The sequence below is a fragment of the Notamacropus eugenii genome, chromosome 5, assembly GCF_028372415.1.
Source record: "Notamacropus eugenii isolate mMacEug1 chromosome 5, mMacEug1.pri_v2, whole genome shotgun sequence".
NCBI classification, from domain to species: domain Eukaryota; kingdom Metazoa; phylum Chordata; class Mammalia; order Diprotodontia; family Macropodidae; genus Notamacropus; species Notamacropus eugenii.
Window position 1 is genome coordinate 13,783,243 of NC_092876.1, and position 72,089 is coordinate 13,855,331.

The 72,089-nt window shown below is 39.9% G+C and overlaps 1 protein-coding gene across 1 annotated transcript; it reads left to right on the forward strand.

Annotated features, from left to right (window-relative positions):
- Positions 1-14,288: 14,288 nt before the first annotated feature.
- On the forward strand, positions 14,289-54,030 carry LOC140507337 (uncharacterized). The gene is given in 6 exon segments (XM_072615450.1): positions 14,289-14,429; positions 20,924-21,050; positions 22,224-22,319; positions 29,621-30,387; positions 30,472-31,772; positions 53,430-54,030. Coding segments are annotated over 6 exon segments (2,925 nt in total). The 5' UTR covers positions 14,289-14,396.
- The last annotated feature ends 18,059 nt before the right edge of the window (positions 54,031-72,089 follow it).

Here is a 72,089-nt window from a genome sequence, read left to right on the forward strand (position 1 = left end):
TGGGGGAAATCATAAAACAAAACAGAACATAATACAAAAGAAAATGATCTGCTTCATTCTATGATCAAATTCCATAGTTCTTTCTCTGAATGTGGAAGGCATTTTGCCTTGAGACCATTGGGAATTTTTTAAGTCCTTGCATTGCAGTGAAGTACTAAGTCTACCAGAAAAATTCCTCACACACTGCGGTTGTTGCTGTCTACCAAGTTATCCTGGTTCTGCTCCTTCCACTCAGCATCAGTTCATTTAAGTCTTTCCAGGCTTCTCTGAAGGCTTCCTGTTCATCATTTCTTATGGCACAACAATATTCCATTACATTCATATACCACAATTAATTCAGCCATTCCCCAATCGATGGACATCCTTTTGATTTCCAGTTTTTGGCCACCAGAAAGAGAGCTGCTATAAATATTTTTGTACATGTGGGATTCTTTCCCATTTTTATGATTTCTTGGGGATATAGTCCTAGAAACGATATTGCTGGGTCAAAGGGCATGCACATTTTTGTAGCCCTTTGGGTGTAGTTCCAAATTGCTCTCCATAATGGTTGGATCAGCTCACAGCTCCACCAACAATGCTTGTAATATTTTCTCCTTGACCTGGGAACTCTGAAATTTGGCTACAACATTCCTAGGAGTTTTCCTTTGGGGATCTCTTTCAGGAGGTGATCAATGAATTCTTTCCCTTTCTATTTTACCCTTTGGTAGTTTTCCTTGATAATTTCTTGGAAGAGGATGTCCAGGCTCTTTTTTTGATCATGGTTTTCAGGTAGACCAACAATTTTTAAATTATCTCTCCTGGATCTATTTTCCAGGTCAGCTGTTTTTCCAATGAGATATTTCACATTATCTTCTTTTGGTTTTGTTTCATAATTTCTTGGTTTTTCATAAAGTCATTAACTTCCATCTGCTCCATCCTATTTTTTAAAGAACTGTTTTCTTCAATGAGCTTTTGAACCTCCTTTTCCATTTGACCCATTCTCCTTTTTAAAGCATTCTTCTCCTCATTGGCTTTTTGGACCACCTCTGCCATTTGAGTTAGTCAATTTTTAAAGGTGTTATTGAGCATTTTTGGGGGTCTCCTTCAGCAAGCTGTTGACTCATTTTTCATGATTTTCTTGCATCACTCTCATTTCTCTTCCCATTTTTTCCTCCACCTTTCTTACTTGATTTTCAAAATCCTTTTTGAGGTCTTCCATGGCCTGAGACCATTGAATATTTTTTTGGAGGTTTTTTATATAGAAGTCTTGACTTTTTTGTCTTCCTCTGATGGCATGCTTTGTTCTTCCCGATCCAAAAGGATGGAAGAAAATACCTTTTCACCAAGAAAGTAACCTATAGTCTTATCCCCCTCCTTTTTTGGGCATTTTTCCAGACAGTTGGCTTTTGCGTCCTTTGTCTAGTGAAGGATATATTCTAGGGACCTATAAGTTCTCAGTTCCTCCAAAGTGGCACAATCAAGGAAGAGGAGTTTATTCCTCTCCTGGCCTGCGCTCTGGTCTGGGAGCATCCACAAGCACTCTTCTGACCAGGATCTGTGAGTAGGATTCTCTCTCCCATGCTTCCACAAGCTCCACCATGCCAGTGCTCCTCCTCACCCTAGGACCGCCACTCAGGACTGAGACGCAGATTGGGAGCTCAATTCCCCCAGGGTCTCTAGGCTGATGTCTCCAAAATTGGATGCTGCTGCTGCAGTGCCTGCTGCTACCCTGGGGCCAGGGCTGGGGTTTGAATGAGCTCCTTTCTTACCCAGGTGAAAGAGTTTTCATACTGACCTTTGAAGCTGTCTTTGCTGTTTGTGGGTTGAGAAATCTGGGAACCACAGCTGCTGCCTGTGTTTCCATGCAGTGAAGCCTGCTCCAGTCCTGTCGATGCTGTGCAGTGCTGCTAAGGCTGGGCTGTGCTGTGCTCTGAGCCTGGTGCAATAGACCTCTCCTGTCAGCCTTCCAGGCTGTCTTGGGCTGGCAGTCTTTCACTTTGTTGTTTTGTGGATTCTGCTGCTCAAGAATTTGTTTAGAGTCATTTTTTACAGATACTTTATGGTCTATGGGGGGAGAGCTAGAGTAGGTCTATATTTCCACTCTGCCATCTTGGACTCTGCTATCTAGGCTCCACCCCCAGAGCTTCCAAATTCTTGAAGGAAAAGTTAAATGAGTTACAGGAGGAAATAAATAGCAGAACTAGTGAGGAATATACTTTTACTTCTTTCAGATCTGAATAAATCTTAATATAAAATAAAATAAGAATTAAGTAGATGAAATTTTGGAAAAGTTAGACATGATAGACTTCTAGAGAAATTTGAAAGGGAATTGAATGGAGTTTATTGATTTCTCAGTTATACATAGTATCTTAAAAACGGACCTTGTATTAGGGCATAAAAACTCACAACAAATACATACATGCATAAAAGTAAAATGCATTTTTTGGGGGGATGATAAGGCAATAAAAATATATTCAATAAAGGTCCTTGGAAGACTAAGTTAAAAATTGAGTAGAAGTGAAATAATTCTAATGAAAGAGTTGATTCAAGAACAATACATAAAAGCAATAATTTCATGAAAGATTTTGATAAAGAGACAACATAACAAAATTTGTAGGATGTAGCCAAACAAGTACTTAGGGGAAAATTTACATCTCTGAACACTTCAATGAAAGACAGAAAGAACAGTTTAATTGACTGGGCACACAACTAAAAAAACAAACTTCTAAAAAGAACAAATGGAAAATCTCCAATTAGATACCAAAATGGAAATCCTGAAAATCAAAGGAGAAATTAATGAAACAAAGTTAAATAAAAAGCATTGGAGTAATAAAAAAAATAACAAAACATAAATTGTTTGCTAATTTGACTTAGAATAAAGAAACCAAATTACTGATCAAAAATGAAACATGAATTGAAACTAATGAAGATGAAATTAAAACATTAGGTGTTATGTGCCTGTTTAACTCATTATCTAATTGAAAAATAGAATTGCCAAGATTAATAGGAGAGGAAAGAGAATAATTTAAATAACTTTCTTAGGAAAGGAAAATTAACTCATAAATGAGTTCTCTGAGCAAAGGACCCCAGTACTAGAAGGATTTACAAGGCAATTCTAAGAAATAATTGAAGCACAATTCCAATATGTTATTTAAAAAAAAATAGGTAAACAAGGAGTCTTGTCAAATTTCTACTGACACAACCATGGTTTTGATACCTAAACCATGGGGTTAAAAAACTGAAAGAAAATATAGACCACTTTTCCTAATGATTATTCCTGCAAAAAATTTAAGTAAAATATTAGCAAGATGATTACAGCAAAAGTGCTCTATATTTTCTTTCAGCTTTTGAAAATCACATCATTATATTAATACATGCAAAAAAGTTTTGAACAAAACACAAACGTACCCATTCCTATTAAAATAATATAAAAATAGGAATAAATGGCAATTTCCTTAAAATTATAAATAATATCTATCTAAAATCATGTTAACTATTATCTGCAAAAGGCATAAACTAGAAGCCTTTCTGATAATATCAAGGGTGAAATAAGGAATTCTGTTATCACTGTTATCATTAATTGTTGTACTAGAAATGCTAGATATAACAATAAAATGAAAAAATTGAAGGACTAAGTGTAGGTAATGAGAAAAGAAAAGAATCACTTTTTACGGATGATATGCTTTAGTAAGACACTATAGATGCGACTAAAAATCTGGTCAAAACAACAACTTCAGCAAAGTTGCAAGATACAAATAAAACCACAGAAATTATTAGCATTTTCATATATTGCCAATGAAACAGGAGGAAGGAACCAAGAAATTCCATTTGAAATAAATGCAGGCAATATAAAATACTTGGGAGACTACCTGATAAGGTACACACAGGAACTCTGAACAAAATCAGAAAATAATCTTCACACAAGATGAAGCTAAAGAATTGGAAAAGTATGGATTGTTCATGACAAGTTCAAGTTAATAAATAATAATCATGATACCACTGAAATTAATGTACTTATTCAGTACCATGCCAGTCAAACTACCAGAGAATTTATAGGGCTACAAAAATAACCGAATTCATCTGTAGGAAAAAAAGATCAAGAAAAAGAAGCTGGCTAAATAAGAATGTGATGAAATATTATTGTGGCATAAGAAATAATTAAGGAAATAGTTTCAAAAAAATGGTGGTAGGAACTGATGCAACATAAAGTGAGCAGAACCAGGAAAATGTTCATGATAACAACGATATTGTAATGATGATCAACTGTGAAAAACTTAAATAACTGATAAAAAAATGATCCACTACAACTTCAAAGGATTCATGATGAAAAATTCGTTCCACATGAACTTAGTGAAGTGATAAACTCAGAGGACAGATTTTAACTTTTTCCTCTTTATTTTTCTTACTTTCCCTCACCTAGAACATTGTTAATGCAGAAATAAATTTTATGTGACTATGTATAAATATATATAAATAATATTATATTTCTTACCATTTGAATAGGTAGGTGAGGGGATAAGGGGAGGAATGGAATTTGTAATTGAAAATAAAGAGAAAATAATACATTTTAAAAAGAAAATGAGTGTTGTGACCCTGCATTTTAATAAATCCAATACCTCCAACCATAGACCCAGGACTTACTAATCACTACAAAATGCTATAAAGAAAAACAAGGAAACAAAAAAACCCCCAACAACCCCAAAGCTAGGAAGTAGTTTGGCAGAAACTCAATATAGACCAGCTTCTCATACTGTATACCAGATTAGCTCCAAATGGATACATAACTTAGATCAAAAGGTCATCTCAAGTAAATTATAAGAATCATGAAGAAGATATTTTTTGCAATAATTGGATGGAGATCATTCCTAAGCAAGAGAGAGGGAGGACATAGAAAATTAAAATGTGCTATTTTTTTTCACATAATAAATCTAATGCATCTTAGTTCTAAAAGGAAGGAATTAACTGGAGAAAATATATACGGCAAGTTTCCCTGATAAATATGTCATATCAAAGATAGGTAAGGAGTGGTTACAGATTTATAAAAAGATACCATCCCCCAATAGCCCTGTGATCAAAAGCTAGGAATAAGTAGTTTTCAGAAGAAGAAATACAAATAGTCATATGGGGAAATGCTCCACATATGTCATCACTAACGCAAATCAATAATAATTAGAAAGCTTATAAGTTGGTTAAGTTGATAAAATATGAAAATAACAAATATTGGAGGGAATCTATTTTGCTTGACTGTATATTTGTAATGAAAGTCTTTTACCTATCCTTTTCACCTGTGAGATAACAAGTAAGAGGGGGAGAAATAAATGTATTTTTATTTAAAAATAATATTAAGTTTAAAAAAAGCCTGAGCAAATATGCCCCAAAGCATTAATAATCATATAAATGTAAATTAAGCCACCTGTGAGGTTTCACCTCTCACTCATGCAAATTGGCAATGTTAACAAGGATTGGAGGGGCTGTGGGAAAAGAGGTAAACTAATCAATTCCCCATTGGTGAGGTGAAGCTTCCAGTCACTAAAGCTACCACTAGAGGGCACATTCCCTTAAATCAGAGAAAGGAAGAGGACCCAAATACTTGACAAAAATTTTTTTACAGCTCCTTTAGGAATAACAGGTGGAAACCAAGGTGTCATGCCCTATAATACGGCGGCATTTGAATAAAGCTTGGTATAGAAATGGATTTGAACATAAATATACCATAACACAGGCGATTTTATTGACACCTGGCAAGTGAATGGATGCAGAGTGAGGAGAGTAGTATTAAGGCAATAACTGGTAAAAATAACATTGTAAAGAGCCACAACTTTGGAAGATGTCACAAGTCTGATTATTGTACTGAGCAGCCACTGCTCCAGAGGACTCCGTGCCACCTGCCTCCTGACAAAGAAAGACCATGGATGCAACATGTTAAATGAAAAGTCATTGTGACAGCTCTATTTTACTGTTCTCTGCCAAGTGTATGGAACTACCTAGCACAGATGGGAAGGTCCCTGATCATGAGGAAGAGCTATATGACGCCATTTGTGATCGTGGATGTAGATTTGATTTGAGTTTGTCCTAGGAGGAAATTCTAATTTGGTCTCATTTTAGTGAGATGTGTTCTCCTGTTAGGGTAAGTGTGATGTTTGACCCTCTATAGCTGATTTGGCAAAGGACAGAGCTGGAAAAAGGTGCTTTCTTCCTCAGGCTTTTGTGAAGTTACTTTCTATGGAGCTCAGACAAGGGCATGAGGACAATTTTGAAATTGACATATTGAATTTTTTAGTATTTTAAAATGAAAATCAAGCAATACATAATACAAATTTTATCATGTGCAGCCATCTTTTTCTTATTTATTATATATGTGTGGGTATATATATTATATATATGTAATATATATCTGTATGCATACATACACACATATTTAATATGCTCATTTTATTTCATGGTTGTGAATTTGTAAATATAAAATATAATTTTGATAGTTTTCTTGAAGGTGTTCTCCCTATTTCTTAAATATGATGACCTGTATTGTTCATTTGTGATGTAACATTTGATATAACTAGAGATAACCAATACAAGGAAAGCTCTAGAAATAAGGGGCATGTGGAAAGGCTGAAATTCACCGAACAATAACACAATTGAAAGGTTGAAAACAACTGAAAATGACTGAACAATCACAAACCTTGGGACCAGCTAGGTGGTACCATGGATAGAGAACTGAACTGGAGGCAGGAAGATCTGAGCTCAGATCCAGCCTCAGACACAGTGTGTCTGTGTGAGCTGTGTGGCTCTGGGCAAGTCACTTAACTATGTTTGCCTCAGTTTCCTTATCAGTAAAATGAGCTGGAGAAGGAAGTGGCAAAGCAGTCCTCCAATATCTTGGCCAAGAAAACCCCAAAAGGGCTCACGAAGAGTCAAGTCATACAGGACTGAAAACAATTGAACAACAACAAAAACCTTCCTGGAGAAGGTGGGATCTTAGTTGAGACAGGAAGGAAGCCAGGAGGCCAAGATGAGCAAGTGTCCCAGGCATGGGTGCTGGTCAGAGAAAATGCCAGAATTTGGGAGATGGAGGATGTTGGATGAGGAACAGCCAGGTGGGCGGTGTCACTGGATCAAGTGTGACTGGGAGGGAGATAGGTAGGGGGAGGGACTGGCCCAAGGTGTAAGAGGACTGGAAAGGTAGGGGGTGCTTTAGAGGGCTTTGTATTTGCTCCTGGAGGCAATAGGGGGCCACTGCAGGTTGTTGAGTAGGAGGGTGCCACTGTTAGATCTTCATGTGAGGAAGATCATTTTGATAATTGAATGGAGGATGGACTGGAGTGGGAAGAGACTGGAGGGGGAGGCAGGCAGATCTCCCAGAAGCTATTGCCCTAGTTCAAATGTGAGGTGAGGAGGTTGTGCCCCAGGGTGGGGGCTGAGTCAGAGGAGAGAAGAGGATACTGGAGAGATGCTGTTGAAGTGAAGGCAACAGGCTTGGAGAACAGCTTGGGTGTTGGGGGGCAGGAGCAACGAAAGATAAGTGAGGAGTGAAGCAGGACACCTAGGTTGTGAGCCCTGGTGACTGGGGGGGGGGGGGGGGAGCATGGTAATAGGGAAGTTCATAAGAAGGGAGGGTTGGGGAGCGGGGTGTGTGTGTGTGTGTGTGTGTGTGTGTGTGTGTGTGTGTGTGTGTGTGTGTGTGTGTAGATGATGAGTTCAAGTCTTGGACTTGTTGAGTTTAAGGTGGCTACAAGACATCCAGTTGGAGATGTCCAAGAGGCATCGAAGAGATTGAAACTGGATGGCAGCAGGGAGAGAAGACCTGGATGAGAAGATCTGAGAATCCTCAGCACAATACAGAGATGACCACTGATCCAGGGGAGCGGATGAGATCCCCAAGTGAAGTGGAAGAGAAGGGGACCCAGAGCAGCACCCGGTGGGGCATCTCTGGTCACAGGTTTAATGGGTGTGACCTGGGAGGAGATGCGGCAGAGAACCGAGGAGGGAGATGCACAGCCCCAGGCTGCATGAGGACCTGGCAATGATGGGTCCCTCGTGACCTGGGAGAGCCCCGAGAATGCTCTGCCGCCTCCCTGCCGCCCCTCGGTCCTGCAGGACTCAGCTCAGCCTCCTCTCCCGAAGGTCCCAGCCTCGGAATCCGAGAAGGCAGGTCGGGGTCTTCGCTGCCTTGGGAGCAGCGGTTGGGCTCAGCCTGGAGCGCTGAGGAGTCCTGGAAGTAACCGGGGAACTCCACTGCCTTTTCGCCCCCGCTCCAGCCTGCTCCGAAGTCCGGCCCGACGCCCCCAGATCCTCCTCAGGGGTCAGTGAGGGACGGCTGGGGTCTGGTGGTCGGAGGCAGGGGCACACTGACCCGACGCTGGTGGAGCAGAGGGGGGCCGGGACGATGACACCCACGGGAAAGGGGGGGCCGGGCAGGGCTCCGGGAGGGGAACGTCAAGGCTTCCGCGGAGGTGCTGGAGATGGGAGAGAGAACCAGGGGCGCAGGACCAGCGGCTTTGGGGGGCTGAGTCAGGACCGGGCTGACAGGAGGGGACCACGAGGTGGGGGGCTGTGCGTGTTTGGGGGCGGGGCAGGACTGCCTTTGTCCAGACGCCTCCTGTGGGTGGGGGAAGGGACTGGAGACTGGGGGAGGGGGCTCCTGGATCTGGGTGGGCACGACGGGGGGTGGCAGGGAAGGGCAACGTGGATTTCGGTGGTCAAAGTGGGTGGGGATCGGGAGGGTCGCCTATGGGGGGCTCCGGGTGAGGGGGGTCGGGGCCCTGGTCTCGGTGGGGGTGTGGGGGTGGGAGATGCCAGGCTTTGTGAAGGGACACAGGTCTCCACGGTCCGCTTGGATGTTTGGATGGGGGGGTGTCTCTGAACTTCCGCCCCCCACTCCCCCGCTGACCTAAAGCCAAGTCCGCTGGACAGAGGGAAGTCACAAGGTCATGAGGAGGGGGCGAGGGACAAGGAGGAAAGCGGGGAATGATGCGAGGCCTTCTGGGAAATGTAGTCCTCGGGGCTGCGCATGCCGGGGAGCAGAGGCTGGGGGAAAAGGTAGGGGGAGTGACTCCTCTGGTTCTCAGCTCCGTGTTCTTCCTCCGCGGCGCCGCAGCCCCCAAAGCTGCCTCCTGTCCGTCCTGCGCCCACGATACCCCAGTCCATCTCCTACCCCGAGGGCCCCTAGACCCCAGCTTGGGCCTCCCCTCCCCCCACCAGCCCCCAGGGGGTCGTTGTCACCCGAAGGGGGCGGGGGGAGGGTAGCCCTCAGAGACTTAGGGGCGGGGGGGGGTCTCCTCTCTGCGACATTGTCTGTTTCCTGGATGATCGAGGGGCCGAGGGCACGGGGGGCGTGATTGGGGAGGGCGATGCCAGGGAGCCCCCGGCTCAGCCCATACCTGGTCCGCAGCAGCAGGTGAAGTAGAGGGGCACAGCTAATCCACGACAGTAGCGAGTCCTGCGCGGAGGCAAAGTCTCCCCGCAGTGTGGGTGTGGGGGGAGCTGCCAGGTAAGGAGTTTGCACTTGGGAGAGCATCGAAGCCGCCCTCCGATGAAGGCTTGGCACTGGAATGAATCGGGTTTAGCGCCGGGACACGCGAGGAGCAGCGCAGCAGAGTGACAGCGGGATTCCGCGAGTGACCAGGGATCGCCCGGGCAGTGCAGGGATAGTTTGACAGCGGGATTCCGCGAGTGACCAGGGATCGCCCGGGCAGTGCAGGGATGGTTTGACAGCGGGATTCCGCGGGTGACCAGGGATCGCCCGGGCAGTGCAGGGATGGTTTGACAGCGGGATTCCGCGAGTGACCAGGGATCGCCCGGGCAGTGCAGGGATGGTTTGACAGCGGGATTCCGCGGGTGACCAGGGATCGCCCGGGCAGTGCAGGGATGGTTTGACAGCGGGATTCCGCGGGTGACCAGGGATCGCCCGGGCAGTGCAGGGATGGTTTGACAGCGGGATTCCGCGAGTGACCAGGGATCGCCCGGGCAGTGCAGGGATGGTTTGACAGCGGGATTCCGCGGGTGACCAGGGATCGCCCGGGCAGTGCAGGGATGGTTTGACAGCGGGATTCCGCGGGTGACCAGGGATCGCCCGGGCAGTGCAGGGATGGTTTGACAGAAGGAAAGCCGTGAACTCAAGGGGTTATATCAGCAACAGAAGGAACAGAAGTCAGGACTCCATCAGGACAAGAAGGAAAAGCTTCGGACAAAACACAGCGCTCATTCAGGTTAAAGATACTTGAAAACTTAGGCAGGAACGGAATTTTCCTTAAAATGAAACAAAAAACAAAACCAACCTCTATCTAAAGCCATCAGCAAGCATTATTTGTGATGGAGATAAGCTAGAAGCCGTCCCAATGAGATGGGGAGTGAAACAAGGATGCCCATTATCACCAATGTTATTCAGTATTGTATTAGAAATACCGGCAATAACCATAAGAGAAGAAATAGAAATGGACAGAATCAGAATGGCCAATGAGGTAATAAAACTGTTTCTTTTGGCCGATGATATTGATGACATACTTGGAAAATTCAAGAGATTCAACTAAAGAGTTAGTAGAAAAAATGAATAGCAGGACATGAAATAAACCCCCATACATCACCAACAAAACCCTGCAATAAGAGATAGTAAGAGGTACCCCATTTATCTAACTGTAGACAATATAAAGCATGTAGGAGTATACCTGCTAAAAACAAACTCAAGAACTACATGAACATAATTCCAAAACACTTTTTATACAAATAAAGTTAGATGTAAATAATTGGAGAAGTAGTTATTGTTCATGGATAGACAGCCATTATAATAAAAATGGCAATTTTACCTAAACTAATCTATTTATTCAATGCCATCTCAATTCAGTTACCAAAAAATTATTTTACTGAGTTAGAAAAATAATAACAAAATTCATTAGGAAGAACCAAAGGTCAAAAATAGCAAAAGAACTAGTGAAAAAATGTAAAGGAATGAAATTTAGTAGTTCCAGATCTTAAATTATATTTTAAGGCAGTAATTATCAAAATTCTCCTACTGGCTAAAAATAGAAAGCTAGATCAGTGAAACAAATTAGACCTAAGGATACATAGCGGCAAAGGATTATAGTAACCTTGTGTTTGACAGATGTAAAGATTTAAGCTTTTGGGATAAGTATTCATTACTTGGTAAATATTGTTGGGATAGCTGGAAAGCAGTCTGACAGAAAATTAGGCTTGGACCAGTATCTTATATCCATTACCTATTGTTGGCCAAGCATCATTTGGTCATGATTTGGGCTCTCATGGTTCAGCTTATGCTGAATAAATATCAATTGTTTCTGTTTTAGCCGGAAACCCTGAGGGTCTTCCCGTCCCTATTATTATTAATATTTGTGACTCATTCTGACTGACAAACTGAGACCCAAGAAAGACCTTAGCTTTTAAAGGTCATGGTCTCCCACTGCATCTGGGGCCATCCCTAGTGGTCCTGATCTATATCTTGTCACTGGGAGAGTGAGGCTGGTGACTTGGCATAGCCCTGCTTACTTAAATCCAATTAGCTTGCAAGTCATGACATCATTTTCTCAATGTCATGATCCTCTTCAAGAATGATGGACAAACATCAATAATTGGTGAATATCAGTAGCTGACCTGACCCAACCAGACACTATTCATGAATGGACTTCGTGGGGAAATGACTTCCTCTAGAAGGAGATGATTGGACATTATGATATTCATATCAAAAAAAGTCTTAGAAAAGCAATGACTATGGGAAGGCCTTCACCTAGAGCTCATACTTGACTTCATAGAAGAAACTGTGCTGGGGTTAACACATATGAATCTCTTTAATGAAGGTAGACCTTTTGCTGTAGCACAGCACATTTCCCCATGAAATCCATTCATGAATATGAATCCTCTGATATACTAATGTACACCTCCTTTTTCCAATTCTTTGCTATAACAAACAGAGCCACTAAAAATATTTTTGAACACTTGGACTCTTTTCCTGTTCTTTGAGTCAGCTGGTGCATAGGCTTAATAGAGGTTTTCTTGGGTCAAGGAATATGAACAGTTTAGGAACTTTTTGTGCACAGATCCAAATTGTTTTATAGAAATGACTGGGTCAGTTCACTGCTCCACTAACAGGATCAGTGTGTCTAACATTCCTTAGGCCTTTCCATATTTGTATTTTCATTTTCTGGTCATCTTTACCAATCTGAGAATCTTTCTAATTATTAGTGACTTGGATAAGTGATTGTAGATGGGGAGTACTTTTTTCCATATGGTTGTTGATAGTGTGTATTTTTTCTTGTAGTTTCCAAAGAAAGAAACTCCTTTGAAAAAAATGCTCTAAATCACAAATAATTAGAGAATGAAATGAAAACAACCCTGAGATACCACTTCCCACTCATCGTATTAGCTAACATGGAAAAAAAGAAAAATGAAAAATGCTGGAGGAGATGTGGAAAAATAGGATACCAATGGTATTGTTAGTGGAATTGTGGATTGATTGGTTCATCTATTCTGGAGGACAATTTTAAACTCTGCCCAAAGGTCTATTAAACTGTGTATACTCTTTAACCCAGAAATGCCACTACTAGATTTGTATCCCAAAGAGGTAGAAGGGAGAAAGACCTGTAGGGCCTGGATGCCCTAATTTGGAAGAATGTAGCAGGGGCAGAGCTGGGAGAAGGTCAGAGATTCTGTTCAGAAGGAGGTAGGTCTGAGTAGCAAAGTAGGGATAAGAGGGGAGGGAGGTGGTAGAGCTGGTGGGAAGAGGAACTTTCAAAGACTACCAGCCAGGTGTGTGGTGGAACCATGGAATTCAACCCCTGGATTGGAGTTTGGAGACCTGGGAGGAGTCTAGGATAGAAAACAATTATTGCAGTGGCCAACGCATTCCAGGAGATGGAGGGCAGAGATTGGGGAATAGAGATAGGCAGGGTTTGAGGTCCTGGCTCTAGGAACCATTGGAGGAAAGGGAAGATCCTGGGTTCTCAGCTGGACTGGGCGGGGCGGGACTCTTGGGACTGGGAGGACCTGCTCAGAGTTGGCTGACATGAGCCCTTGTTGCTGATCAAGCTGCCTTCTTTATTTGAAGCTGGGATAATTCTGCTTTTCCCTTGGAGATGAAATCATTCTACCTTCTTTTCCCGGAGCTGAAATCATTCTGCTTTCTCTTACAGCTCAGAGCCCTCTCTGCCTTCCAGAAGCCAGCTCTGTGCATGCAGGTCCCAGGTAGGTCTGAGCTAAAAAGACATGAGAACACGGCTTGTGCTGCCTGACTTTTCCTTTGCATCTCATCCTCCTATCTGATCTCATGCTGAGTGTCCTCCAGGACTACGAGGAATGTTCTTCGCTCTGAAGGCTGGTGCTGTCCCCAGCTTTCCCACTGCGTTGCAGTTACCTGATCATCACACCTCCCCAAAAGAGACCCAGTCCCCATCAGGATCTACATGTCCTGTGTCCCTGCCCCCAGTTCCTGTTCAGAGTTTGTCCTGCCAAAAGCCTCTTTTTAAAGACCCAAGAGAACTGCTTCCTTGCTCCAGAATGCATGTAGGACCCAGGCACCAAAGCTCCTGCCTGGCCTCTCTTACCTGGACCTGTGACTCTCCTGCTGGCTCCCTCTCAGACAGCAGGGACCTAGATAAGTAGCCTCCAAACAATCTCCAAAAGGGCATCCCAGGAGTCCCCCCACCCCCAGCTCCTCTTTAGACCACAGGATGCAGTCATCCGGTTTTCCCAGTCTCAGCTGCCCCCCGGGAACCCTTCTGTGTCTCAGATGTCCCCTCTCCTCCAAATTTGTTACAGTGCCTGCTTCCCAGTCCCTTCACTTGGCCTCCTACTTTCCTGCCTCCACTTTTTCCAGAGCCCTCAGGCCCCCTGCTGGTCTGCTGAACTCTGGACTGGACAGGATTCTGTCTGCCACCTCAGGCTTCCCCTGTTTGTTCCTGGCCACGCCATCCCACAGCCCTCCTATCTTCAACCTTCTCTAGCTACCCTCCCTCCTAGATCAAGTGTGTGTGTGTATGTGTGTGTGTGTATGTGTATATGTTGGGGATAGGGGATGCAGAGGGCAGAGTACCAAATGAATGGAGAGACCTGACTCAGGGATCATTGAGGCTCTGATTTATCTAATCTCATCCGGGATCAAAGCCCCCTCTGCCCCCTGGGCCCCTATAGGAAGATGGGGCAGGAGAGAAGGAGTAAGAGAGGGAGGGAAGGAGTCTTCCCATTCAGACCATCTTCATATTTCAAGCCTGATCCTACCAGGTACCTTCCCTGTTGGAGTCTCTGCCCTGATGGCAGGGCCAGGGTCTTTGTAATTTATGTTGGATCTGTAAATCTCTGTAGGTCACCCTCCTGCCTAGGAAGAGAAGAGAAAGACGTCTTCACCCCTGGGCTCCTTCTCCCTCCCCAGCTGAGCCTGCAGAGGACCAAGGCCTGGGAGCCTGGAGCCAGAGGGCATGGCCCCTGGGAGTTGCAGACCTCCAGCCCAGGTGAGTGCAGCCCGTGCATGGACTTGACTAATGTCAGCCAACGAGGACATTTCCATAGGCAGGATTGTCTAACGGGCTGGCAGCCTTTCTTCCCTGTGGATTGTTTCTCTGCAGAAATAGGCATGAAATTGAATACAGTAGTAACAACACTGCCCTGCTCGCTTCTTCTGCCTTTGGAGCTGACTCATGGCACTTGGGCATGGTGAGCACTCACTGTCCCATTGCTGCCTTGTGGGTGTGCTTTTTAGGTTTTCCCTCATTACCAGTGACTGACCAGGGCAATCACTTCACTCATTAGTCCCTGTTTGTAGGCATCATGGCTTTGCTTTCTTCTTTACTTGCAAGCCCCACTTCCCTCACGCACACAGTCTCTCCCCCTCCCCCTTCTGTCTCTTGTGGCCTAGCCCTCCTGGCTCTGCTCACTGACTTTGAGACTCTGCCTCGACTCACCCAGGTCTTTCCAGGTCTCTCTGAATCCTTCCCATTAACCATTTTTTAGGTCAAGTCAACAGCCTTTTACAGAGGCCCTCCTCTCCTCTGTGCTAGACACTGTTCAGAACTTCCTTGGATACAAAGGAAAGAAAAACCAGTCCCTTCCCTCAGGAAGCTCCCAGTCTAGTGGGGGAGATATCATGTCAGCCTCTGTGTCCAAACAAGCTCTCTGCAGTGTAGATGGGAGGCACTTTGAGAGGGAAGGTTTTAACAGTTACAGGGGCCAGGAAAAACTTGTTTTCAGAAGGTGAGATTTTAGCAGAGACTGGAAGGAAGCCAGGAGGCCTGAATGAGGAGGAAAGATGTTCCCAGAATGAGAGACAGCTGTTGGGAAGGCACAAGGTCAAGGGATGGAGGGTCTTGGTCAAGGATTGTCCAGGAGACCAGTGTCCCTGGATCAGAGAGAAGGGGGAGGGGAGGAAGGTGTAAGACTGGAAAGGGGATTGGGGCTGGTTACATGGTGTCTGTTACATGTCACAAGCCTAATAATTGTTTCATTTGATTCTGTAGTGAGAATTGTCAGGGTCCTTTGTAAAAACAACCCGAATAAGTAAGGTAGCGCAGAACACAGCCAGACAGGTACACTGTCCCAAAGAGTCCATATCTGCCCCAAAGCTTAGCTGATGTAAGGACCCCAATGGGAGTCTCACTGATCTGAACCACTTCTCAGTGTCTCAACAAGCTATAGGCAGATAAATAGAATATAATTAAAGAACGAAGGCACTAGAGTTAAGAGGAGTTGCAAGTCTACTTCCTGTTGAAGGTAGGATTTTATTTGGGACTTGCTGCAAAGCCAGAGTAGACAGAGATTAGAAGAGAGAGAATTCTAATGCTGGAGACAATCAGAGAAAATGCCCTGCCCAGAGAGATGGAGTATCTTCTTCTGGAGTAGCACAGAGGCCAGTGTCATTGCACCAGTGAGTAGGTGGCAGGAAATCAGGTATAAAAGACTGGAATACCAGATGATACCTAAGTCATGATGGGTTTCGAATGCAAGACAATTTGTATTTGATCCTGGAGGTCATAGGGAACCACTGGAGTTTATACAGTAGAGGAATCACATGATCTGACCTGTAATTCAGCAAAATTACTTTGTCCACCAAAGGGAGAATGCATTGGAGTGGGGAGAGTCTTGAGGCCAACTGATCCACCAACAGGCTACTGCTGTGGTCCATGGGTAAGATGATGAGAGCCTGCACCAAGGTGGTTAGATAGTGAGAAGGGAGCAGGGGGTGTGTTTGACAGATGTTGGCATCAGATTAGAGAAAACAGGAGAGAAATGGGAGTTGAGAATGATGCCTAGGCTACTGGCAGTATGATTTTGCCTTGGGTAGTAAAAGGGAAGGTACTAATTCTCTTTTGAATATGGTAAGTTTAGGCTAGCTACTGGACGTCATGTTGGCGATGTCTGAAAGGCAGCTGGGAGCAGAGCTAGCTCAGGTTGAAAGGCTTCAGTTTTTAGAGTAAAGTAAGGGGCAGGTACTGGAATGAGAGGGATTGGGTTGTCAATGGGTAATCAATGGCAAGTACCTACTGCCATTAGGTTAGGTGTTGGGGCTAGAAATTCCAATTAAAAATGAAAGACCATTCCTGCCCTCACAGAGCATGTAATCTAACATGGGAAGACACCATTGTAACAGGAGTTAAAAATCTTCCTACTCATTGATAGCCTTCAGGTGGGGCTATTGAGGGAGGCTCCTCCCCTCCCCTCTCCTCCCCTCCCCTCTCATCCCTTCCCCTCTCCTCCCCTCCCCTCTCCTCCCCTCCCCTCTCCTCCCCTCTCCTCCTCTTCCTTCCCCTCTCTTCCTCTCCCCTTCCTCTTCTTTCCTCTCCTTTCCTGCTGCACTCCTTAATCCTACTGCACTCTGAAACTGGGACTCCAATGGGCCTCTGCCTAAGAGCTCCTGGCTTTACAGTGATTATCAATATAACTGTTGCTAGTTCCCACCCAGCCTGATGTCTTTCTTTTTCTTGACCTCATTAAAGGGGCCATGCCCTGGCTACTTCTTAAACAGGCCTATTCAATGAAAGAGCGTTGCCTCACCCTAAATAAGTATCTGCAAAGACCTTGGCCTAAAGGCTCCAAGATCTCCCAGTGCATCCTAGGTCATCTCCAGTCATCCTAATGAATCACTGGATTCACTGGATTCAGATGGCTCTGGAGGAGAAGTGAGGCTGGTGACCTGCACAGCCCTCCCTCCCTCAAAACAAAGTCAAGTGCAAGTCATGTCATCATTTCTCTGATAATATTTTGGCAATGAAGGATGAACATGCAATGAGGTTATCCCAGTAATAACAGACTTCCAAGTTCATGGTGGAGAATTCAGGCAAGACAAGTCCAGAAGGTAGGGAGCCAGTTAAGAAATGAGGTGTGTGAGCTGAGCCCTCCATCTAAATGGAGGTTTTGAGTTCATGGCCCCATCCCACACTGGTGAAGGATGGATATGGGAGGGTGGAGAAGGAAAGGGGTTTGGAATAGAAGGAAAAGAAACTTGCAAGTTTCTGTTGGAAGTGAGTTGGGTAATCAATTACCAATGTACAATAGAAATGCCTTCCTCCAGTGAGAGCCCATGCTGTGAATAAATGCCATGAAATGAAGAACAGTGATTCAGGAGACTCTAGCTGAAAGAAAAAGTATGGAAATTCTTGGGAATCTCAAAAAGTGGGAAGAGTTTGATCAATTTCTTAACTGTTCAGAAGAGAAATAATAGAAAGATAAGATGCTAAAGATGAAATATGGGTATCAAATAGAGCATAAACCTATTGTTCAAAAGAAATCAAAATGATGAAAAAGTAAAAAGAACTTTATCCACATGATAGAGAATTGTTCCAACATAATAGAAACTCTAAAAAATGTGAGTCATATCACGATAGTGGAAATGGAAGAAAAATGACCCAGAAGACCACCAGATTCCTAGCACACTGACCAAATGTGTTCTCCATTTAGCAGGCTGGAGAAAAAACCGATCTACCCCAAATATTGACATATTTTCAGATCTGGTCTCCTCTGTGTCATTCATCAGTTGGTCTCAACTCATTCACTTGACTCTTGTTTTTCCAGGTTCCTGAGTATGAGGGATATGTTTAAACCCTTTATTTCTCATAAGGAAACTGGCAGTGTCTTTCTCAGGAATTAGATCACATCCCAATCTCGATTAATAAAATATTACCTTTATTAATGAATGAACGAAACGTCTGTTCCCCTTCTTAGTTACTCTTATTTCTATAACTAAATATCAAAATTAGTGAATATATGCTATTTACAAATGAAAGAAACCATAAAGAAAAGGCATAGAATGTTTGGCCATGACCCATCATACCCAGAGCCACCTCAAGACCTCAATACAACAACAGGTAGCTCTTTTGCCCATGGCTGGAAACACTTTTATACCACTCAGTTCAGATTGTGATTAATGTATCTTAAGAATGCTTTTCAACTTTTCTTTTTTGTAAATTTTTTTATTTTAAACTTAAATACAAAATGAGAAAAGAAAAAAAAACACACTGCCATGTACACAAAAGAATATGAGAGGATTCAATATAAAACAATAAATTTCCATTTCAAGAAAACCTGTATGAGAAATATTACACATTATTTTCAAAGCTACTGAGCTTTTCTTTGCTTCCTTGTTGGTTTTCTTTTGTTTTCTCCTGTGTACTTTTTACTTTATTTTTACCCCTCTATGGCCTCCCTCCCACCCTAAAGAAGGCTACAATTAAGCATGGACATACACACATATACATAGATATCTATAAACACACATATATACACATAGACACTCATATGTGTATATGAAACACTGAACTATGCCTATTTCCTCATCATCTGTTTCTCTGAAGGTGGATACATCTTCCTTCATAAGTCCAGGTCTTTCCATGTTTTTCTAAATCAATGCCTATCCTTTCCTACACCACAGAAATGTTCTAAGCCAGTCACATCTATCTGAGATATTGTCTATGAAAGTTTTTTCCCCAATTTTCTGCATTTCTTCTATTGTTGACTGCATAGGTTTTACTTATGCAAGAAAATTTTAATTTAAAATTATCAGAATAATTATTTTTATACTTCAACAATGCTCTCACCTCATAATATAGTTGAAGGTCTGAAACTGTTGATTCTGCATCTCTTCTACATCTTTCCCCCTGGTTTCTTTGAAATTCCTGACCTTATGTTCTTCCAAATGAACTTCATTATTATTTTTTCTAATGAAGTAAAATATTTTTTTAATAATTTAATTGGAATGGCATTGCATAAATAAATTAGTTAGGTAAAATTGTCTTTTAAAAATTATATTGGCTTTACCTACCATAAATAACAATAAATAATACTTCAGTTATTTAAATATGAGTTTATTTGTATAAAAAATGTTTTATGTTTATGTTCATATAGTTCCTGCATCTGTTTTGGCAGCTATATACTCAGGTATTTTCTACTGTCTAGGTATTTTAATTGTCTAAAACAATGTTGAATAACACTGTTGACACATGGTGCAATTTCTTTTTCACTTTTGATTAAATCTATTTTAACTTTAACTTTGTCTGAGATCATGATTACTATCCCTGCTTTTTTTTTTAACATGGTAAGTTCTACTCCTGACCTTTATTTTAGTTTTGTGTGTATCTTTCATTTTTACTGTTTCCTGAAAGCAATATATTTTTGAATACAAATTTTTAATGTACTGTCTGTTTCCATTTTATGGGTAAATTCATCACATTCACATTCTAAGCTACAGTTACTTATGTATTTTCCTCCTTCCTATTTTTCCTCAGTATCCTTCTCACCCTATTCACCCTATCCTTCTTCACTCCTCTGCTTTACTTCTATCTTCAACCTTGCTCTTCTATTCCTTTACCTACCCACCTCTCTGAGTCCCTCCCTTATCCTCTTTCACCTATCCTATTCTCTCGCCCTCTTACTTCTTTCTGAATTTAGAAGACTTCTATACCTGTACATATCTCTGTATCTATCTATCATCTATCTATCTATCTATCTATCTATCTATCTATCTATCTATCTATCTATCTATCTATCTATTTTCCCTCTTTAACCCATTCCTGATAAGAGTAATAATAAATGTATGAAGTAAACAATTTGGTGTTGTTGAGTCCCTTATAGTCGGTCTTTAATGTTTACCATATATTAATCCTGAATGTTATATGTCAAATTTTTCCTTAAATTCTAGGGTTTTTGTTACAAAAACCTGAAAGTCTTTGAATTTGTTTAGTTACTTTATTTTTTTAAAGTCAGGATTGTACTTAATTTTACTATGTAAGTTACCCTTGGTCATAATCCCAGGTCTTTTGCGCTATGGAATATAGTATTCCAACATCCATGATCCTTCCGTGTAGAAGCTGTTAGGTGTTGTGTAATCCTTATTGTAGTTCCATGACATTTAAAATTGTTTTCTTGTTGCTTCCAATATTTTCTCCTTAACCTGGGAGCTTTGAAACTTGGCTATGATATTCCTGTAAGTTTTCCTCCTGGAATCTTTTTCAGGTGGCGATGAGTGGATTTTTTCTATTTCTGCTTTGCCTTTTTGTTCTAAACTTCAGGGGCAATTTTCCTTGATAATTTCTTGTAATATCATATCGAGATTCTTTTTTTATTATAATTTTAAGATAGTCTGACTATTCTTATATTATTTTTCCTCAATCTGTTCTCCAGATTGGTTGTTTTTCTGATGAGATGTTTCACATTCTCTTCTATTTTTCTCTCTCTGATAGAACTCTCATTCCATAGTGAGAAGCAGTTCCCAGTAACACATTTCTCATGTTTATTCCAAATGCATATATAAAGCTGTTCTCAGTATTCCACTGGGCATTTCATGACTGTGGTCATGAAAGTGTTGACTATGTGTTGGCTATGATACTCATCAAGGGTATAACTTTTGGGAAAATCCTTTCTCTGTGCCTTTGTTTCTTCCTGTAAAGAGATGAGGGTTAGACTAGATGAATTCTGAAGTTTCTTTCAGTTCTAAGTGCTATCATTTTTGATGGTTTAGGACTTGGTGACATTCAAAGATGTGGTTGTGGACTTCACTAAGGAGGAGTGGGGCCTCTTGGACCATTTTCAGAAAGAACTGTACAAGAAGGTCATGGAGGAGAATGTCAGGAACATGCTCTTCCTGGGTAAGGACCATTTCCTCTGGTAACTCTGAATCCGCTATCAAAGGGACTGTCTTCATTCCTTCCCTAATGTGTAAGGTTTCTAACATTAATCAATGATTAAAAAGGCCAAAGTGCTAATTGCTTGTGTCTAAGAGCCAGGATTCTCCTGCAGCCTGGTTGTCCTATAAAAGGGTCTTTGTAGTGTGTGATAGGGAGTTGGGGATGTCCTTTGTCACTCCTGAAGCTGCCTCTTACTAATTCTAGAGAGTCTGAGGTAAAAAATCAAACAATGAAGAAGTTATGTCTACTTCAGGGGTCGCACGTGAACTTCTAGGTGCTCAATCAAAGGCCACACTCAAGCACCTAGAAGGCAACTTGTGACCTTGAGGCCACAAGTTCCTCACCCCTGGTCTAGTCTAACCTCTCCTTGAACATGAATTTTGTCTGCCAAATTTCTGAAAACCACTCGTGGTGTTTTACCTCCCAAAACAGCCCCTTTCTCTTTGGTTGGGTCTGATCTCTGGAATGTTTTTATTAACTTACCTAAAGTTATAGCTCACAGCTCCTAGTCTTACTCTCAAAAGCCTAGTATAGCAAGTGTATCGTTGTAATTCCTTTATACTTCCTCCAAACTCTAGTTACAAATGGTGGGAAAGGAAGGGGAGGAAATAATCATTTATTCATATCTACTATGTGCCGGTCACTGTGCTGAAATTTCTTTATAAATATTAGCTAATTTGATCCTCAGAACAAGCCTGTGAGGTAGATGATATTATTATTCCCATTTTACAGTTGAGGTAACTGAGGCAAACAGAAGTTATATGACTTACTGGGGCACTTAGCTAATAAGTGTCTGAACCTGGGTTTGAACTCAGAGCTTCCTGAATCCAAGCCAAAGGCTCTCTCCACTGCACTATGAGATGCCTCTTAATGTCTGGATAATGGAATCTGTGAAATCAGCTCATCCTGCTATGAATTAAGTCAAGAAAATAGAATTTTATGATTCCAAATTGGCTTCCAAATTATCTACTTCCCACCCCCTACCAAAGCTCCCAACAATAAGTACCATGGAAACCATCCTTGAGGATTCCTGGGAAAGCATGCTGTGACCCTTCCTGCATTCCCCCTTTCCCTAATGAGAGCTAAAGTACAAGTATCTCTTCATCCTCATCTTTTCTTTATTTCCATGCCCAGGACTGCCAGTTCCCAGAGAAGGTTTGATCTCTCATTTTGGCCAAGGGGAAGCATTGTGGCTGCTGGAGCAAGAGGACCCCAGAACCTCCTGTCCAGGTGAGTGAGGGGAAAGAAGGTCTGTGAAGGCTGTTATCACAGAAGTAGCTATATGTCACAGTGAAGGGAGTGGTAGCATTGGGGGTAGGAAGATCTTGACTTTTTCAGAGACTTTGTAGTGGTGGGATCCTGAACAAGTTACTTATCCTCTGAACCTCTGTTTCCCCATCTGTGAAATGAAAGGTTGGACTCCATGATCTTTCACTTCCTTTCTAGTGATAAAACAATGATCTTATCAGACACATTGCTTGGAATCTTGGGTTACGGAGCTCTCTTGAAGACATCCAGCCTAGGCTGCCTGATATAGGCTTTTTCCTAGGCCTTCTTCAAGTCAAGAAGTATTTAACTGTCTACTCTATGCCAGACCTCATGCAAAGTGCTGGAGATTCAAACAATGGCCAGGGACCTCCCCTGCTCTCAAGGAGCTCACAGACTAGTGGGGAAGACAATACGGACAGAGCTACATAAAGCATGCTATATACAGGTTAAATTGGAGCTAGTCAAGACAGGGAAGGCACTTAGATCAAGAAGGGTTTGAAAAGCATTATTGTGGAGGGTGGGCTTGAGCTGGGGCTTCAGAGAAACTAGGGGCAGCATTCTGGGCATGAGAGGCAGTCAGGGAAAGCCCATGGAGACAATTTGTCCTGTTGAAGGCATAGAAAAGAGGCCTTTGCTACTGGATTATAGCATATGTGGAGGGGGAACAAGATGAAAGAAGAGTGGAAAAGGAGGAAGGGGTAGATGAGGAAGGCCCCTAACAGCCCAACAGAGGATTTTATATTTGATCCTGATGCTAGAGAGCCACCGGGGTTTATAGAGGAGGCAGTGAGCTTTCATGGGATAATTGAGCTCAGATGTGAGCTTTCATTAGATGAATTTGACAGCCAGGTAGAGCACTGAATGATCTAGGGAGAGACTGAAAGCAGTGAGACCAGACAGCAGGCTTTTGCAGTACATGTCAGGTATGAGATAATTGGGGCCTGAACCTAGAAATTTGCTGTGTTGGGAGACAGTGATATATGAGAGGTGTTTCAAAAGTGGAATCAATAGGGTTCTCCAAAAGATTGAATGTGAGGTGTAGAGGTGGTATTGAGTGTGTGAGAGATGATGATGAGTGGATGACATTTCTTTTATGAACCTGGAAAATGCAGAAAGTGACCTGAATAGTATTAGGAAAACAGGAAGATAGAAGGGTAGTTTGGAATGTGATAGAAGGAGAACCTAAAGAGTTGAGTGTCATCAGAACCTAGAGGAAAGAGAATATCAAGGGAGAGGGGATGAGTGACAGTGTCAAAAGCTGCAGAAAGGTCAAGAAGAATGATTTAATTAGGAAGTCTTTGGTAACTTTGGAGAAGGGAGTTTTAGTTGAAGAGTGAAGTTTGGAGCCATACTAAAGAGTTTTGTAGAAAGTAAGTATAAAGGAGTTGAAGACCCAAAATGTAGATGGCTATCTGTAGGTGTTTGGCTATGAAAGGGAAGAAAGATATAGGAAAATACCTACTGGGGATGGATCAAGTAAAGGTTCCTTGAGGAGTAGGGGGAAATGGTTTCATTTGTGGCAGTAGGGAAGGCGCCACTAGAAAGTAAGAGATTAAAAACTAGTAAGAAAATGGAGATGACAGAATAGGAAATATGGTGGAAGAGTAGACTGAATGGAATGGGATCATTTGGGCACGTTTGCCTTGTCAAACAGAAAGTTTATTCATGTGATACTGGAGGAAAAGAAGGCATCTGATTTATGTGAGATGAGGAGGAGTAAGAGATCTCAAGGTAAATGTTCAGTTGTTTCAGTGAAATATTAGGCCAAGTTCTCAGCTAAGAGCATGGGTGAAGGTGAGCAAGCCATGTGGGAAGGTTGGGGAGCTATGAAAAGACTTGAAAAGCTGCTGTTACGAGTGGGATAGGGAGTCAGGGAGCTGTTGAAAGGTTACCTTGCTGCAATGGAGACCTGTAGTGTTCATGTAAAGTTAATGGGGTAGAGGGAAGAATTAAAGATCTTTTCCACCCATTAATAGACCTCAGATACCTTTTGTTAATTTCTATTGAGGCACTGGATCATGAGGGTCATGCCCTCCAACCCTGAAAAGAATATATATACTCTGAGGTGAGGCTTTGCTTTGGGGCTTATTTTTTGGAAAAAGATGTGCACATCAGATGAGACTCTGCTGTGAAAACCCAGATGCTAGTGCTACTCTCTTTGGTAATGATGTATGTATTGCCTACGGTCGAACAGTTGGAAGCCTTGTTTGTTGGTCCGGTTTGTATTTTCTCTGTTGGTTTATGTGTTTGATTGAAGTGATTGTTGATGCCTCAAAAGTTGTTTTCCTTTTAGAAAAGCAAATCTAAGAACCTGTGCAGCCGACCCTTCTGTGTATGCCAGGGTCCTTGCTGTTACAAGGTCCAGTTAGCATGATGTTACCTAGATTTGTAGTGGATCCAGGCAACCTGGTTCCATGATTTTCTCTTGATTCAGCAGCACATGAGTAGGAGTGAAGGCCGATGTCTGACCTGGGAGTAATCCAAGGTTGAGGCTTCCATTAGTCATCACCCCAAGTGACTTTCCTTATCCTTATGGTCCAGTGTTTGTCTCCATTTTTGGAGAACCATTTGCCATACTCATGGCACCCTCAGTTTAGGGACATAGGAGCTAGAGACTTCCAGGTATTTCACAGCAGGAGACTCTCCAGCAAATCTCCAGTATTTGGTCTGATCAGGTGCCATCTACACATCCCTCAGGACAAAGGCAAGTCCTTGTAGATCATGAGGTGAAAGGAGACAGAAAACAGGCCTAAGCTGGAACCTGGATTTGTCCAGTTGAGAGAGACTAGATTCTAGGGATTAAGGTAGAGGTTAGGGCTTTGTATTGGAAGTCAATCAAGAAACATTGCCTAAGTGACTGTTATGTTCTAGAGGTGTCTGGGGTGGTCAAGGAGGAACAGCTCCTCTGTTGTGAATGCTTACCAAGTTTTCTTAAGGCAGTTCATCCACCTTTGGGGTCTATCTGGCACTGAGCTTTCACTCGTGGCTCCAAGAAGCTGTAGTGTGTGCAGTGGCCATATCCTGGTAAACTGTCCTGGCAGATAGGCTAAGCTGGGTTGAGGGTAACTGATGGACCTCAAACCTGAGTTTGTTTATTTTTTGGAAAAAGATGTGTGCATCAGACTTATTGAATTAAGGGGTGTCTTCCCTAGGCATGTGAAAATTTCCCTTTGTGGAATGAGCTGATGAGAATAATTTGTTCCAATGGCCATGAAAGTGGATGAAGCATGCACTATGGAGAGTTTTGAGCTTGGTTGGACATTGAAGACACCAAGGTCATCCACTGAATCCCAGGCCATTGTCAGTCATCTTGGCTTTTGTCCTGTCAATGGACCTTGACAACTCTGGAAAAGAGAGTGAGGCTGATAACTTTGCACAACTCTGCCTCTCTTAAATACAATACACATCCTAATTAAGACATCACCCTGTGATGTTACTGGTCCTCCTTAGAAACAAAGAAGAGAACAACAGCTATATTCTTGGCATTCTGCTAATCTCAGGGATGTAAAGGAAGGGAAAAGACAGTTCTTGTCAAAGAGTTATCTGGGATACAAATAGGGAGATGATTTGAGAAAAAGCAACAAATCATGAGCTTCAGTCTTAGTGGATGTAGGCAAAAAAACGTATGTTGGTGTGGAAGTGCATTAAATTCTACAGGAACATAACTAGAGAGATAGGAGAATGGCAGTGAAAGAAGGAGAGCTGAGTTGGAAAGAAAATAGTCAAAATCCTAATAATAACTGAGAGCTATATAGAGCCTTGTATGTGCCCAAAACTTTTCAAGTATTTTTTTTATTTGATCCTCATGAGAATCCTAGGAAATAGGTGCTTTTATTACCCTCATTTTTGCAAATAAGGCCACTGAGAGAAATAGATGTACTGTGACTTTCCTAGGGTCACATTGCTAGCAAGTTGTTGAGGTGGCTCTGGAACTCAGGTTTCTTGGCTTCAGGTCCAGCACTCTTTCTAAATGGAGGATAAGTTCAAATAAGAAGATAGTCTTGAGATTGTAATGAGAGGCAGTAGAAGGACAGCTGTTGTACAAGGGTTGTAATGGTCCATGATGGTTCCAAGATCACTTGGAAGGCTTTTGTGGTTTTCAAAGAGCCTGCCGTCTGGGCAAATATTTGTAACTTCATGATCTGGTGATTACCCTGCTGCTGAGAAGTGCTTATGAGGTAACCTGGGAATGAGGGAACTACTCTGGTGCAGGGACAGCAAACAAATGACCAGATATGCACACCTGTGACCCTCCACTGGGAATTGATTTCCACACGAATTTCAAACCTATCTGCCTGTTGGGAAACAATTTGATGTCAGGTTGAGGAACTGAAGGAACGTATTACACTTAATCAGAAGTGGTCAGAGTTTGATGTGATCAGTAAGAGAACCTGAAAAACATTATATTCCTGATTGTGACAGTTTGGAGTCACTGAAGAAATAAAACTATCATGCTTGAAACATGTACATACTTGCTGTTCCAGAGGAGAATATTTATATATTTACATTTAATTAAAAATATTTATAAGAAAATTGGGCAACACCTTAGACTATTATTGTGAAGCCCCAACAGTTTTGTCAGCCACCAAATAGGAAGGGCTGCCATAGGACTAATAGTGAAGCATGTTCACTTCCTGACAGAAAGGTGATAGACTCAAGGCCCAGTATAAGACATAATATTTTTGGACATAGGAAATGGATGAATTTTTAAAATCATGTTTATTGCAAGTATCCTAGCTTTTCTTTTCTTTAAATTAGCGAGCAGAAACATTTAAAGACAGATTTAAAAAAAATAGATAATGGCTATCCTAAAAAAGTGAATATAGTTTGTCTCAGGTGAATACAAAAGCCAAGGTTGGCAGTCATGATGTGGTCTTAGACATGAGAAAAGAAAAAGCAAGATAGAAGGGATCACCAGGGAAATTAAACTATGTTTATAGACATGATAGGCAATGAAATGATATGAATACTTTCTCTCTGTGCCACCGATTGCACATATGTTGTGATAAAAATCTGTCACAAAGAGGAACTGAGACACAAGGATCTGAGCAGTCAGTTTATCAGCAAGGCTAGCAGGTGACAATAAAGAGGGTCCAAGGTGTCTCACTTCCTAGGGATCCATCTGACAGTCAGAGCAGCCCTTTTCTAGTGGTTGGTTTCATAAGGTACCAAACTAAATAAGGTGCAAACTAAATTAAGATTGTGTTTGATCTGATATGAGGATGCATGTAGTTTGACTCAGAGAGGAGATGCCCAGAACCCACAGCAATGGGCAAAACATAGGGTTGACTGACATCCTCTGGAGTGTCTTGTGGTGGGCAAACATCTTATGACTAGATTGACTCATTTTGCTTTTCCCCCTCCTCCCTTTTGTGGTGAGTACTTGTGGTCAGGCTATAGCTTATAGGGTAGTTAAACTCTTACAGACTTCACCACTGAGGGCCCTACAATCAAGTCTACAGTTGATCCATGAATATTTATTCCAGTGATTAGGTAAAATTCTTAATCAATAATTAAATACTAAAAAAACACAGCAATTAATACAATATAAAATAGAATACAAAATAAATGCAAAATTAGATACAATTCTCAATCATTACTTAAATCAAAATAATATAATTTTCAGTTTCATAAATTTATGCACCTGAATACAATATAAGAGAGATTGGAAACAACATTGAAAACCACTTCACAATGGCAGAGCTATTTCTCAGCTTAGCAAATTAAATTTACAAAGAATGACTATGATAATGCATCAAAACTGATCAATAAAGAGAAACAGGAAGGACCATAACCCCATAAAAAGTATAAAGAACAACTGGCATTGAAGAAAGGATAGAAGGTACAACTGAGGTCCTGCAAAGGGGTAAGGAAAGGAGAGAGGCTGATATGGGGGATTGTGGTCCTCCAGGGACTGCAGAGCTCTTGCCTCTGGGAGGTCTTGGGGGTCCTTGGTGGTTGAGGGTGTTGTTGTGGAGGTCCACCTCAGGTCTCAGAGCACTCCGCCCCATGTGATCCCACTGAGATTTCCTACCCCTGTCCCTGTGTTGTCCTGCAGAGCACAAAGGAACCCCACTGTGCCTGTGGCCTCTGTGCCTGGTAGCTGGGCTTCATGCCCTGACCTTAGGCTGCTTCTCTAAGTGTGGAGAGTACCAGACATGACTGGAAGAAGAATGGTAATTGTATCATTCCTCCAGCACTTGGGAGCTATGTACCTCCTCTGAGCCTCAGGCAAAGACTTCTTTGCTTAAAGGCTCCCTAGAACAGAAGTCACCGCAGAGAATCATAATGGTAACCTCTGGGGATCCCCCAAATATGCTGGCATGACCACTGTAGAGCAGTCATACTGAGATATATGCAATCATGAAAGAGGAAAGGAATCATTAGAAGACTGGGTTGGACCTGATCCCTTCAATGATCATGGCTGAGTTCTGGTACTTGGCAACTATAGCTTTTTATTCCAGTGGGAGACATTGGTCCAGTTCCTACAATCAGGGACCTTTAAGCAATGCCTTCCTGAAGAAACTATTTTTCAAACAGCTAAGTGGAAAATAGTAATTTTTAGTAAATACAGTGAAATTTACTACAAAACATGACAAGAATTATAGCTTTAAAAATCCAACCAAATATGTTTTTTAAAAAACAAACTCAAATAAATTAAATTTTTATAGTACTTTTCTCATGCTATTTATTTGACATTAACTTGTGCTTGTGCAGCAATGCCTCTAAAATGATATTACAGACTTACCAAGTGTCCCACTTCCATTGGGCACTTGTTTAAAGTACTGGTTACAAAGTGCTCTGTATACATACTTACAAATAGAAACAAGTAAAGGTGTGATAATAAAATGGCTTCCCTTTACAAAAACATAAAAATATAGTAGAGAAATGTTATCAGCTACTATGGAGAGAGCACATCTAGTCACAAGGTTTTAGTTTGGTCTTAGATGCAAGGATGTTGATCAAGTCACTAGCTGTCTGAGCTCATGACCTGCCTTGTGAATGTAATGGATCTCATGTAATTTCTTTGAGGATCCAGTATTAATGTGTGTGAAGCTCTTTGTATGTCAAATTATCCTGGGGATGTGAGCTAGAGGCATTTTCAAACGATTAATTCTGCCTGTTTAAATTGGAAAACTCTTCCCTTTCCCTAGGAAATAGTCAATCAACTTATTGCTAATGGAGGGAAGAGGATATACTTATGTATATGTGTATAAATACAGTGAATACAGTGAAATGTTTGTTGTTTTCCTCAGATGGAGAGATGAGCCTTGAAATGCAGGAGACTATTGCCAAGCTGGACATTTCTGTGGAAAAATCACGACAACAGAGATTCACGAATGTTGGTCAATGCCACCGCAATTTGAGAGAAATCTGTGACTCTGACATCAAGATAGAGAAAAAACAAAAGAGTCACTGTGAATTTGATAATGATGGGAAGAATTTCAGACAAAATTCAGTCCTAATTTATCGTAAGAAAAGGACCTCAGGGAATGGCTGTTCTCAGGATAGTAAAAATAGGAAATGCTTTACTGAACAGGTGAACCTTGTTGAATCTCGTGAGAAACCTCCCGAAGTGCAAACTTATCAATGTAGTCAGTGTGAGATGGCCTTCAGTTTGAATTCAGACCTAATTAGACACCAGGAAAGTCATACTGGAGAAATGCTTTATACATATGATGAAAGTGAGAAGTCCCTTAGCCATAATTCAAAGCTCATCGACCACCAGAAAATTCATATGGGAAAGAAAAGTTATGGATGTGATGAATATGGTAAAGATTTTAACGGACAATCATCACTTATTCACCATCAGAAATTTCATACTAATGAAAACCTACATAAGTGTATGCAATTCAGTAAGGTGTTCAGGCAACAGTCATCCCTTATTTCCCACCAGAGAATTCATACTAGAGAGAAATCTCATGAGTGTCTTGAATGTGGTAAAGCTTTCAGTGAAAACTCATCCCTTATTGTACATCAGAGGATTCACACTGGAAAGAAACCTTATGAATGTAATCAGTGTGGAAAGGCTTTCAGATGTAGCTCTAACCTTGTTCTCCATCTGAGAATCCACACTGGAGAGAAACCTTGTAATTGTATTCAATGTGGAAAGACTTTCAGATACAGTTCTAGTCTGGCTAAACATCAGAGAATACACACTGGAGAAAAACCTTATGAGTGTAACCAATGTGGAAAGACTTTCAGACAGAGCTCCAGTTTTGCTGAACATCAGAAAATCCACACTGGAGAGAAACCATATATATGTAATCAATGTGGAAAGACTTTCAGATGCAACTCCAATCTTGCTCTACATCAGAGAATCCATACTGGAGAAAAACCTTATAAATGTAGTCAATGTGGAAAGACTTTCAGACAGAGCTCTGGTTTTGCTGAGCATCAAAAAATTCACACTGGAGAGAAACCATATGAATGTACTCAATGTGGAAAGGCTTTCAGATGCAACTCTAATCTTGTTCTACATCAGAGAATCCATACTGGAGAAAAACCTTATAAATGTAATCATTGTGGAAAGACCTTCAGACAGAGCTCTGGACTTTCTGACCACCAGAGAATCCACACTGGAGAGAAACCTTATGACTGTAATCAATGTGGAAAGGCTTTCAGATGCAGATCTAGTCTTGCTTTACATCAGAGAATCCACAGTGGAGAGAAACCTCGTGAATGTCATGAATGTGGTAAAGCATTTATTGAACACTCTTCCCTTATTGTGCATCAGAGAATCCACACTGGAGAGAAACCTTATGAATGTAATCAGTGTGGAAAGACTTTCACACAGAGTTCTAGTCTTGCTCTACATCAGAGAATTCACAGTGGAGAGAAACCTTATAAATGTAACCAGTGTGGAAAGACTTTTACAAACACATCCAACCTTGCGCTACATCAGAGAGTCCACACTGGAAAGAAACCTTATGAATGTAATCATTGTGGAAAGACTTTTACACAAACCTCCAATCTTGCTGAGCATAAGAGAATCCACACTGGAGAGAAACCTTATGAATGTAATCATTGTGGAAAGACTTTCAGATGCAGCTCCAGTCTTGTTGACCATGAGAGAATCCACACTGGAGAGAAACCTTATGAATGTAATCAATGTGGAAAGGCTTTCAGATGCAGCTCCAGTCTGGGTAAACATCAGAAAATTCACACTGGAGAGAAACCTTATGTCTGTAATCTATGTGGAAAGAGTTTTAGACACAACTCCAGTCTTGTTCTACATCAAAGAGTCCACACTGGAGAGAAACTTCATGAATGTCATGAATGTGGCAAATCTTTTAGGGACCACTCATCTCTTATAGTTCACCAAAGAATCCACACAGGAGAGAAACCTTATGAATGTAATGTATGTGATAAAACCTTCAGGCAACAGTCATCCCTTATTTCCCATAGGAGAATTCATACTAGATAGGAATCTTATCAATATAATGAATGAGGAAAGGCATTAAGATAGACTATAAAGCTTGTGAAACATCAGAAAATTCATTCTGCTCATGAGCAACCTCTTGCTTCACCAGACACCTAAACAACTCAAATTTCATATTGTGCATAAAGCCCTATAAATGTAATGAAATTTTCCCTGAAATACTATTGCTTTTCAGTTCTCAGTAATATTCCATATTATTCATATATAGTAACTTCATCAGAGATTCCCCAATTGATTAATACTCACTTGTTTCCTGTTATTTGTTGATACAAATAATTCTCATAAAAATATTTTGCTAACTGTTGGAAATTTGTTTCTGTAATGATTTCTTTAGGCTAGTAGGTGGCACAGTGGATACATTCCTTTTAGAGTCACAAGACCTGAATTCAAATTCAATGTCTGACACTTGCTGTGTGACCCTGGGCAAGTCACTCAATCTACTACCTTAGTTTTCCCCATCTGTAGAATGTATATACTAATAACATCTACCTCACAGAGATAATGTGAGAATCAAATGAGATTAATACCTGTAAAGCACTTTGTAAACATTAAATAACCATTTAAATGCTAGCTATTATTACTCTTTACAGTAATAAATTTCATAGTGGAATCATTGACTAAAAGTTATGGACAATTTAGTCACTTCAACTATAATTCAAATTGATATTCAAAACAGTGTGGAGGAAGGCAGTATGTTGTAATGATGTGGCACTGGGTTTAGAGTCAGGAAGACTTGGATTCAGATCCTGCCTCAAATAATTGCTAGCTATATAATTTTGGGCAAGGAATGACCTTTCAGTGCCTCAATTTACTGCTATCTAAAATTAATAAGTTGTGCTCAGTGATTTCTATGGTCTCCCAACTCTAAATTTCTGTGCCCATGAAAAGTGCCTTCATATATCTCTTTCCAGAGCCTTTACCAGTATTCTAGGAAGAAGACCTAGCAGGACCAAATCTGAAACACCAGTACAGACTATTTTGTAGTGCTTAAAAATAGAAAACTTGAAAAACTGAACAGATCAGGTACATAATGTACAAAAGAAAATAGGGGCTAGAGGCAAGATGGTAGAGTGATACCAGCATGCTTGCCTAGCTCTTGCAATACACCTCTCTTTAGCAACTTAAACAAATGTACCTAACACATAATGAGAAAAAGAGACAACAAAAATTTCAGCAAATCATTTTCATGGCTCTATATAGCCTAGGAAGACATGAAAAGAGGTCCCACTGGAGTGGGAGCTGTCTGGGAGCATGACACGATGGAATTGGCATTAGCTAATGGCTTTGGAGTGACAGCAGAAGAGGCAGAAAACTGTACAAGGGACTGTACATCTTGTCAGAAAGAGATGCCAAGGGACCTCTGAGCTATTACTGGGCATAGGATTAGGAGACCGTTGACCACTATGTCACTCATTACCCTGCTCCTGGTCAGAGTTTCAGGTAGAGAGGTTCAAGTTTGTAAGGGACCAGGGGCCCTACCTATGTAAAAACAAGAGCACAGATTAAGAGGCTAGTGATCATATCTTACCCTGAATCATACTACTTTGGAAGCACTACAAATAACCCCATAAAACTAGCAGTAAACACATCAGGACATAAAATACAGAGGTTTGGGCCAGATATCCACTGCAGTGTTGTCAACGTCCAACTCTAACATGAAGACCAAAATCAAAAAATAGGCTGGAAAAATGAGCAAACAACCAAAAAGAACCTCACCATAAGGAACTATTACGGGGACAAGAAAGCTCAAGACTCAAGGACAGAAGTTGACAATGTCTTGAAAACATACACAGACAACCTCAAAGAAAGATGCAGATTGAACACAAGCCCAATAAGAATTCTTTGAAAAGCTAAAGAGATTAAAAAAAGCAAGACATTTTAAAAAATCAAATAAGAAAGGTACAGGAAAAATTGGGGAAACAAAGGCAATGGGAGAACATTACGTCAGGAGAACAAACAGTTTAGTTTAAAAAGGAGCAAAAAATACTGAAAAAAAATAACTCCTTAAGAAGAAGAATGAATCACATGGTAAAAGAGGTACAAATTTCACTGAAGAAAACAACTCCTTGAAAATTAGAACTAGTCAAGTGGAAGCTAAGAACTCCAGAAGACATTAAGAAACAATAAAACAAAGTCAAATAACTTTTAAAAAATATGAAATATCTAAAAAAAGTGACTTCGGAAAGAGATCATGGAGAGTTGTTTTAAGAATTGTTGCACTACCTGAAAGCAGTGATCTAAAAAACGGTGCCTAGACATCATATATCAAGAAATTATATAGGAAAACTGACCAGATATAACTCATAACCATGGTAGAAATTGAAAGAATCCACTGATCACCTCCTAGAAGAAATCCCAAATGAGAACTCCCAGGAATATTCTAAACAAGCCCCAGAACTCTAAAGTGAAGGAGAAAGTGCTACAAGGAACCGGAAGGAAAGAATTCAAATACCACAAAGCCATAATCAGAATTCCACAAGACTTAGCAGCCACTACTTTAAGAACTAGAGAGTTTGTAATATATTGGAGATGGCAAATGAGGTAGCATTAAAACTAAGAACAACCTGTACAGCAAAACTCAGTAACAATCCTACAGGGGTAAAACGAATATTTAATAAAATAGAGGATTTTGAGCATTCCTAAAAAGTCTAGAGCTGAATAAGAAATTTGACATTCAAACACCAAATTCAAGAGAAGCATTGAGGTAAATATGACTTAGAAATCATAAGAGACTTGAAGAGGTTAAATCATTTTCATTTCTATGTGATGTACTCTTTAAAAAGTTTGAGAGACATAATTTCTGGGTAATTTAGTCATTTTATTAATAAGCCAGCATGTTTATTAATAAAAAGATAATCGTTTGGCTGCCTCTCTCTTAGACTAAAGATGCCTGAGGGTGGCAATCCACTCTGATTGCTTAACAATTAATGTGAGAATGAATATTACAATAAGGGGCTGAGAGTGACAGCATGGTACTCTTGGACAGAAAGCCTATCCCTATACTCAGACCACCCCAAGTCTTGAACAATCTAGATAAAGAATCTATATCCCTCACCCAAGAGTTTAGAGTTAGTTGGGTAGATCAGCAATACCCAGAATGAGGATATTGTTAATCCTATCTCCCATCAGCCCTGTCCTTGAGAGATTGGATAAGGAAAAAGGATGGGAAAAAAGCTGACTCCAATTTTAATAACAGACTATTAATATGAAAGAAAAATAATCACTTCTCTTATTTCTCCATTTGATTTTATTGAGAGGCACAGCCTCCTTACTGAATCACTAACTGATCTGACAAACACTTCTTCATGGGGAGAGAAAGTGAGGGGAAATTGGAAAGATGGACAGATGCTTTGATAAAATAAACGGGGGCAATCCCCTTTATCTTACAGATAAAAGGCATAAAGGGAAAAAGTAAACAGTAATAGAACTGTGCACTTCATAGATGTCTCCATCTGTTCATATGGAAACATCTGATGCAGTCCTGCGGTTTGGGTGTGCTCTTCAAGCAGTTCTTTGGTTCACTTGTAGAAATTCTCTTCTCTGCTAAATGCTAAAAGTTTGCTACAAAATTGGTCTTAGCGTGATTTTAAGTTTACTTTGCAAATAACCAGGTCAGATAATGAAAGTTAGCTCAAACCTTATGTCTCTATTATTAGACAATTAAATTTGCAGTCTTTTAGACCAGGGAATTTACATTTCCAATTGTCATGCATATGTGTGTATATGTAAATGTGTGTGTGTGTGTGTATGAAACTCAGAAACAAAAAATTAGAACCCAGTTTTTAGACCTGGCATTATTCATTCCCCCATTAGGATGAAATTCTACCAAGGAATTATTAACAGAACACTGTTTATAAGAAAATGAACTCTAATACAACAATGAATTCATTTAAAAGTTGCCAGATTAACTTCTGTTGCAACAAAAGGTTATGGAATGAGATACATACATTAAGTAATGGATTTCAAAAGAGTGAATATCAAGTAAGTTATTTATAATAAATTATTTTCAATTTTTATCCATGTTCAAATGAATGACTCCTAACAAAAGTGGATGTTTCTTTAAGGCATTTACAAGATAGACTACAAGCCATACTTCTTTTTAGATAACTAATTGTGCTGATATTACTTTTATTAACACAGAGCGGCAAAAGTTAAGATATCAATCTCACTGAATAGCAGAATTATATCCTGGTTTCATAGTCTTTGCATCTATTGCTTAATTGTCCCCATACCATTTTGAGAAAGTAAAGGACCTTAACCTATACAGGGACATACAACTAGTAACAGGTATGAAGGCTAAATCCTTAATCAGTTGTTCTGAATATAGAAAAGACTAAAATTCCAGGCCAACAAGCTCAAATCTTGGACCTGAATCTCACTATAGTAACTCAGATGTAGTTCAGTATTAACCCAAAAGATAAAGATCTAATATTTTGTCCATTCTGATCATATCCCATGATTATAGAAATTTGCCATAAAAGATGAGGAACATAGTTACACATTAAGGGAATGATGCTTCTGTAACTTCATGTCAGTTCCAAGTAAAAGTTATATAGATAGCCAATTGCATTGAACTAGGCTTAAAGTCAGCCAGGTGGGATATTTTCCATTTGAAAGGAAATGTCATACTGGGGAAAGTGAGTCAGGAAAACCTTATCTCAGCCAATGCCAACTTTTTCCATGAGAACTCCATCTGCAATTCGTGGATATAAACTGGCATTATGAATCCCTAGTTTAACAGCATTCCTTGATGATCCTATGTAGAGTTCGACTCAGAATAATATCAATTAATAGTCCCCAAAGGTCTTAAATAGCAAGTTCCAATAATCAGAGCTTCAACATAACTGTGAAAGATCACATATCCTAACCAACAATTATTGACTATAATCTCAGATTGGTAATAGCAAAAGATTTATCATGAAAAATAACAATTTATCTTGATGTAACTGGCACTCATGGTAAGTAGACGCTTTTTTATCCCTAGGTTCAACATTACATAAATGATTTTGCTTTAAAATGCTTAATAGCAAACATCAAATGACTTGGAATGGGATATATAAATATAACAACCCCCAATTGTATATACAATACGGCTTATATGAACCATTATCTGTAGTAAAAACATGTTCAGTTATTAACCGTGTTCAAATGGAAAACATTATGACTCTGAGAATCCCTTTAAACAATGTGAACATCTTTCAGGAGATTCTTAAGTAGTTTGCATGCATTTCTACACATATTCTAATCCCAGATTAAATAGCAAACATAAGTAAAATCAGATTTCCTGTTAAGATGATACAAGATAACTTATAAGTTACTACTCTTCATTATCATAATTGACTGTACTGAAATCTTGTTTCTTAAAACATAAACAAAAGAGGCCCTTGACTTTAACCTCACAACTTAATAGATTCATATATTTGTTTCACAAGCTTCTTTACCTTTGTCTAAAACAATTTTCCAAATTAAAAGTCATACTCTCTTTCTATCCTGCTACTCGTCACCTTTTAGAACTTGGAGAGAGTGAACACTTAATTTACAAATCAAGAGAGCTTCATGGCTTATAAAAATAGCTTTTTTAATGATAATACAGCATACATTTTAAACATAAATTACTGAATTCAAAAAGTGATTACATTTGTTTTTGTTGGTTGTTGTCCTTCGTCTTCAAGGACCAGAATGACGTCGCCATGATAAAGTAAAATTTCAGTGTGTCCGACTGTGACTGATCAGACCAATAGGTGCTTAGAGTGCTCTACCATAGGTTGGGCACAGATAGTCCATGTGAATATTTGGGGTGCGTATCTCAAATTTGCTCATCCTGCATTTACTTTGTGCTGTCTCAATTCTGCTTTGCTCAAAGAGCACAGCAACCTTTCTGATGTGGGCATGCCATGCTGAATGATCCTGTGCCACTGTCTCCCATGTCAAATCCAAAGTTCTTGAGAGAGACCTTGAGAGTGTCCTTGTATCGTTTCTTCTGGCCACTATGTGATCGCCTGCCCCATGCGAGTTCTCCATAAAATAGTCTTTTTGGCAAGCATACATTTTGCATTCGAACAACGTGGCCAGTCCATTGGAGTTGTGCTCTCTGAAGCATAGTTTGAACACTTGGCAGTTCAGCTTGAGCAAGGACGTCATTGCCTGGTACCTTATCTGCCAGGTGATCCTCAGAATCTTCCTAAGACAGTTCAAATGAATTGATTTGAGTGAATGGATTGTAAGATTACATTTAAGGCTATGATAAAAAAAAGACCCTGATTAAAGTGTTTGAAAAGACAAAAAAACGCATTGCCCTGATGTCAGATATGTTGAGGTGGGAGGGTAGGGCAAGACACTTCCTTAGATTTAATTGAAACATAATCTACAAACTTTAGGTTTGCAAATCAATTGCACCTGAATTCATCAAACTTTGGAGTTATCAGAAAAAAAACATCCTTTTGCTTAACTTAGCTCTCTCTCATCAGCCCTTGCCATCTTTGGACTGCTTGGTCTAGAGCTTTATCAGTTGCTAAATCCAAAGAAAAAACTTGGCATTTTACTGAGAGATACCTTCTCTGATTCCACTTCCAAAACTGTAAACTAACAATCGAAAGATAAATCTTTAAAAACGCTCCCTTTTAAACATAATCTGGCAGAGTCTCACCCTGCATTTTCAGTTCCCCTGCCTAGCAAATGCTGGCCATATCCTAAAGAAATAGACCAAAAACATGCAGAAATAAAAGTTGAGTAAAACTACTTTACTTACTTTTTACTTACCTTTCTGTTTTCTTAGTTTACAGAAGATTTTATTTTTTGCCATATACAATTCTACATTTGGCTTAATTCCTCCTGAAAAATATTTAATTCCTTCCTTTACTTAAATAGTTTCTTTTATACACACAGCTTAATTTATATGTAACCTCCCCCCCCCCCCAAATTTGAAAGCAAAGAATGTAGCTTTAGAGATTCTCTCACAGGGTAGTGACCCAGATAGCCTTTTTTTTTTTCTAAACTGACCTATTCCTGCAAAAAAATTCAGAATATATTGCTAGTACTTTGAGGTCTTATATGAATCAATTGGATTTTCCTTAGCTGAAGTCCAAAATATCCTGAGTTTTCCACTTGACCCTTTACTGTGTGCACTTTTTTTTTCCCTTATCTTCCTACAGCTTACTTTAGGGGATCTCATTCAAACAGACACATCAATTACTGTGTAGTGCCCTGTATGGTTCCCTGCTGTGAAAGTTAGAAAGCTGCAACTATGCAGCAAAAAACCTAATTACTGGTGAAAGGGAGAGTCAGATTACAACCAGACTCTCATCAGAACTCCCAATGTGGAGAATTCATTATGTGGGTCTAATATAAGGAAGTTTTTGTTAAGAATCTAGGGTACAAAGCTCTGGTCTCTTCATTTAGCCACTAGAACTGTGATGTGTAAAAAGTTCAGGAGACATAATTTCTGGGTAATTTAGTTATTTTATTACTATATAGCTAGTATGCTTACTAATAAAAGGATGGTCATTTGGCCATCTCTCTTAGACCAAAGACAGTCATGGCAGTGGGCTCATGTCTTATATGTCCATTGGAAGAGGGGTGTTCCCAAGGGAGGCAATCAACTTTGATTGGTTAATAATTAATACAAGAATGAATATGACAAGGTAAGTGAACTTATCCACAGCATCAAAACTTCTCCATGTGCTGTAACTGATGGCTCCACTTAAGGATGGTGTGGTGGTGACTGATGAACCATTGGTTCTTGCACTATACAATTGGTCTATACTCAGACCACCCCCAACCTTGGGCAATCTAGACAAAAAATCTATATCTCCCACCCAAACCAGAGCTAGTTTGGTGGATTAACAATACCGAGAATGAGGAGAATATTAATCCCATCTTCCACCAACCCTATCCTTGACAGACTGGACAAGGAAATAGGATAGGGGGAAAAAAGCATGGGTCTCCTCAGTTTTAATAATTAGCCATTAATGTGAGAGATATGTATTCATTTCTCTCAGTGGGATAATGATACATGTAGCTTCTCAGAACTCTTATGATCATAAGGGTGGTCAGAAGGAAACTGCTTATACAGAGGGTATGGGTGTGACTCTATTGTGTTGGGATGGTCTCAAAAGAAGAAGGAAGAGTATGAAAGAGGGATGCACTGGGAGAAGGGGGAAGGGAGAGGAGAAATAGGGACATTTGTCTTATAAAAGGTGTACAAGGAAGAGTTTTTTTGACGGAGGGAAAATTGAACTGGTTCAAGGTGGAAAGTATATGTTTGTGTGTGTGTGTACACACATATATACATACACAAAACACACTTGTGTGTATATGTATGTACACCCCCCCCCCCCATATATTATACATACACACACACAAACACAATTGGAGTAGTAGGAGGGAAGGGGCTAAGCAAATGAGTAAATCTAACCATAAAGGAAACAAGAAAAGTCAGGAGATGAATAGAATTTTAGGAAAGTTAGATATGATAGACTTCTGGAGATATTTGACTGTGAATACATCTATTTCTCAACTGTTCATGGCAGAGTCATATCTAGTGACCATGGATTAGGGTATAAATACCTCACAACAAATTAAAGAAGCAAAAATATAAAATTCATCTTTTTTGGACCATAATACAGTAAAAATTACATTCAGTAAAAGGCATTGGAAGCATAAATTAAAAATCAAGTAAAAGTAAATAATATAATCCTAAAGAATTCACACCAAACAGATTTAAAAACAATAATTTCATGGATATAATGATAGCAATGATACAGCATATCAACACTTGTATGATGCAACCAAACTAGTACTTAGAGAAAAATTTCTGTCTCTGAGCACTTACATCAGTAAAAGAGAGAGAGAGACAGAGAGAGAAAAAAACAGGTCAATGAATTGGGCAAGCAACTAAAAAAATCCCATTAAAAACAACAAATTAGAAATATCTAATTAAACACCAAAATAGAAACCTGAAAATCAAAGAGATTAATAAAATCAAAAGATGAAAAGCATTGTACTAATAAAAACTTATAAAATATGTAAACTATTGACAGTTTGGTTGAAAAAAGAGAAAACATAAATTAACTCACATCAAAAATGAAACAGGTGAATGTGCCAACAATGCAGTGAAATGAAAGCAATAATTATGAGCTATTTTGCCCAATGATGTACCAAGTCAACTCACAATCTACATGAAATAAATATTTAAAAATATAAATTGCCCAGATTAATAGAAGAGGAAATAGGGCATTTAAAAACCCTGTCTTAGGAAAGTAAATGAAATAAATCATAAATGAGCTCCCCAAGAGAAAACCCTAGTGATCAGATGGATTTACAAGCAAATTTTATGGAATTCTACGAAATATTTAAACAGCAATGGCAACACCATAGAACTCTTTTGAGAAAAATTATGTAAGGGAGGAATCCTATCAAATTCTTCTATAACACAATTATGGTTTTGACACCTAAACCAAGGAGTTCAAAAACTGAAAGAGATCTACAAACTAATTCTTCTAATGAATTTTGATAAAAATTTTTTAAATAAAATACTAGCAAGGTCATAACAGCAACAAGTCACAAAGACCATACTCTATGGCCATGTTAGATTTATAACAGGAATACAGGACTCATTCCATATTAGGAAGAGTATAATTAATTATAACAATAACAAAAATATCAAAAATTATGACCATAGCAATAGATGCAAAAAAAGTTTTAGACAAAACACAATGAACTCATATGATTATATGAATAGATGCAGAAAATATTTTTGACAGAATTATACCCATTCCTATTAAAAAGAATATAAAACTATACAGCTAGCTAGTGCAGTGGATACACACTGGGTCTGATGTTAAGAGGACCTGAGCTCATATTTAGCATACGGCACTAGCTGTATGTCTCTGGGCAAGTCACTTAACCTCAATAGCCAAATAATAATAGAAAACATAGGAATAAGTGGAGATTTTCTTAAAATGATAAGTAGTACCTGTCTAAAACCAATATAAAGTATTATCTACAATAAGCATGAACTAGAAGCCTTTCTAATAACACCAAGGGTGAAATAAAGAAATCCACTGTAACCATTACCATTGAATATTGTACTAGAAATCCTAGATGTAGTAATAAGACAAAGAAATTGGAGCAGCATGTATAGGCAGTAAGAAAAGAAAAGTATCACTTTTTGCAGATGACATGACTTAATTAGCTAATACTAGAGACTCAACTAAAAATTAGTAAAAACAACAACTTTAGCAAAGTTGCACGATGCAAATAAAACCACTGAAATTATTAGCATTTTCATATATTGCCAACAAAACATAGCAGGAAGAAATAGAGAAATTCCATTGAAAATAAATGCAGGCAATATGAAATACTTGGGGGTCTACCTGCTAAGATACACACAGGAACTCTGAACACAATCACACAATACTCTTCATATAAATAAAGGCAGAGCTAAGGAAGTGAAAAAATATTGATTGCTCACGGGTAGGCCAAGTCGATGTAATAATGATGGTGATATCACTAAAATTAATTTACTTATTCAATGACATACTAATCAAACCTCCAAAGAATTTATAGAGTTATAAAAATAACCAAATTCATCAATAAGAATAAAAGCTCAAGAAAAGGAAGGGAATCAGTAGGGGAAAAAAGATGGCTGGAAATACCAGATATCAAATTATACTACAGAGATATCATCAGAGCAATTTGATACTAGATAAGAAAAAGAGGGGTTGATTAATGGAAGAGATCAGGTACATAATACATAGAAGCAAATGAGCACAATAACCAAGTGTCTGATAAACTCAAAGATCTCAGCTCTTGGGGGAAGAGCTTATTACTAACTTATTAACAAAAAAAAAAAAAAAAAGAGAAACCTGGAAAGTAGTCTGGCAGAAATGGGCATTGACCAACATATTATGCTATATTCCAAGATAAGATCAAAATGGCTAGGTGATTTAGACAAGTGGTGATAATCATAAACAAATTATTGGACCCTGGAAGAAACTACCTGTCAGATCTATGGGTAGAGGAAAAACTCATGACCAAACTAGACTTAGAGGTTCTGAGATCAAATGGGTAACTTTGATTACATAAAATTTAAAAGTTTTTTTGTAAACAAAAACAATGCAGCCAAAATTAGAAGAAAATTTGGAAAAGGAGAATTTTGTTTTTACTTTAGTAAACTCTTACATGTCCCCCAGTTGATAAATGGTCAAAGGGTAGGAAGGCATTTTTCAGATAAAGAAATCCAAGCTATTAATATTCATATGGGAAAAATGGTCTAAATCACTAATAATTAGAGAAATACAATGAAAATAACACTGAAGTACCACCTCACACCCATAAGATTGGCTAAGATAAAAGAAAAGAAACAATGACAAATGCTGTTAGGGATCTAGGGATAGAGGCACACTAAAGCACTATTGGTGGAGTTGTGAACTAGTCTAATCAATCTAGAGACAGATTTGGAAGTATGCCACTAGAGCTATAAAAGTTTGTAGATCCTCTGACCTAACAACACTGGTATTTGGTCTATTTCCCAAAAAGATCAGAGAAAAGAAAAAAAAAGATTCATATGTACAAAAATATTTCTAGCAGCTCTTTTTGTGGTGGCAGAGAATTGGAAACTGAGGGAACACTCATCAATTGGGAAGTAGATGAATAATTATGGTATAAGAATGTGGAACATTATTGTGGCATAAGAAATGAAGGGTTTTTTTTAAAAAAGAAAAGGTTGATAGGACTTGCATTAACTGATGCAATGTGAAGAACCGATGAACAGTACCTGGAGAAAAATGTTCACAATAACCTCAATATTGTAATAATGATCAATTGTGAAAGACTTAATTGATCAATATAATGATCCACCATATCTACAAAAGATTCACAATAAAAGATGGAGTCCACATTCGTATAGTGTATTGATAAACTCAGAGTACAGATTTAAATTTTTTCCTTTCTTTATTTTTCTTCCTTCCAAAACATGGTTAATTTGGAAATATATTTTGTATGAATTTTTATGTTTAATGGGTATTATATTTCTTACCATTTGAATGGGTAGATGAGGGGGCAACTGGAGGAATGGAATTTGTAACTGAAAATAAAAAAGAAAATAAGTTTAAAAATGAGGGTTGTAACCTTGTGTTTTAATAAATCAGACTACTGGGCCAGGTGTTATTAATCACTACAAAATGCTGGAAACAACAATAACAAAAACAAACAACAACACCCAATCCCAAAATGCAAAGCAGTCTGACAGAATTTTGGTACAGAGCAACATCTCATACTGTATTCTAGATTAGTTCTAAATAGATATGTGACTTAGAGTAAAAGATCACCTCAAATAAATTATAGGAACCATGAAGAAGATATGTTTTGCAGTTGTGGATATGGGAAGTATTCATCACTAAACAAGGGATAGGGAGAATCACATAAAATTAAATGGGATGTTTTCATCAAATAACATCTCTCATACATCTTAATTCTCAAGGGTGGCAATTAATTGGGGAAAAGATATACAGCAAATTTCCCTGATAAAAGTGTCTAATCCAGATGTATAAAGAGTGGTTGAAGATTTATAAAAACAAGCTATCCCCCAATAGACCTGTGATCAAAATCTAGGAATAGGCAGTTTTCAAAGGAAAAAATACGAATAATCATATGAAGAAATGCTCCACATTTGTCATCACTAAGGCAAATTAATAACAATTAGACAGCTTATAAGATTGATAAAGGTGATAGAATACTAAAATAACAAATATTGGAGGGAATTTATTCTGCTTGACTGCATATTTGTAATGAAATTCTTTTTCCTTTCCTTTTCACCTGTGAGATAGCAGGTTAAAAGGGGGAGAAATAAATGTATTTTTATTTAGAATAATATTAAGTTTTAAGAAAGTCTAAGCAAATATGCTCAAAATCATTAATAATCAGGTAAATGTAAATTAAGCCACTTGTGAGATTTCACCTCTCACTCATACAAATTGGCAATGTTAACAAGAATTGGAGGGGCTGGGAAAAGAGGCAAATTAATCAATTCCCTGTTTGTGAGGTGTGAAGCTTCCAGTCACTTAAGCTACCACTAGAGGGCGCATTCCCTTAAATCAAAGAAAGGACCCAAATACTTCACCCAAAGAGAGGACCCAAACACTTCAAAAAAAATTTTTTTATAACTCCGTTAGGAATAACAAGTGGAAACCAAGGTGTCACGCCCTATAATACGGTGGCAGCTGAATAAAAGTTGGTATATAAATGAATTTGAACATAAATATACTATAACAAAGATGATTTTGTTGAAACCTGGCAAGTGAATGGATGCAGAGTGAGGGGAGTAGTATTAAGGCAATAACTGGTAAAAATAACATTGTAAAGAGCCACAACTTTGATTATTGTACTGAGCAGCCACTGCTCCAGAGGACTCTGTGCCACCTGCTTCCTGACCAAGAAAGACCGTGGATACAACATGTTGAATGAAAAGTCATTGTGACAGCTCTATTTTATTGTTCTCTGCCAAGTGTATGGAACTACCTAGCACAGATGGGGAAGGTCCCTGATCATGAGGAAGATCTATATGAAAACATTTGTGATCGTGGATGTAGATTTGATTTGAGTTTGTCCTAGGAGGAAATTCTAATCTGGTCTCATTTTAGTGAGATGTATTCTCCTGTTAGGGTAAGTGTGATGTTTGACCCTCTATAGCTGGTTTGGCAAAGGAGAGAGCTTCCTCAAGTCTTTGTGAAGTTATGTCCTATGGAGCTCAGACGGGATATCAGGACGATTTTGAAACTGATGTATTGAATTTTTTAGTATTTTAAAATGAAAATCAAGCAATACGTAATACAAAATATTTCATGTGCAGCCTTTTCTTGTTATAAATGTATGGGGATATATACATACATGCGTATGTGTACATACACAGGTATTTAATATACTCATTTTATTTCATGGTTGTGAATTTTAAAATCTAAAATCTAATTTTGATAGTTTTCTTGAAGTCATTCTCCCTATTTCTTGAATATAATGAACTTTATTGTTCATTTTTCATGTAACATTTGATATGACTGGAGATAAGCAACACAAGAAAGGCTCTAAAATTAAGGAGCATACAAAAAGGCTGAAAATGACTGAACAACAAGTAGTTGGGGCCAGTCAGGTGGTACCATGGATGGAGTACTGGCCTGGAGGCAGGAAGATCCGCCCTCAGATCCAGCCTCAGACACAGTGTGTCTGTGTGAGCTGTGTGGCCCTGTGTCACTTAACTCTGTTTGCCTCAGTTTCCTTATCAGTAAAATGAGCCGGAGAAGGAAGTGGCAAAGCAGTCCTCCAATATCTTGGCCAAGAAAACCCCAAAAGGGCTCATGAAGAGTTAAATTGGACAGGACTGAAAGCAACTGAACAACAACAAAAGACTTCCTGGAGAAGGTGGGATCTTAGCTGAGACAGGAAGGAAGCCAGGAGGCTAAGATGATCGAGTGTCTCAGGCATGGGGGTGGCCAGACAAAATGCCAGGGAGATGGAGGATGTTGTGTGAGGAACAGTCAGGAGGGCAGAATCACTGAGAGAGGATGGACTAAGGTATAAGAAGACTGGAATGATAGAGTGGACTACAGAGACCTTTGAATGCCACATAAGTTTTGTATTTGCTGCTGTAGGCAATAGGGGGCCAGTATAGTTTGTTGAGTAGAAGGGTGCCACTGTTAGATCTTCATTTGAGAAAGATCATTTTGACAGTTGAATGGAGGTTAAATGGGAGTGGGGAGAGACTGGAGGCAGGCAGATCTTTCAGCAGCTATTGCCCTGGTCCAGATGTGAGGTGAGAAGGGTGTGTCCCAGGGTAGGAGCTGAGTAAGAGGAGAGAAGGGAATATTGGACCGATGCTGCTGAGGTGAAGTCAACAGGCTTGGACAACAGCTTGGGTGTGTGTGTGGGCAGCCAAAAATAAGCAGGTGAGGAGTTAAGCAAGACACCTAGGTTGTGAGCCTAAAGACATTTGGTGAGAGGCACCAGAGATTGAAACTGAAGGTCAGCAGGGAGAGAAAAGCTGGATAAGGAGATCTGAGAATCCTCAGCATGGTACAGAGATCACCACTAATCCAGGGGAGCTGATGAGATCCCCAAGTGAAGTAGAAGAGAGAGAAGGGGACCCAGAGCAGGGCCTGGTAGGGCATCCCTGGTCACAGGATTAGTGGGTGTGACCTGGAAAAAGATTGGCCCGAAAACCTGGAGAAGGTTAGGTCAGACAGGGAGGAGTCCTGGGAGAAAGGAGGGGGATGGACAGTCATAGGCTGCAGAGTGGGAAAGAAGTTCTTTTGAGACACCTTGAGAGCGTCCTTGTATCTCTTCTGAACACCACTTGAATGGTTGCCTTGTGTAAGTTCTCCATAAAACAGTCTTTTTGGCAAGCATACATTTTGCATTGGAACAGCTTGGCCAGCCCATCAAAATTACATTCTAAGCTGTACACTTTGAATGCTTGGCATTCAGACCTCAGTGTCTGGTACATTATCCTGCCAGGTGATCTTCCTAAGACAATTTAAATGGAAGCAATTCACTTTCCTGGCACGGAGCTGGTAGATTGTCCAGGTTTCACAGGCATACAATAACGATGTCAGCACAACGGCTCTGTTGACCTTCAGTTTGTTAGTCAGTCTAATACCTCTTCTCTCCCATACTTTGCTTTGGAAGTTCCCAAACCCTGAGTTAGCTCTGACAATGCGTGAATCAACTTGATTATCAACGTGTACATCCCTGGAAAATGCACGATCAAGATAAGTGAACTTATCCACAGCAATCAGAACTTCTCCATTTTTTGTAAACTCTTGGTTCCACGTAAGGATGGTGTGGTGGTGGCTGATGGAGCACCTGTTTTCTTGGTGTCAGTGGAGAGGGGCTTGGTGGAGTGACTACTAGAAGACTGGGAGGGGGGCGGGTTTCTTTGCTCTGTGTCCTTCTGCGGGGGATCCTCAGCCTCCAGAGCTACCTCCTGTCGGTCTTGCACCCCGAGATCCCAGTCTATCCCCTCCTCCATGGAGGGGACTCCAGGGACCCCTGGACCGCAGCTCGGCCTGCCCCCCTGCCCCAATGGTCCCCAAGGGGTCACTGTCACCTGAAAGTGGGGGGAAGGGTTGTAGGCCAAGAGCCTTGGTGTGTGTGGGGGTTTGTCCTCTCTGTGACATTGTGTGTTTTCTGAATTATTGAGGGATAGAGGGCACGGATAGGTGTAAAGTGGGGGGAGTCGATGCCAGGGAACCCCCGGCCCAGCCCAGACCTAGTCCGCAGCAGCCAGTGAAGTGGGAGATGGGGGGAGGAAAGCCCAGATCTAATACATGGGAGAAGCGAGTCCTGCATGGAGGCAGTTTCCCCGCAATGTGAATGTGAATGAGTCCATCTAGGGCTTGTCCTCTGAATGAATTTTCCATTATATTCCATTACATTAATTTCAGAATTTTCTTAGTCATTTGGGCCATTAATGGGTACCTCCTTTTCCCCAATTCTTTGTTATGCAGAGCTACTAAAATATTTTTGAACACTTGGGCTCTTTTCCTGTTTCTTTGATTTTGCTGGTGCACAGGACTAATAGAAACATTCCTGGGTCAGGAAGTATGAATACTTTAGGAACTTTTTGTGCACAACTCCAAATTGTTTTACAGAAATGACTGGGCCAGTTCCCTCCTCCACAAACAGTGTCAGTGTTTTCTAACACTCTGCAGACCTACCAATATTTGTCATTTTTCTTTCTAATTATTAGTCTTGGACAAGTGATTATAGGTCTACAATTTAAAAAAAAAATATGGTTGTTTTGATAGCATGAATTTCTTCTTGTAGTTTTCAAAGAAAGAAATCCACTTCATCAATACTGACAAAAATGCCCTTAATCACTAATAATTAGAGAAAATGCAAAGGAAAACAACTCTGAGATACCACCTCATACTCATCATATTAGCTAACATGAAAGAAAAGGAAAATGAAAAATGCTGGAGGGAATGTGGAAAAATAAGAATACTAATTGCCTTGCTAGTGGAATTGTGAACTAGTTCAACCATTCTAGAGAACAACTTAGAATTAGGCCCAAAGAGCTATCAAACTGTGCATACCCTGTGACCCAGAAATAACTCTCTGACTACTAGGTCTATATCCCAAAGAGATTAAAGAAAAGGGAAAAAGACCAGTAGGGTCTGGATGTCCTACTTCGGAAGAAAATTAGCGTAGCAGGGACAGATCTGGAAAAAAGACCAAGAGATTCTATTCAGAAGGAGGAAAGTCTGAGTCCAAGAATTGGGCTGAGGAGGGAGAGAGGTGGTGGGAGGTTGTTGGAAGATTCTCTAAGATGATCAGCTAATTAGCTGTAAAAAAAGAATCCCAGGGAATGTGTGAGGATTGGAAGTTCAATTCCATGTGGACGGTCTCGGGTGGGTAAAAGTGGGACTTCTAAATCTTAGAGTCTTACGAGGCCCTCCATGAACAGCGGGGATTCGAGAAGGTCAGACTGAGCTAGCTCGGCTAGGTCGGGTATTTCCGCCTCTCCCCGGGAGATACGTGATGGGTGGAGTCTCCCTGCCCTCGAGGTCATCCCGGATTGGGCACACCTGTTGTCTCCTAACAGGCTCGATATTGATATGTAAACTACGGGCAAAGGGCTTAAGTAGGTTCAGGAAAGCCGGAAAAAGCCTCTTGGGCAAAGGACCACGTGTGAGCTTACTAGGCTCCTCACTTTCCTCTCTCCTTCTCTCCCCTCCCCCTCTCCCCCCACTTACACTTCTACTTCCAATCCCTTATTGTAAGATCTTTGCCTCCTTGGGAGGTTCTCTTTCCCTCCTAAGGAAGAATTCCCCTGCACTTGTAACTAGACCCTGAAATAAAGCTCAACCCTTGTTCAACTCTGGAACGTCCTTTCTCTCATACGAGCATCCGGTTTGGCCAACCGAAGACCTCGGGAGGTGAGGTAAGAAGATTCGGGTAGCCCACAGGCCTCTAGGCTTGGCAGGTGGCGTCTCCAAACAGAGGACAGACGCGGATTCCTGGGTGTTTGGGGGAACACCCGGAAGGGGCTGTGAAAGAAGCGAGTCCCGAATTCTAGATTCGGAAGGAGAGAAAGAGGAGAGAAGCTTCCCAAACCCCTGGGAAAAGGGCGGAGATGGGGAATCTATTGCCAGTAACAAAGCCAGAGGAACAGGAGGTCTGGGCTGAGACACTTCACAGGGAATGCAGGGAGGCGGGGGTCACAATAGAGTTAAACGACCTCCGAGAATTTTGTAAAAGGATTTGGAAAGTTTCTCCTTGGCTCAAGCAGACAGGAATATCAAGAGAAAAATGGGGAACGGTCGGAGAGCAAATGACTGCATATGAGCAACAGTACCCTGGGGAGCTGGAGGATTTAGATTTCCGGATATACGGTGTAATTAAGACTCTTTTGGAAGGACTGGAGAGGCCAGGGCGGGATTGGAATGAGAGTGGAAGCGGGGAGAGGGGAGGGACGGAGGACCCAGGCAAGCAGAAAGTTAAGCGGAAAGGTAAGGAGCGTAAAGAAAAAATAGGTTCGGAGCTCCATCTAGCAGATGGAAAAGGCGAGGCAGGGGAGAACGTACCGTGCGTTCCCTCTGTGCCTCCTCATAACCTGCTCCATTGGTCAGACAGTTCAGGGCCACAGTCCAGTTTGGAAAAAGGAATAAGAAAGGCTATAGAGAATGGAGAAGAGGTAGGGACATTTCCTGTGCTAGAAATAGCGGACCCCAGCGTCCCCGGTGGGGTTCGAAGGAGCCACGTGCCTTTAGAGTGGAAGAGAGTGGCGACTCTTAAAGAGGCTTGTACCAAGCACGGCCCTAATTCACCCTTTGTTATAGCCATGCTTGAAACTGTCAGCGGTCAGTTCGTTCTGACTCCTAATGACTGGAAGAGCTTAGCCAGAGCCTGCCTTACCCCTGGGCAGAATGTGATTTGGGTATCAGAATTTTCTCAGAGGGTAAAGAGCACTACCAGTGGGCTAGGGGTTCAGGCCCCCCAGGAGTATCAACGATTTACAGGAACAGGGCAGTTTGAGGCTACAAGAAATCAATTACAGTACTCGGCCGCTGATTACGTCTTGATTGCCGGAATGGCTATTGCCGCCTGGAAGGTTATAGCCTCTAAGAAAGAGAGAGTTTCCCATGACTAGGATTACGCAAGGAAACAATGAGCCATTTACTAATTTTGTGGCCAGGCTGCAGGAGGCAGTAGGTCGAGATATGGGAGAGGAGAATCAAGGGAGACCAGTGTGGGGAATAGGAGGGTGCCAAAATACCTTAGAGACAATGCACCCAGTAAAGTGGGAGGCAGAGGATTGCCAAGGGACCGTATGGCTGTTGGTGATTCCAGGACTTAGTTTTAACATCTGGGGCAGAGACATTATGAGCCGCCTCGGGATGAAGCTATCAAATTTTTAGTAAGGGCCATTGCTGTTGCACTGGAGTCCCCACCCTTGAATTGGAAGTCAGACACCCCGATTTGGGTGGAGCAATGGCCTCTGACTCCAGAAAAACTCCAGGCATTACAAATACTGGTTAAGGAGCAATTAGAGAAAGGAAATATAGAGCCATCACAGTCACCCTGGAAGGCTCCTGTGTTTGTTATAAAGAAAAAATCCGTAAAGTTCAGGTTCCTTACAGATGTTAATCAAGCATTTTTAAGTACCTGGCAGCAGCTATACCAAAATAATCAGCCGCTATGCATTCTTATCAATTTTACCTTAAAGGCGATTCTCGCTAAACAAAGAAGGGGAGATAGAGATCGCCTAATACAATCAGAGCTTGATACAGCTGTCTCAAGGAACTCATATACTACTCCAGCTATGAGACATTTTAAGATACTAATATGGGGTCGAGGGTATGTTTGTGTCTCCGCAGGAAAAAGGAATGCGTGGATTCCCATTAGAAGGATCCGTAAGTGGGAACTGAGGTCGGAGGCGACGGAGACGCAGGAGGCGGAGAGCCCGGAGACCCCGGAGAAGGATCATGCACCACCTGAGTCTGCTGCTGACAGCTTTAACTTTACTGCCCAGAGAGAAAGCAGCCCTCGTCACAACCACAGACACTGCCGCTGACAGCCTTCAATCTAGGCATCCTTTTTTCGCCAGCTGAATGAGGACTTTGATATCACAGACTCAGACACTTGGGGGGGGAGGAGGTGACCAATTTTCCACCTGTATAGATCCATTTGCAAGATTAAGGGGGGTTGTGACGTGTAAGGCGCCTACACCAGCTGCTCCTCTTAAAATATGCTTTGGGATTAGTTGATTGCACTTCCCCTGTTGTAACTCAGCCATTTAGTTTCATCTTTGTTTTATTTGATGCCTCCCTTTGTCAGTTGTGCTAGCTGCAGATTTCTGTGTGAATGAAGTCTTGTTGTAGGGTACTCATAGGCTAAAGGCCTTCCTTAATCCACTCAGCCTCCAGCCACTGTTTGCTCTAGAGCCAGGTGCGCTCCGCGCATAACAAAGAAGGGGATATGTTAGGATTGGAAGCTCAATTCCGTGTGGACGATCTCGGGCGGGTAAAAGTGGGACTTCTAAATCTTAGAGTCTTACGAGGCCCTCCATGAACAGCGGGGATTCGAGAAGGTCAGACTGAGCTAGCTCGGCTAGGTCGGGTATTTCCGCCTCTCCCCGGGAGATACGTGATGGGTGGAGTCTCCCTGCCCTCGAGGTCATCCCGGATTGGGCACACCTGTTGTCTCCTAACAGGCTCGATATTGATATGTAAACTACGGGCAAAGGGCTTAAGTAGGTTCAGGAAAGCCGGAAAAAGCCTCTTGGGCAAAGGACCACGTGTGAGCTTACTAGGCTCCTCACTTTCCTCTCTCTTCTCTCCCCTCCCCCTCTCCCCCCACTTACACTTCTACTTCCAATCCCTTATTGTAAGATCTTTGCCTCCTTGGGAGATTCTCCCTCTTCCTCCTAAGGAAGAATTTCCCTACACTTGTAACTAGACCCTGTAATAAAGCTCAACCCTTGTTCAACTCTGGAACGTCCTTTCTCTCATATGCGCACCCGGTTTGGCCAACCGAAGACCTCGGGAGGTGAGGTAAGAAGACTCGGGTAGCCCACAGGCCTCTAGGCCTGGCAGGAATGGCTGTCCTCCGAATAGTAAAAATAGGGAATGCTTTCTTGAACATGTACACTTTTTTGAGTCTCATGAGAATCCTCCCAAAGTGCAAGCTTATCAACATAATCAGTGTGCGATGGCCTTCACTTTGAATTCAGACCTAGTTAGATACCAGCAAAGTCATAGTGGAAAAATGTTTTTTATATATAATGGTGAGAAGGCCTTTTGTTCTAATTCAAAGCTCACTGACCATGAAAAAATTCACAATGGAAACATGGATGTAATGAATGAAGTAAAGCCTTTAAGCAACAACCATACCTTATTTACCATCAAAAATTTTATGCTAGTGAATATCTTCATACTTCTGCTATGCAGAAAGACCTTCAGGAGACAGTCACCCCTTATTTCCCATAAGAGAATTCATACTAGAGAGAAAGCTCATGAATGTCTTGAATGTGGTAAAACTTTCAGTGAAAAGTTCTCCCTTATTAGAAAGAAACTTGAATGCAATAGCGGTAGGAAGACTTTCAGTACAAGATTTAATCTTGCTCAGTAACACAGAACCCACACGGGAGTTAAACCTTATGACTGTGATCAACGCGGAAAGACTTTCAAATGCATATCCAGCCTTGCTGTACATCAGAGAATCCATACTAGAGAGAAAGCTAGTGAATGTCATGAATGTGGCAAAGTTTCTAGTGAAAACTCATCTCTTATTGTACACCATACAATTCACACTGGAGAGAAATCTTATGAATGTAATAAATGTGGAAAGAGTTTCAGACAGAGTTCCAGTCTTGAAGTACATCAGAGAATTCACAGTGGATAGAAATCTTATAACTGTATTCAATGTGAAAAGACTTTCAGATGCAGTTCTAGTCTTGCCAAACATCAGAGAGTCTACACTGGAGAAAAGATTTATGAATGTTATCAATGTGGAAAGACTATCACACAAACTTCCAATCTTGCTGAACATAAGAGAATCCACACTGGAGAAAAGCCTTATAAATGTAATCAATGTGGAAAGGCTTTCAGATGCAACTCCAGTCTGTGTAAACCTCAGAAAATCCACACTAGAAAGAAACTTTATGAATGTAATCAATGTGGTAAAATTTTTCTGAGACAGTCGTCCCTTGTTTCCTATAGGAAAATTCATACTAGATAGAAACAGTGTCACTGTAACGAACAAGGAAAGACATTCAGATGGAGTATAAAGCTTGTGAGACATCAGAAAAATCAGTCGGCTCAATGTGGGAAGGCTTCAGTCAGAGATCATCTCTTTACATCAGACGATTGATACTGGAGAGAAACCTTAAGCATATGCTCAATGGGAACTGCCTAGACACCAGAATATTTAAATTGGAAAGAAGGCTTATAAAAGCCATGATTGTGGGAAAGCCTTGACATGGAACTCAAACTTGACTGTACATTACAGAAATGATAAGGATAAAACCTAGGGATCTTCTTAATAAGGGAATACCTCTTCTGTTAGTGCAGACCTGATTAGAAAACCATAATTTCATACTATGAAGCACTATAGCACAAAGTCCTATAAATGTAATGAATTTTTCTCTGAAATACTCTTTTTTAAGTACTCCTCAATAATACTCCATATCCACATACATATAACTTTGTTGGGATTGGAAGTTCAAATCCGTGTGGACGGTCTCGGGTGGGTAAAAGTGGGACTTCTAAATCTTAGAGTCTTATGAGGCCCTCCATGAACAGCGAGGATTCGAGAAGGTCAGACTGAGGTAGCTCGGCTAGCTCGGGTATTTCCACCTCTCCCTGGGAGATACGTGATGGGTGGAGTCTCCCTGCCCTCGAGGTCGTCCCGGATCTGGGCACACTATTGTTATCTAACAGCACGGTATTCAGATGCAAACTGTGTGGCTGAAGGTTAAGTAGGATTGAGGAAGCCTGAAAGCTCTCTTAGCACGTGAGGAGCCAAGAGGACAGTAGGCTCCGATTCTCTTCTTTCCTCTCTCCCCTCCCCCTCTCTCCCCGCTTGTACTTCTACTTCCAATCCCTTAAGATCTTAGCCTCCTTAGGAAATCTCCCCCTCTTCCTCCCAAGGAAGACCCCCTGCACTTGTAACCGAGACCCTGAAATAAAGCTCAACCCTTGTTCGACTCTGGAACGTCCTTTCTCTCATATGAGCATCCGGTTTTGGCCAACTGAAGACCTCAGAGGTGAGGTAAGAAGACTCGGGTAGCCCACACAGGCCTCTAGGCCTGACATAACTTCATCAGCAGTTTCTCAATTGATTAATATTCACTTGTTTCCTGTTTTTTGACACTAAAATTCTGATAAAATATTATAGTAACTGTTGGGCATCTATTTCATAATGATTTCTGTAGGCTGGTGGATGGCACAGTGGATAGAGTGTTGCTCTTGGAGCTGCATGACTTTAGTTAAATTCAGTTTTAGATGCTTACTAACCATGTGACCTGGACAAGTCACTGAATCTATTACTGCCTCTCTTTTCCCCATTTGTAGAATGTGTATACTAATAACACCTATTTCCAAGGGTTGGTGGGAGGATAAGATGAGGTAATCATTTGTAAAGTTCTTTGTATGCATTAAGTCACTATTTAAATGCTAGCTGTTATTATACTTTGGACAAAAAGTCTGGTAGAGTCATTGGTTGAAAGGCATGGTCATGTCTGTCATTTTTCTTATATAATTCAAATTGATACTCAAAATGGTGTAGAGGAAGGCAGTATGTTGTAATGATAGCGCACTAGGTTTAGAGTCAGGAAGATTTGGGTTCCAATCCTAACCCAGATGCTCTCTAGCTATGTAACACTGGGCAAGGAACAACCTCTCTGTGCCTCAATTTACTCAGCTCTAAGATAAGGACGTTGGCCTCAGTGGTTCCTGTGGTCTCTTCCAACTCAAAGTATTTGTTTCCATGTCTCTTTCAACAGTCTCTTTTTTTAGTTTGTAATTTTTGAAAAATTTTAAACTTAAATACAAAATAACAAAAGAGAAACAAACTTAAATGTTAGAACTAAAATAATACAAAATAAGGAAGAAAAAAAGCATTGCCATGTATACAGTAGAATGTGAGAAAAGATTCAACATATACAGCAATAAATTTCCATTTCAAGAAAACATTTCAATATGTAGTAAAAATACAATACATTGTGTTGAGAGCTATCTTTTCTTTACTTTCTTGTAAGTTTTCTTTTGTTCTCTGCTGTGCACTTTTTACTTTGTTTCCCCCCCCCCCTTTGCCTCTCCCAAGAAGGCTACAATTAAGCATGGAGATCTATATATCTAAATGTGTATCTACACATACACGCAAACTTATATACACACACATAGCACATATATATACACATGCATATATAAACATACACATACATATGTAGACACATACACACAAAGATATACATATATACATAAACACATACACCTGTACATATATGTACTTATGCATATATATACTTAGCTATTCATAATCATAGTTGGATATAGACATACACATTCATATGCATCTATGTAAGATCATACAATACTTATTTATCCTCTGTTTCTTTGTGGATGAATGACCTCTGTCTTCATAAATCCAAGTCATTCCATATTTTTCCAAGTCCACCAACTCATTTTTTACACAATAACAATGTTCCCACCTTATACTGCCTAGTTGTTTTAAATAGTCTGACAATGTTAATAAATGACTGACACATAGTGTAGTTTTCATATTTTTCTCTTTTGATTAAACTTATTTTGCCTTAACTTTGTTTGAGATCATGATTACCATCCCTGCTCCTTTTTCCCTAATAAATTCTACTTCTGATCTTAATTTTATATCTTGTATTTTCTACCCCTCCTGACTCTCCTACTCTACCAATTGTTGTTCCTTGGACCAAAATAACATTACTGTGCTAGAGTTAAATTTCAATGTGTCCCACTGTAGCTGATTAGACCAACGCAAGCTCCAAATGCTCTACCACAGGTTGGGCACAAACAATCTGTGTGAATATTTGGGGTGGATACTCTAAATCTGGCATTCTACATTTCCTTTGAGATGTTTTCAATTTTACTTTGCTCACACAGCATCTTTTCTGATGTGGGCACTCCATACTGAATGGTCCAGTGCCAGTGTCTCCCAGGTCACATAATCAATTCCAAAGTTCTTAAGAGAGGTCTTGATAGTGTCCTTGTACTGCTTCTTCTGATCACCATGTGAATGTTTGCCTTGTGTGAGTTCTCCATAAAACAGTCTTTTTGGCAAGTGTACATTTTGCATTCGAACAATGTGGCCAGCCCATTGGAGTTGTGCTCTCTGCAGCAGAGTTTGAATGCTTGGCAGTTAAGTTTGAGTAAGGATCTGTGCCTGGTACCGTATCCTGCCAGGTGATCTTCAGAATCTTCCTAAGATAATTCAGATGGAAGAAATTTAGTCTCCTGGCATAGCGCTGGTAGACTGTCCATGTTTCACAGGCATACAACAATGAGGTCAGCACAATGGCTGTCTGAACCTTTAGTTTGGTAGTCAGTCTAACACCTCTTCTCTCCCATACTTCCCTTTGAAGTCTCCCAAATACTGAGTCAGCTCTGGCAATGCATGCGTCAACCTCATTATTAATGTGTATATCCTTGGAAAGTACACTACCAAGGTTAGTGAACTTATCCATAGCATTCAAAACTTCTCCATTTGCTGTAACTGATGGTTCCATATATGGATGATGTGGTGGTGGCTGGTGAAGCACCTGTGTTTTCTTTTGTTAGGCTAAAATTAGCACAAGCAACTGAGAATTGATCCATGTTTTGTTGCATCTCAGCTTTAGAGGTTGCATTGCATGCACAATCGTCCACAAATAGAAAATCATGCACAAACACTCCATCCACTTTGGTTTTGACTTGTAGTCTTTGCAAGTTGAAAAATTTATCATCAGTGTGGTAGTTGATCTTGATGCCATATTTATCCTCAAAGAAAGCATTTAGCAATATGGTTGAAAATATCGTGTTAAACAGTATGGGAGCAAGCACACAGAGTTGTTTCACTCCGTTGGTGACTGGGAAGGCACGAGAGCATTGTCCATTATTCAGAACCCGGGGAAGCATGCTCTCATGACATTGACTTACAATGCCGATGAACTTCTTCAGGCAACTAAATTTTGACATAATTTTCCATAAACCCTCACAACTAACAGTATCAAAGGCCTCAGTTAGATCTAGAAACATTGTGTATAGACTTCTACCCATTATCTTGCCTTCCTATTACTTAACCTAACCCCCCCCACAAAGATCTCTCCCTTGTCCTTCCATCCCCATTACTCTAAACACCTTTCTATACCCCCTTTTAACCTGTTCCTCTACCCTTTCCTATCCTTTCCCTCCTCCCTATGCCCTTAGTGTTTTATTTCTTTCTAAATTTAGAAGACTTTTATACTCACACACATATATATACACATGCATGTTTGTGTATGATATATATGTGTGTATATATACATATAAATATACATATATGTACACACAGAGAGTTCCCTCTTGAACTCGTTCCCAATGAAAGTAGGTTTCCACAATCATCAACTCTCTTCCTCCATCTATTTCCTCTGTGTCAGTTTTTCCTCTTGCACCTCATTTGTATAAGATAATTACTCTTTTTAACTGTTTCTAAATGGTTTTACTTTTAAAATCATATCATACTTAGGTCTGCCCCAGTCATTCTTACAAACTACTCAATTACTAATAACAATCTTAGACATATATTTTACATTTGACATAGATAGAAGGTAAACAGTCTGTCCTTATTGAGGCCCTTCTAATTAGTCTTTGGTACGTAACATATTTCTCTTGGCGTTGTATGTCAAATCTTACCACTAAGTTCAGTTTAAAAAAAAAAACCTCAACAAAATTCTGATCATTCATTAAATACCTATTTTTTTTTCATTCAGGATTATGCTTAGCTTTGCTGGGTATGATATTCTCACCCAGAACCTTTCATATGGTATTTCAAGACCTTCCATCTTTTAGTGTCACTGCTGTTAGGTCTTGTGTGATTCTAACTGTGGCACTTCCATGTTTAAATTGTTTTTTCTTGTGTCTTGTAAAATTTTACCCTTGTGCTGGGGATTTTGGAATTTGACTGTGATAGTCCTGTGAATTTTCCTTGTAGGATCTCTTTCAGATGCTGATTGGTGGATTTTTTTCTATTTCTACTTTACCTTCTTGTTCTAATTGCTCAGGACCATTTTCTTTAATTATTTCTTGTATTATCGTATGAAGATTTCTGTTTTTGGTCATAGCTTTCAGGTAGTTTGATTATTTTTATGTTTTCTCTTCTTGATCTGTTCTCTAGATCAGTTGTTTCTCTTATGAGATAGTTTATATTCTCTTCTTTCATCCATTATATTTTGCTTTACTATTTCTTGATCTCATATCTTTACTAACTTCTCCTTGTCCATTACTGATTTTCAAGAAGCCATTTTCTTCCATAAGATTCTGGATCTCCTTTTCTAATTGGTTGACTTTCTTTTCATAATACTCTTGGATTTTTTTTGTCTTTTCCTCAGTCTCTCTCATTTGATTTTTAAAGACTTCTTAAAGTTCTTCTATGAATTCTTTTTTTGGGCAGATGACCATTTGATGTTACTCCTTGGGGTAGAAGAGGGTTTTTTTGTTTCAAAATCCTCCTCTGAGGATGAACCTAGGTCTTCTCTATTCCCATAGTAACTCTCTATGTTTGAATTATTTCTTTTTTGCCTGTTTATTTTTTATTTGTAGCAGCTTAGTAATCACCTCTAGCGCCTCTGGCTTAAGATCCACTTTTAGTTCTCCCCTCTGATCTGAAACCCAAAACTCCAGTCTCCTGTAAGTGCCCACAGCGATGTCCCTGCCCCATTCCTCTGTCCTCACGGGGAGTGTGCTGACTCCTTCTCAGCACCCACCCCACCCCACCCCCTTTGGTCATGTCTCTGTAGCACAGTTGGGCCTGGCATTCCTTCTCAGCAGAGACTCTCTCAGTCTTCCCCAACTCAGACTCCCAACTCCCCTGGCCATCCTGGGGGTAGACCTTCCTGTAGCTGTGACTAAGGAAGCCTCCAAACTCAGTTGACCCCAGGGATTGCTGCTTGTTGTTTAAACCAGTGCTTCTTATGCTGTGAGTTGGGACCCCATATAAAGTCCTGTAACTGAATGGGGAAGGGGGTCATGAAAAATTTAACAGCAGTAAAAGCTTTCTGAACATTCAATGATGAAAAATTAATTCAAAATCAAACGTGTAATGAAGTGTAGCTGGCAGCACTTGCTGTGTTTCATTGCACAACTTCACTGCAGTCTTAGTTCTGAACACACAATATGCACACTCTGTACTCTGTATGCCATCGCACCATGTAAGACCAATGAGCACTGCCAGAAATACCACAGCTGAGATTTGAGACGATTGTATGATATGGATTGCAATGTTTTTTACTGTACATGCAAAATCATTAAATGAATTTTGGTTTGGCGTTAGGACAGAATTTCCAACAATTTCTGAAATGGCCCCAAACGTGCTCCTGCCATATTATACTATGTATTTATGCGAAGTGGTCTTCTCAGCATCGACAATTATAAAATCAAAATATCAATCAGCTCTGAAAAACACTGAAGATGCTCTATGTCCTGCAATATCAAACATTCCACCAAGATTTATTTATGTAAAAATAAACAAACACCTTCATCTCATTAGTATGTAAATTTGCTTTCCTCTTTAATGAATTATAAAATTATGTATACTAAAGAGTTGTTTTTAAAATAAATTTCTTTATGGTTTGTGGTCAGTAAATACTTGATTTATATACCTGTTATATATATCTACATACCTGGGGTTGGGTAAGAATTTCTTGGGTGAAAAGGGGTCCCAAGAGGAAAAAGTTTAAGAAGACCTAGTTAAGAAGACCTAGCCTGGAGGTATTTACTCTTCACAGGGACCATATCTTTTCCTGGGATTTTTCTTCAGATCAGTGACTGTCCCAGGAGGACCACTGTTCTGCCTCTCCTCTTGTTTATTTTAACTGTTCTATGTTTGCCCTGAGGCACTATTATTATCTCATTTATGGGAAGAAATCTGGAGAGCTTGGAATTTTCTGAGCTACTTCATCATCTTCCCAAAATCCTCCCTCCCACAGTCTCTTTTAAGTTTTCTGCGAAGGAGGTCTAGCAGAACCAAATATGAAACTGTAGCACAAATTATTTTGTGGTACTTAAAGATAGAAAGCTTGAGAAATTGAACAGATCAAGTCCTCAATATACAAAAAAAGTGATGGCTGGGGCCAAGATGGTAGAGTGAGACCATCACACTTGCCTAGCTCTTGTAATAAGCCTGTCTTTAACAACTTAACCAAATATACCTGAACAAATAATGAACAAAATAAACAACACAAATCTCAGTGAATTGTTTTTGCAGCCCAGGGTAGTTTCAGAGGACGTAAAGAGAAGTCTGTGGAGACTGGAGTGGGAACTGACTGGGAGCTTGGTGCAATGGAATTGACATTGCCTAGTGACTTTGGAGGCGACAGCAGAAGAGTCAGAATCATGGAGTGATAAGGGGACTGTTTTCCTGGTCATAAAGAAATCCCCCAGGACCCCATACCTAGTACTGGGCACAGAATCAGCAATCAGTGATTGCAAGAAGTGAATCATCTTTGAAGGGTGCCCACCACTCTTTCAGGCTGTTTTGTACAAATTGTCCAGTCTCCCCACCACTAAGTATAGAGCAGGTCTTGCATTCGCTACCTTGTGTCCCCCATGAACGCTGAGATGGATGAGCAGAATGCACGATCTTGTCATGAAAGCAGATTTGGATGTCCTGGCATTATTTCTTTGAGAGGTTCTATGGGCTGCAACTGAGATAGGTAGTATGTATCCTTTCACTTCTCTCTTAGCAGAGCAGTCTACTGATGGTGAGTTTTTGCAGTCTCTATATCTTCAGAGACTGAGAAATCAATGAGTCCATGTGGCTACTGCCCAAATATCAGGAAGTTTAATACAAAGCCAGTGGTATCATTCTAGGTGGAGCTATATGCATGACCCAAGAAAATCATAGGTTTGTTCCACTGAAATTGTTGCTCACTTCTCAGTGTACCTGACTGTGATACGTCTCAATCTATTTGTCATGTGTTCACTAGGATGTGGTTGAAATGTTGAGGTTTTAGATCCCATGAATAAAGTGTTGTTTAGACTTGTTCTTATTAACCAAAGCTAACATTTCTTTGTACATTATAATTTCAAAGTCTCTGCATTGGCCCAAATCAAAATAGGCAGAAAATACATATGTTGAAAGATACTTATCCCAAAGGATTTCAGTAACCATATGTGCCAGTGGGCAGGTGTCCTCCAACAGCCAAACCTTCCAGTGCTTGAAAGCAGGCCAGGTAAGCAGGATTCCTCCATGGGCCAGACCCACTCCACCTGAAGAGCTATAGTGTTGCTGACCCCAGGTTAGAACCAGGTAAGCCTCCATCTGCCAGCACCTGAGGGCCTAGCAGACAAAGCCAGTGACCAGGTCCTGGGTTCCTAGCGCAGGAAACTTTGGTTAGTTCTCCCTGTGTTCCAGCAGGAGAGCTCAACTTTAAAAATCAGGAAATAGGCAAACACCAAGAGCAAAAAACAGAAAGAGATGATGACTATAGCTTCTTACTATGGGGACAGGGAAAATCAAAACAGAAATTCAGAAGAGGACAACATTGTCAATACACACCCACATCCAAAACCTAAAAGGGGAACATGAATGGGCCTGTAGCTGAAAAAGCCTTCTTGGAAGAGCTCGAGAACAATTTTAAAAGTCAAATAAGAGAGGTAGAAGAAAAACTGGGAAAAGAAAAAAATAGGAAAGGAAATGTGAAGTATCCAAGATGAGTCAATAACTTGGAAAAGGAAGGAGAAACTTTGACAACGGAAAACAAGTTCTTAAAAATACAGTTGGCCAAATGGGAAACAAAAGTACACTGAAGAAAACAACTCCTTAAAAAGTAGAACTGGCTAAATGGAAAAGGAGGCACAAAAACTCACTGAAGTGAAGAACTCCTTAAAAAGTAAAATGGGCCAAGTGAAAAAAGATGCACAACATATAATTGAAGAAAGCAATTCATTAAAAATTAGAACTGGACAAGTGGAAGCTAATGACTCCATGAGACAGCAAGTATCAGTCAAACAAAATCAAAAGAATAAAAAAATAAAAGAAAATGTAAAATACATCAGAAAAGCAACTGACTTGGAAAATAGATCCAGGAGAGATGATTTAAAAATTATTGATCTACCTGAAAGTCATGATGGAAAAAAAAAAGACTTGGACACCATCTTTCAAGAAATTATCAAGGAAAACTACCTTTTGATCCTAGAACCAGAGGGTAAATTAGTAATCGAAAGAGTTCACCGACCACCTCCTGAAAGAAATCCAAAATTGATAATGATGCAATAGAAATTACATGTAATAAAAGGTAGTGGAAAGATAGGCTAGAAATAAATTGGAAACTAAATAATCTAATCCTAAAGAATGAGTCAAACAACAAATCATAAAAAGCAATCATAACTTCATCCAAGAGAATGAAAATAATGAGACAACATACCAAACTTATGGGACGCTGAATTATAATAGGCAAAGAAAAAACAAAGCTATCATGCTTTGCAGATGATACAACGGTATAATTTGAGAATCCTAGAGAATCAAATAAAAGGCTACTTGAAATAATCAAATACTTTAGCAAAGCTGCAGAATATAAAACAAACCCACATAAATCATTAGCATTTCTATATCTAACATAGAAGGCCCAATAGTAAGAGGTAGAAAGAGCAATTCCATTGAAAGTTACTGTAGTCATTATAAAATATTTGTTAGTCTACCTGCTAAAACCAACTCAGAAGCTATATGAACACAATTACAAAAGCACTTTTCACCCAAATAAAGCTAGATCTAAATAACTGGAAAAAGCATCAATTGCTCATAGGTAATCCAAGCTAAAATAATAAAAATGGCCATTCTACTCAAATTAATTTTCTTATTCACTGCCATGCCAATCAAACTACCAAAAATTATTTTATAGAGCTTGAAAAAATAACAAAATTCATCTGGAAGAAGAGAAGGTTCAGAATATCCAAAACATCAGTTCTGGATATCAGTTCTGGAAAAGAAATACAAGGGAAGGTGGCTTAGCCATACCAGATCTACAACTCTATTATAACACAGCAATCATCAAAACTTCTTGGTACTGGCTAAGAAGTAGAATGGTGGATCAGCAAAATAGTTTAGGTACACAAGACACAGTAGTCAGTGCCTGCAGTAATCTACTGTTTGATAAACCCAAAGACTCCAGCTTCTGGGATAAGAACTCACTATTTAACAAAAACTACTGGGAACACTAGAAAGTAGTAGGCCAGAAACTAGGCATTGACCAACATTTTATACCCTATACCAAGATAATGTCAAAATGGGTACATGATTTATATATAAAAGCTGATAATATAAGCAAACTAGGAGAGCAAAAAATATATTACCTATCACATCTATGAAGAAGGTAAGAATTTGTGACCAACAAGATATAGAGAACATTATGAAATGCAAAATGGATAATTTTGTTTACATTAAATTGAAAAGTTTTTGCACAAACAAAACCAATGCAACTGAGATTAGAAGGGAAGCCGAAACCTGGAAAACAATTTTTACAGCTACCATCTCTGATAAAGACCTCACTTCTAAAATATATAGAGAACTGAGTCAAATTTATAAGAATGCAAGTCATTACTCGATTGACAGATGGTCAAAGAATATGAATAGACAATTTTCAGAGGAAGAAATTAAAACTATCTATAGTCATATGAAAAAATGTTCCAAATCACTATTGATTAGAGAAATACAAATCAAAATAACTCTTAGATACCACATCATACTTATTGGATTGGCTAACATGACAAAAACAGAAAAATGATAAATGTTGAAGAAGATGTGGGAAGAAAGGACACCAAAGGAGAAATTGGCAAAATTGCAATTAAGAAAACTATTGTACTAGTAAATAAAACTAAGAGCTGGTTTTATGAAAAAAATAACATAGATAAACCTTTGGTTAATTTGATTAAAAAAATAAAGAAGGAAACCAGATTACCAGTATCAAAAATAAAAGAAGTGAATTCACCACCAATGAAGACGAAATTAAAACAATAATTAGGAGTTATGTTGCCCAATTGTATACCAATAAATTTGACAATCTTAGTGAAATGGATGAATGGTAGAGTTGTGAACTGATCTAATCATTCTAGAAAGCAATTTGCAACTATGCCCAAAGGACTATAAAACTTTGCATCCCCTTTGATCCAGCAATACCACTGCTAAGTCTGACCCCAAAGAGATCATAAGAATGGGGAAAAGACCCACATGTATAAAAATATTTATAGCAATACTTTTTGCGGTGGCCAAGAATTGGAGATTAAGGGGATGTCCATCAATTGGGGGAATGTCTCAACAAGTTGCAGTACATGAATATAATAGAATACCATCGTGCTATAAGAAATGATGCACAGTGAGACTCCAGAAAATTCAGGAAAGAATATGAACTGCTGCTGAGTGAATTGAGCAAAACCAGGAGAACATTGTACGCAATAACAGCCATCTTGTGTGATGACTAACTTTCATAGACTTGGATCTTCTTAACTATGCAAGGATCTAACACAACTCCAAAAGATTCATGATGGAAATTTGGACAAAGAAATATGGAGTCTGAATGCAGATGGAAGCATACTATTTGCTCTCTTTTTGTTATGGTTGTTTCTTCTTTCTTGTGGTTTCTTCCCATTGATTCTTATTCTTAACAATATGAGTAATTTGAAAACATGTTTAATATGAATGTACATGTAGAGTCTCTATCATATTGCATGTTGTCTTGGGGAGGTGAGGGAAGGGAGAGGGAGAAAATTTAAAATTCAAAAGCTTATGGAAGTAAATATTGAAAAGAAAAAAATAACTAAAATTTAAAATTTAATGTAATCAAAACAGAAAAAAGAAAAACATAGATAAACTTGCATGAAATAACGAAGAGTGAAATAAGTAGAACCAAAAGAAAGTTGTATACAGTGGCAACAATTATTTTTTTTCTGATTTCTCTTTTACATTTATTATTTAACTTTTAACATTCATTTTTGCAAAATTTTGGGTTCCAAATTTTCTCCCTATTTGTCCCCTCCCCCCACCCCAAAACACCGGGCATTCTAATTGCCCCATCACCAATCTGCCCTCTTTTCTATCATCCCTCCCTTCCCTTGTCCCCATCTTCTCTTTTGTCCTGTAGGACCAGATAACTTTCTATACCCCATTACCTGTATTTCTTATTTCCTAGTAGTAAGAACAATACTCAACAGTTGTTCCTAAAACTTTGAGTTCCAACTTCTCTTCATCCTTCCCTCCCCACCCATTCCCTTTGGGAAGCAAGCAATTCAATATAGGCCATATCTGTGTAGTTTTGCAAATGACTTCCATAATAGTCATGTTGTGTAAGACTAACTATATTTCCCTTCATTTTATCCTGCCCCCCATTGCTTCTGTTCTCTTTTTGGATCCTGTACCTCCCCAAGAGTGTTGACTTCAAATTCCTCCCTCCTCCCCATGCCCTCCCTTCCATTATCCCCCCCACCCTGCTTATCCCCTTCTCCCCCACTTTCCTGTATTGTAAGATAGGTTTTCCTACCAAAATGAGTGTGCATTTTATTCCTTCCTTTAGTTGAATGTGATGAGAGTAAGCTTCATGTTTTTCTCTCACCTCCCCTCTTTTTCCCTCCACTGAAAAGTCTTTTGCTTGCCTCTTTTATGAGAGATAATTTGCCCCATTCCATTTCTCCCTTTCTCCTCCCAATATATTTCTCTCTCACTGCTTAATTTCATTTTTTTAAGATATGATCCCATCTTATTCAATTCCCTCTGTGCTCTCTGTCTCTGTCTCTCTGTCTCTGTCTCTGTGTGTGTGTGTGTGTGTGTGTGTGTGTGTAATCCCACCAACTACCCAGATACTGGAAAGTTTCAAGAGTTACAAATATTGTCTTTCCATGTAGGCATGTAAACAGTTCATTTTTAGTAAAGTCCCTTATGATTTCTCTTTGCTGTTTACCTTTTCATGCTTCTCTTCATTCTTGTGTTTGAAAGTCATATTTTCTTTTCAGCTCCGGTCTTTTCATCAAGAATGCTTGAAAGTCCCTAATTTCATTGAAAGACCATTTTTTTTCCTCTGAAGTATTATATACTCAGTTTTGCTGGGTAGGTGATTCTTGGTTTTAGTCCTAGTTCCTTTGACTTCTGGAATATCCTATTCCACGCCCTTCGATCCCTTAATGTAGAAGCTGCTAGATCTTGTGTTATCCTGATTGTATTTCCACAATACTTGAATTGTTTCTTTCTAGCTCCTTGCAATATTTTCTCCTTGACCAGGGAACTCTGGAATTTAGCCACAATGTTCCTAGAAGTTTCTCTTTTGGGATCTCTTTCAGGAGGTGATCTGTGGATTCCTTGAATACTTATTTTGCCCTCTGGTTCTAGAATCTCAGGGCAGTTTTCCTTGATAATTTCATGAAAGATGATGTCCAGGCTCTTTTTTTGATCATGGCTTTCAGGTAGTCCCATAATTTTTAAATTGTCTCTCCTGGATCTATTTTCCAGGTCAGTTGTTTTTCCAATGAGATATTTCACATTATCTTCCATTTTTTCATTCTTTTGGTTTTGTTTTGTGATTTCTTGGTTTCTCATAAAGTCGTTAGCCTCCATCTGTTTTGTTCTAATTTTGAAAGAACTATTTTCTTCAGTGAGCTTTTGGACCTCCTTTTCCACTTGGCTAATTCTGCTTTTGAAAGCATTCTTCTCCTCATTGGCTTTTTGAACCTCTTTTGCCAATTGAGTTAGCCTATTTTTCAAGGTGTTATTTTCTTCAGCATTTTTTGGGGTCTCCTTTAGCAAGGTGTTGACCTGCTGTTCATGCTTTTCTTGCATCTCATTTCTCTTCCCAATTTTTCCTCCACCTCTCTTACTTGATTTTCAAAATCCTTTTTGAGCTCTTCCATGACCTGAGCCCATTGAATATTTATTTTGGATGTTTGGGATACAGAAGCATTGACTTCTATGTCTTTCCCTGATGGTAAGCATTGTTCTTCTTCATTCTAAAGGATGGGAGGAGATATCTGTTCACCAAGAAAGTAACCTTCTATGGTCTTATTTTTTTCCCCTTTTTTGGGCATTTTCCCAACCAGTTACTTGACTTTTGGGTCCTTTGTCAAAAGTAGGGTATAGTCTGGGAAGCTGGGAGATCTCAGTTCCTCCAATGTGGCACAATCAAGCGTGTGGACGCAGAGAGGGATTTTTATGTCCAGAATTTTAGCAGTTACCTCTGCACAGCCACCTGGCCTCCAGTTCCCAAATCAGCACTGGGGGCTGATTTTCAGATAAGCTGCATGGGCAGAGCCACCATTCAGTGTGAGACAAAGACCAACTCCCCCAGGGCCTCCACACAGGGTGGAGGCAAGACTCAGCCCTTCAATGCCCCCAGGGGTTTTTACACTCCAATGATGGAGCTTCTGTATGGGCTGCTGTGCAGGCTCTGTGGCCACTGCCTGCTGCCAGAGCTATGGGAAGAACCTTCTCCCTTCCTGACCTGCTGATAAAGCCTTGTCACTGACCCTTGGCGCCTGTGGGCCAAGGGATCTGAGGACTCACTACTGGGAGTGGAAATTCCACCCCTGAGGTGTCCTCCTGCCAGAGTCTTGTTGTGCCGCCCTGCTCAACCAAGACTGGTCTGGGCTCTGCACTAGGCTCCATGTCTGGCACAACTGATGTTTTTGTGGGCCTTTCAGGTCACTGTGGGCTGGAAATCTCCTCCACTCTGTTGTTCTCCACTTCTGTTGCTCCAAAAGTTTTTGAGAGTCCCTCTCTACAGGTATTTTATAGGCTGTGGGGAAGACCCTGGGTAAGTGGGTCTTTCTAGTCCGCCATCTTGGCTCTGCCCCAACAATATTATTTTGAGAACAACTTTGAGTGACTACATTACCTGGACTATTTTAAATACCAAAATTAACTACAAAAGACTTATGAAGGAAGATATTATCTGTATCCAGAGAAAGAACTGATAAATAGAACTATGTATAGAATGGTTTTGTGTGTGTGTGTGTGTGTGTGTGTGTGTGTACATATTTGTGTGTAATGGTAGCCATCTCCAGGGTGGGGTAGAAGGGGGAGACAAAAGAGGGGAGAAAAAGAAAGTCACATGAGAACTTCATTACATATTTAAAAGTAATAGCACGCTGTGCATGATAGATGTGCACTTTCATGTACAATCATCTTTTTTCTATTCTACTATGTTATGAAAATTAATTTTATTTCTTAAGTTAAAAATAAAATAAATAAATTTTTTAAATTAACAAAATAATAAAAATCAACCATTGTTCAAAAATCTGGTGTTAAAAGAGAGATAAAAGAAAAAATAAAAGAAAAGATTGCATATTTTGTAAAAGGGAATAATTTCAATGATTCCTTGAAAAGAACACAGAGGTGAGCAGGATATTCAACATGAAAACTGACTAAACAATGGAAATTTCAGTATATGCAAATGATAAAGAGTAAGACTTGAAACATTTTTTTAATTGGGACTAAGCCTACACAAGTACATGAATCTGGAGTCTCACTGCATGTCTTTTTAAAAAATATATATGCTTAATAGTATTTTGTTTTTTCCAATCACATGTAATGGCTGTTTTCAACATTCATTTTTGTAAGATTTTGAGTTTCAAATTTTTCTCCCTCTGTACCACCTCTTCCTCCTCCCCAAGACAGCAGGCACTCTGGTATGCTTTTGGAACAATCAAGATGAACATATTTCCACATTAGTCACATTGTGAAAGAAAAATCAGAACAAGAGGGGAAAACCAAAAGAAAATAAGTTTTGTAGGAAAGAACCCCTTCCCCCCACCCCAAGTGAAAATAATGTGCCTTAATCTGCATTCAGACTCCATACTTCTTTCTCTGAATGTGGATAGCATTTTCCATCACTAGTCCTTTGGAATTGACTTTGATCACTGTATTGTTAAAATGAGCTAAATCTATCATACTTGATCATCACACAATGTTGCTATTACTATGTACAATGTTCTCCTAGTTCTGCTCATTTCATTCAACACAAGTTACAGGTTTTTCTGAAATTCATCTGCTCATCACTTCTCATAGCCCAATAATATTCCATTACATTCATATAGCACAACTTGTTCATCTATTCTCTGTGCTTGTTTATTTGGAGGAATACGGGAAAATTGGGATGCTAATGTTGGACACTGTTGATGGAGTTGTCAACTGATACAATCATTCTGGAGATTAATTTGGAACTATGCCCAAAGAGCTATAAAACTGTGCATATCCTTTGAGCCAGCAATAGTACTACCAGGTCTGTATCTCAAAAAGATAAAAAAACCTAAAGAAAAAGTCCTACAAGTACAAAATTATTTATAGCACCTCTTCTTGTGGTGACAAACACTTAGGAATTGAAGAGGATGTCCACCAACTGAATAAATTGTGGTATATGATTTTGTTGGTATAGTATTGTGTTATAAGAAATAATGAGCAAGGTGCTTTCAGAAAAACCTGGAAAGACTTACGTGAAGTGATGCAAAGTGAAGTGAGCTGAGCCCGGAGAATGTTGTGTACAGTAACAGAAATATTGTACAAGGATTAACTGTAAATATCTTAGGTATTCTCAACAATTCAAAGATCCAAGAAAATTCTGAAGGATTTAATGGTAAAAATGCTATGCACTTTCAGAGGAAAGAGAACGGATGGAGTATGAATGCAGATCAAAGCAAACTATTTTTAAATTTTTAATGTTTTTTTTGGGGTCTGTGCCTTCTTTCACACCATAACAAATATAGAAACATATTTCACAGATCTGCATGTGAATTACCTGTATCACATTCCTTATCTTCTCAATTTTGGGGGAGGAAAGAAGAAGAGAGAAAACCTCAAAAACATAAATATAACAAATGAATCTTAAAAAAGTATTTTACATGTCACTGGGAAAAATATTAAAAAATAAGATATATACATTTTATTGCAATCTTTTATTTTTCCAGTATCAAAGTTCCTTTCAGTATTCCTACCATTCACCCTTCCAGAGTGCCATCTCATATAAGAAAAATATCCGAAAAATGTGTCATCATATGAAAAATGTCTAAAAATATGTGTAATGTGCCATACTCAAGGCTCTCCTTGCAAAATAGTGATAAATACCTGGGGTTGAGGTGTATCATCATCTGTCTTCAATGGAGCCATTTTTTGTCTTTGCCATTTTTCATCACGTACTTTTGAGAGTTTTGTAGGTGTTTTTTTTCTATTTGTGTAGTTTTATTCCATTTACATATTTTCTCTTGGTTTGGATGACTTCACTCTGTGTTAGACTGTGTAAATCTTGCCATGCTTCTTCATCTTCATTATATTCATTTTTTTCTAACAGTTAAATTTTATTACTTTTCTGTTTCATGACTTGTTTAGTCATTCCCTGAATGACAGGCACTTACTGTTTTCAGTTCTTTGTTATCACTAAAAGTGCTGCTGACCCTGTGGACTCTTAAACATGAAACATTTCCTAAATGACTTAAAGAAAAGCAGGAAGAACCATGACCTTTAGTCACTAGAAGAAAAGGGAAGAATGATCAAAATATACCAGTTCAGATCCCCTGAAAAACAAGATGAAGGACTGGACATTTTCTCTAATCTCCCTGAAACCTCTTCAAAACAGAAATTATGAGGTAAGGATAAAGCTGCTCCTGTTGTCTCCATGATTTTGGGCACTTGGAATCCTAAAAATTAAAAAATATCACATAAATTATGAACTGACTTCTACCCTGAGCTCACCCAGCATCCCCTACCCTGTCTCTCATGACACAGGCAGTGAAGTTCTATTTAACTAACTCAATGATCTGACCCAAGGGGGTCCCAACCAATCCAAGCCACACACCATGTCCTCCATTACTCTCCAAGTGCTGTATCTTAGAGCCTGGACAACTTTGATTGATAAAAAATTGGTTACCATTGTGCACCAGACAAGAGCAGTCAATCTAATTATTTCCTTTCCCTTTCCCTTTTCGTGCTTACTTTTCCCCACCCATTCCACAATGCCTCTGCTTTGGATTCTGAGCCATGGGCTGCCTAGGTTAAATGTCTCACTGATCACCAACTCTCTTCTATCTGGCTTGCGTATTTCAACTTCGTTCTGTCCTGTT